The 65,878-nt window shown below is 35.3% G+C and overlaps 2 protein-coding genes, 1 non-coding gene and 4 pseudogenes across 3 annotated transcripts; 4 read left to right on the top strand and 3 right to left on the bottom strand.

Moving 5' to 3' along the window:
- Positions 1-2,530: 2,530 nt before the first annotated feature.
- On the bottom strand, positions 2,531-3,425 carry LOC140010687 (probable glutathione S-transferase; annotated as a pseudogene).
- Positions 3,426-29,583: 26,158 nt separating this feature from the next.
- LOC113700268 (small nucleolar RNA R71) lies at positions 29,584-29,690 on the top strand. Its single transcript, XR_003450611.1, has one exon. It is a non-coding gene; the product is annotated as a small nucleolar RNA R71 (small nucleolar RNA).
- Positions 29,691-33,542: 3,852 nt separating this feature from the next.
- LOC113697823 (probable glutathione S-transferase parC) lies at positions 33,543-34,926 on the top strand. Its single transcript, XM_027217411.2, has 2 exons — positions 33,543-33,985; positions 34,238-34,926. Exons 1-2 carry the CDS (start codon positions 33,668-33,670, stop codon positions 34,580-34,582), a joined length of 663 nt encoding a protein of 220 aa, XP_027073212.1. The 5' UTR covers positions 33,543-33,667; the 3' UTR covers positions 34,583-34,926.
- Positions 34,927-35,222: 296 nt separating this feature from the next.
- Positions 35,223-36,240, top strand: LOC113697824 (probable glutathione S-transferase parC). Its single transcript, XM_027217412.2, has 2 exons — positions 35,223-35,626; positions 35,755-36,240. The coding sequence occupies exons 1-2, from the start codon at positions 35,291-35,293 to the stop codon at positions 36,190-36,192; spliced, it is 774 nt and encodes a 257-aa protein (XP_027073213.2). The 5' UTR covers positions 35,223-35,290; the 3' UTR covers positions 36,193-36,240.
- A 379-nt stretch (positions 36,241-36,619) lies between these two features.
- On the bottom strand, positions 36,620-37,405 carry LOC113699883 (probable glutathione S-transferase; annotated as a pseudogene).
- A 2,918-nt stretch (positions 37,406-40,323) lies between these two features.
- On the bottom strand, positions 40,324-41,885 carry LOC113699882 (2-methylene-furan-3-one reductase-like; annotated as a pseudogene).
- A 3,061-nt stretch (positions 41,886-44,946) lies between these two features.
- LOC113699881 (RNA exonuclease 4-like) lies at positions 44,947-48,482 on the top strand (annotated as a pseudogene).
- Positions 48,483-65,878: the final 17,396 nt, after the last annotated feature.

Below are 65,878 nucleotides of genomic sequence, written 5' to 3'. Positions count from 1 at the left end.
ATTATCAATTATACTAATAATTATACATATTTACTAATAGAAATTATTAATCAGTTAGACTAAATTTACTAATATATTTATACTGATATATTTAATTAGTGAAAATTTCTTATATCCCATTTACAAAGAGTCAATAACTATCATTTACGATGTGGTTTATAATAATTTATTATATTCCATTTCGAAAGAGTCGACGAACCAAACATCAACTATAATAATGATACACATTCCAGATACTTGAACCAAACTAATGTATTGGAATGAATGACCTCATTCCAAACCCAGGATATCCGATTTCGAATCCGAATTCGAATCCGAATCCGATTCCGATGTGCGAACCAAACACGACCTTAGTGTGGTACAGCTCTAACTCTCTGGCTTCTCGTACTGTATTCCATAGTTTATGCACATACAAGGACAAGGCGGAGTTCCAACTTCTAAGTTCTAACCATAGAGATAGAGAATTGCCTAGTCAAAATGTTGCACAGTAGTTGAAATATAGTTTAAGTACTCAGATGCCAGTATTCTGTCTCTTTTTTTTTTTATTTTACTTAAATTACACTAGATAACAACCCTTTCAAATTTCAACGAATTAAAAAAATTAATCCATCAAGTAATGCTCTAATCACCTATAAAATTGACATATGAGTACTAAAATTTATACAGTTGACAAATTATGCAAGTGCTCATACCAAATCAATCCTGTAACTTCTCTTATTTTGATGCAAATCATCTGAAAAAAAGGCTGGTGGAGTTGTCTTACCGGATGACTATCCCAGTATGTTTGGCAGGAGGGTCAGAAGAGCACTAGATGAGAAGGGTGTGCAGTACGAACACAGGGGAGAAGACTTCAACAACAGAAGCCCAACTCCAAATGAATCCTGTTCACAAGAAAATCCCAGTTCTGATCCATGATGGAAAGCCCGTTTGTGAATCTCTTAGTACAATTGTTCAGTATATGGTAGAGCTAACTGATTTTTTTTTTTTTTTGTGAGCTTCCATATAGATTACAAATGTTCCTAAGCTTTTACTGTTTGACTGATACTATGCCGTTCTTTTTTATAACACCAAATTTGAGGTGTTTAAAGCTACTTTGATCTCTGATAGGTAATGTTGTGTTAACAATGATTTACATCTATTACCATTTACTAGTGTTGTTCTTAAATTCACATTTGCCCAGGTTTATACTGTAGGGATAAACATTAGAGTTTTCTTTTTTTAAGGCAAAAACTTGAGCTTATTAGTAGTGTCGCTCTCAGATTCATATTTGCCCAGGTTTATAATGTAGGAAGAATAACTTGGGCTACAAAGGGAGAAGAGCAGGAGGCAGCCAAGAAGGAATTCATATAGAGATCTACAAAATTTTGGAAAGAAAACTTGGAGATAAGCCTTACGTTGGAGGTGAAAATTTTGGATACTTAGATGTGGCTCAAATACCTCTCTATATTTGGTTTCATGCCTACAGACTCTTGGAAATTTTAAGATAGAGACTGAGTTCCCCAAGATTGTGACATGGGCTAAAAGGTGCATGAAAAGGGATAATGTGTCAAAAGTCCCTCGCTGATCCTTGCAAGGTTTATCAGTATGTTTTCACATTGAAGAAGAAGTATGGGATTGATTAAGAAACAAAAGTACCAATTCTTGTTGGTTTTTGTTACTCTTGACTAAAAATCCCTTGTGTAGTTTACGTTTCAAATAAGTCCAGAAGCAAATATTCTGTTTACTACTGGCAAAAAACTCGAATCATTTGTACATGTTCAACTGGGGAATGAAAATTGCCGGGGATTTGCCTTGCTGTGGGAGTGTAACTGCATAAAATTACAATTATGAAACTAGTGACAACATGATTAAGTGAATCCAATGTTGAGACACATGCTAAGATTTATGATCATACGTGATATTGGAAAACAAAGCCTAACAGTAAACTATTCAGTTTCCTTATCCGCCGAATATTGTTTCAGAACCATTCATTCAATTAGAAGAAGAAAATTATATCCATTAAAAAACTGTGCATATTATTTCATGGCTTACGAAATAAAGAAACACATATAGAGCACTCACTGGATTGCAAATCTTTTTTATTATTTACATGTTTGATTTTTATTGCCTAAATTCCCTTGATTTCATCAGATCACAGGTTAGGTTACTTCTTAACTTTGTCATCAGGATCAGTAGTAAACAAGCTGTCTGCTACTAGGCCATTTGCATTCAAGAAGAGCTATGAAGAAATAATTAAAGCTAAAACTTGGTTTTGCTGGTATGGCAACGAGTTTCTGACATGAAAGAATCTTTCATTATGCCTATTTTATGCATCAGTTGACCTGTTAACCATCTAAGCTTTTCTTTGAGATCTAGAATTTTAATCTTCTAAATTTGAAGCTAGTATGAACATCAAAGTTTGTCTGATCTACGAGCTACAATTGAATTAAAACTACTTGGAACGCGAAAGCATTGATTATTGTCGCACAAGGGTTATTACATCCTAATCAACTTGTAATGCAAACTGTAAATACACAAAATTCTCCAAATAATCACACTTAACGAGGTATTATCCTTCAAATCTATCTATCTATCTATCTACTCTAGTTTCAAATGGATCATGAAATTAAAATAGTCCGACATAAATCCCCATAACAACGTAATTAAGCTAGCTTCTCCATGTTACTCCTGTCCACGAAGCTGTTGCCACAGCAACACAGATTCATAGACCTTTATGGGGTCAGCAAGAGACTTGGAAACACTGTCGCTTTCCATACACCTCTGCAATCGGCTTCTGTACTGAATTTACCAAATTTCTCATAGGTATAGAACCAGTTATAGTTTCCAAGAAGAGCCACATCAAGAGATCCAAAATTGTCACCTCCAAAATAAGGCTTGTCTCCTAATGCTCCTTCCTCCAGCGGCTTTAGGCAATTTATGAAGCCAATGTTTGCTGCCTGCTGCTCTTCTCCTTTTGTCGACCATATTTTACGAGCAAAACCGTCTAGCTGCAATAGGTAACATGACACTCATGAAATCATGAACTTACATACACGTATTCCTGCAAACAGAAAATCATAATTTGTTACCTTTTTGTCAATGAAATCAGCCCAGAACCTAGCTTGAGCTCTGTCATAAGGATGAGAGGGCAAGAGGGAAGCTTTGCCCTTTTATACCTCGTCAATATACTCAACTATAAGTAGGGACTCACAAAAAGGTCTTCCATTGTGGATCAAAACTGGAATTTTCTTGTATATGGGATTCATCTTTAACAACAACGGACTTTTCTGTAAATTCATTAGATCTTCTTCCGTGGATTCATACTTGACTTCTTTCTCTGCTAGAGCAATTCTGACTCTGGTAGCGAAAATGGTAGTCAAGAAGTCCAAGAGAATCACCTAGCTTCTCACCCGTTCTTCCACTATGATGGCAAAGGTGACAGACATGATTAAGACATAGTAGTTACCCTCCGCATATTTATTTTTTGGTTGACAAAAATGTAGTTTTGGTATTTAAATTTTGATATATGAGCGGTTTTAGTTCTCAAACTTTTGACAAAAGCAAATTTGATATCCAAATTTTCAACTTTTGAGCACATTTAGTATCTTTGATAGTTTTTATCCAAATTGCAACTAAAAGAGCATAATAGTCACATGTTCGGCAACTATTGTATTAAAAATGTAAAAACAAAAAGAAAAATATCAGACATGAAGTTCAAGGACTAAATTTTACATTTTTTGGCATTTTATTATACAATAATTGGTGGATATATGAGTATCACATGATTTTTTCTGATAGCAATTTGGAAAAAATCGATTAAAGGTATTAAATGTAAAATGTGTTCAAAAGTTAAAAGATTAGATACCATATTTGTTTTTATCTAAAGTTTGGGAACAAAAGCCATTCATGTGTCAAAATTTGAATATCAAAACATTTTTCTCTCTCTCTCTCTTTTTTTTGGTTTGACAAAATTACTTTACTTACACTTTGAAAAATTTTCATACATCTTGAATAATCTACCAAGTACTTTTTTGACTAAGGACGTAAACGTCAGAAGTCACCATCAAAATAGGTCATTGCTCCAGTCATATAAAACCTCACCGAAACTAATTTTTAAGGGATAATTTCAGAAACCTTCCCTGAGGTTTCTACCAGTCTCACTCACCTCTCTTGAAATTTACAAAATATCAGATACCTCCCCTGAACTTATAATTGGAGTAACAAGATCAGCCCATGTCAGAAAAATGAGCATTAAAAAAATATTTTTAGGAGTGAGATGATATTTGTGTTCCACATATGCCCTTTTTGCTTATCCATAACTTGAGCTAAAGCAAAAGCAAAAAAAAAAAGAAGTAATAAGTTGAACTAGATAGAGACAAATGCAGATGGCTTCTTCAAACAATATTACAATGCTATTTATATTTTTTTGTTTTAGCTATTAGACATTTATTTAGCTAATATGATCATTCAATTAATTGAAACATACTTCTGGTGATATAAAAAAAATGTATAGTTTTATAATTTGAGTGATTAAAAGTATAAATTTTTATTAGTTAAGTCATAAAAAAATATTATTTGAGTGATTAAAATTATAAACTTTTACTAGTTAAGTCACAAAAAAATTTTCACTATTTGGTTAATTGAGTGAATGGCAATTGTAGTTAAATAAATAGTGTAACGATCAAATAACCAAATTCTCAATAGTTTAAGAACTCTTTTGCGATTTTCTCTATGGAAAATGAAATGAAGTAGCAAGATACTTCATTTCATTTAGTGCTAGATACTTTAGTTGAGATTTATTTTAAAAAAAAATTAATTCACACTATAGTTAGTCGAATTTATTCAATAAGCTTCGTTTGAATACCAGAACTTAAGTAGATCTGATTTTCAAAAAATTCAATAACCCAAATTGTGTCGCATCACTTTATGAGATGATGTAATATACAATTTACGTCATTGAATTTTTGAAAACCAAATTTACCCAAATATAAGTAATGAGTTACATGAGATAATTGTCTTACAAAAAAAAAACATGAAATACATGACTTAAGAGAAAGGTAATACTAGTGCTAAACACTTCATTGGTGATTGTACTACGAATAAAAAGTGTAAAGTGGAATAGAAGGTATATCATAAGTTATATCAAAAGTTATATCTCTATTAGTCATTTAACTAATTCTGTCAAAATAGCTTCAAAATATATCACAAGTTATGAGGGTAAATCTATCAATTCATCATCAATGATATCACAAATAGGCCCAATAATCTGACAAGGGAGGTATATGATTTTTTGCAAAGTTCAGAGGAGGTGAGTGAGACTGTCAGAAACCTCAGGGGAGGTTTCTGAAATTATCCCAATTTTTAATACATTTTTAGAATTACCTTTTCTCACTAAAACTAATATTTTTTTGTATTAACTTATCTGTTCAAAAACTAAGACAATGTTTGGTTTTACACTACACTTTTAATTACAATTTTACTTTTTATTTTTCAAGCCTTTGCAATTTTACTTCGTGTTCCTCTGCCTTTTTATTGAATCTCATTTTAATTTTATTGATGATAAAGGGGGATAAATGTAAATACTGGAATCAAGTTTAATGCTAAAAGTATGATAGAAATTAAATCTCTCAACCTCTTCAACTTTAAAAATTCTTCTTTCGTCACGATTGTTTTACTCAATTAATCATTCCATTGAATGGATTTAGGATGTTTATCCAATATAACCTTTTTAAAGTTAAAACAACATGTCTTTACATTGTGTTTCTCTATCAAGGTCTGACTATTATTGCTGGGGCTCGGATTCCAGCAGCCATAGCAATTATTGAAATTTTATTATGTATAGCAGAAGTGAAGATTGTCATTTGCTTGATGCCACCAAATTAATATATACACCAATAATTACAATTTAGCATTTAATCCATCATTATGTGCTTTGTTATAGTCGACCAGACAGTACTCCCCATTAATGACATCTCAATGTGTTAAAAGTTGCTTTTCTAATGTATGGTAGTTTTAAGATAACATAGGAGAAGCTGACGCTGAACATCCCCTTACTCCATTAAAAGGGAGGTTTTTTTTTTTTTTTTTTGGGTGATGGATAACAAAAAGAAGTAGTAAAAGAAAAAAGTTCGAGAGCTGCATATGGATATATGGTATACCTCAAATGGAGGGATGCCTTTTCAGGCAGTCAGAGACAAACTGAAGAAGATGATGAGAAGTTTTCGCACTTTGTTACGTGATATAAAAAGAAATAGGACTAGCAAGCTTTGTACATACTTAATAGAACTAGCAATTACATTTATTATTATTAGCAATTACATTTACTGTTATTAGCAATCCAGAATTCTTTCCAGTAAAAGGAAATGATGCGTCCAGGGATTGGAGATAGCAATGATTCGAATCTTGATCATGGAACTGGATATATGGAACTGGATATATTTGAAGATAGGAAAATGCCAATGAGATCTTCTGTCCAATATATCTGTCCATTTTTTCTATTCAATGCAAAATTACATAGTTCCACTAACTAATATTGTTGATGTCACACGTAACATTGAATGCATATTTAGAGAGTATTTGGTAAATGAGTTTCAAATTCAATTTTAGCATGGATGGCCTACTTTCTGAATCAACATGATTACACATAACTGCAACTCTGACAAATTCAAGGATCTCATCTTCAGATGCTTATCTAATCTCATCTGAATCATGCAGCGTATAATTCCAAAGTAAAAAACTATGGATACAATTAGGCATAAACAAACATCATTTGTGGATATTATTGAATTTGAAACCGTTTACCAAACACTTCCTAAATATGCATTCAATTTTATGTGTCATATCAATAGTATTAGCAATTGAAACTACGTAGTTTTGTATTGGACAAGAAAAATGGACAGATATATTGGACAGAGGATCCCGTCTCGGAAAATGCTTCAATGGTTTTAGAGAATGGGAACGGACCTTTAGGGTGAATCACCGGCTTCAGCTTCCCCTCCTCTGTGAAAGGTTTGAGTTTGTTTAAGACAGAGCCAGTTGAAGTGACCACAAAAATGAAAACAGGAGGAACCTCCGATCCGTTCCCCGCGATTGTCACCACCCTTCCGCCTTCTTTTAAAGCCTTGATACCCCTATCACTCTCACCTGCTCATTTTCGCACATTGCAAAATTAATTTCTAGCAGCAGAACCTTTTATCTACTGCCCAAAATAGAGAGAAAGGGATTCGTTCTTAGTTCTTACCAACGGTATCATATACCACGTCAAATTTCTCTGGCAAATCTTCATTTTAGAGGGGATGTTAACTGGAGTACTGGTTGCTATGGCCTGTAGGCCCTCACGTAATATGTTAAAACAACCCAAGTTATGAATCAGAGCTAAATCGCAACGTTGCGGTGGACAAACGAAGAAAAGGCAGACGACTAAACGAAACGAAACGAAACTGGGAGGTGACTTTATTGATAGGAATGATACATTAATAAGCCAGAAAAGGTCTTTATATAAGACCATTCACTGACCAAATCTAATTTGAAGTTAGAATTAAACTATCAAATCATATTAACAATCCGAAACCCTCCGCTGGGTTCCTCTGCGCACTTATCGCGTTCGGATCGGGTTGGACGCCGGGTCCGGACTGCAGGGGATTAATCGGACCCCATAAGAATTTATCCGGACACCCCTGTGTCGATAAAAAAAAAAAAAAACAATCCGAAACCACAATTGAATAATAATAAAACAAGTAGTTTCCTGAATAATTAAACTAATACTAAAAAGATTTGGTATAATGTCCGAGAAGGCTGAATAATTTGACATTCGCGTAAGTTCTTGTTTAACAAATACAAAGTCGATTGCTTCAATTAATGGAAACCGTATCTCCAATACAACATTGCCAGAAAAGTTTGGGGCCACTTGGTTTAGGGGTTTTGGTACTTGGAAATACAATAATTCCAATACTGCGCACTTGGTCCAGTACAATGGAAATTAAAATATTGAAATCATGCTTTAAAATTTGGCCATTCATGATTCCTAACCAAATTGGGAGAAATTGACTAAAACCCTCATTAGTAGGCCCTCTATCCATTATTCTATTTCCCTTTCCAATTCCAAAGTAAGAACCAAGTGCCCCTTAATGTCAACCACAGAACCAATCCCTTGAAGGGATTTGTTGAAAAAGACAAAAATGTTTAGGTGATTAAAAATGAGCACGCAAATTGTATTAGAATATTATTATGGTGGAATACGATAACCTATTATGAATAATGTATTGTTTTACTCAGCAATTATATTGACAGAGTATTATGTAGTACCAGTTACTACACCTAATACAGACAGATTTTTTTTCCAGTCATTAGAATTTCAACATTTATGGCTAACTATTCTAAGAAAAAGAAATGGTCGATCAACATTTATCAGTAAACGGTCCAACTATTAACCAAAATCTCAACATTAGACGCATAGATCAACAGGCTAACTTTAATCACACATTTACACAACTTTCACATTTTTTATATTTTTGACTAGATAGTAATAATAATAGATTTAGTCTCTAGCCATTAGAACCTTTTGACGCGAACTCAAACATTGTCAGATGAAAGAACCCGATTACTCAGCTGTAGTCGCTATAAGACCACGTACTAATAGAAATTACTATTTTTTGATGCAAGGATTGGCATTTTTGGTGTAGACCCCCAGTTACTTAGCAGTAATAACTAGCAGAGTACAGCCAAATTTATTTATAACTAGGCAGCAAAATAACTCAAGATATCACATAAAATAATAGCAGCTAGCCTCATTTCCTCATACATGGAGAACTAAGGTTAATAATTAGACCAATTTGCAAGTAAAATGTCAAGCAGTTATTCTCTATGCTAAGAAAAGTTAACCAAAAATTGTAAGCATCACAAAAGCATCGATATTCACCAAAGAGATATTTTGGATTTAACCAAATTAACTTGATACACTTTTATTACTAAAATTTGATAATAGGAGAATTAGAGTCAGCCAACCATCATCAATCCTTGGCAGTCACATAAATGCTAACTACTAATAAAAATGAAAAGAAAATAAATGAAAAATAGAACAAATAACAAGAAATAAAGGAAAAACATCTAAAAACTAAAAATACTAGCTGTACCACAGCTCCCCCACACCTAAATCCAACATTGTCCTCAATGGAGGTCATAAAGCAAATAAAGCAAATAGGACAATGAAACTTCCCCGAATACGTAGTGAAGGGTCCCAACCGACTGTGGAATAGGTGGGAACGGCAGAGTGAAGCCAACATGGTGGAAGTAGGCAGCCAAATTCTGAGACATCTGGGCCACCTGATCAGCAATATTCATTACCCGCTTGTCCATATGATGAACCTATTCTCACAGGTATTGCCACTCAGAATCGGAGGCTAGCAGTGGAGGAGGTACAGAAGAGGAAGGTCCGACAGTGTCATTAGTAGATCCAGGAGCTGAAGAGAACCCTGCTCGTGTAGAGAGGCAGTGACCTGGTGTTCGAATGAGTCCCGAGAGTGTAAATCAGAGGGTATCATCAACCCGCTTTATAACTCCCATTTTTAATAGACAATCGTCATCCAGAAATTTCATGTCAAAGGCCAAATGGAGATTGTGGTTTTGGAGATTAAGAACCCCCCTAACTGGATTGCCAGGCGTGTGATATACGACCTGAGTATCAAGGGTTTGTTTTTCTTGGCTAAAACTGCCTTAAATTGAGATGCCAACCAACACCCCAAATTTACCTTAATATTGTTCTTCATACACCAGATAAAGAAGAACTCAGGGTGCGAAAGTATACCGGAACTATCCTTGCGACCCGAGTAACTGTAAGCTAAGAAGCGCTGAATATATCGGGAACTGGGTTCCTTAAGATAAGAACTCCTGGATCTAGAAGGGTTATAACGGTCGCTTTCAACAGACATTTCCTTCCAAATATCGGGGTAGTGAGAATAAAATGATTCTTTGTAGTCACAACCACTCTCAGTGTACTCCCTAGTCTCAGCATATTCCCGAGTAATGAATTCAAATGCCAAATTGAATTGAGTAATGGAGAAATGGAACTCTTGACCCATTAGTCGAAAGTGAATCACATTTGGGGTATCTACAGTATACCCTGTAGGCAGGTCAAACTCAAAAGTAGAGTAAAACTCTTTAACCAGTTCTACAAAGGTGGGGCAAAAAATATCAAGATAAGATCGCCAACCAATGGCGATAAACATCCGTTCAACCTCTTCCCTTATACGCAGTACATCCATGGTAAGCTTCTCATTACTTTTGCAGGGGATAATTCGCCACTAACAACACATAGCATATCGCTACTTATCGGTAGCCTTACTGAAGTTTAAATGACCTTCAAAGTGTGTGGGGATAGCCACGTGGACTCCTTTACCCCTACCGAGGCATTTTCATACACCTGAAGAGAAAGGTTGGTTGGTAGGTTCATTCACAGGAATGGTAGGTTGGGGTGTAGAGGGATGAGGTCTAAGGGTTCGAGATTTAGAAGTGGATATTTGTTTAACCATAGTGTCTACCATGCACAATCACCAAGAGAAACAGAATTTTCACCAAATATATGAAGCAAGTAATCTAGAGGTTGTAACTACATCCAATGCAACAATCAACTCAATAAGCACAGATTATTGCACAATTTATCCAACCAAAATCGCAACACACAGTCAATAGGAAGATTACTCCCTGTAGACACTAAAATTTCATTTATTTTATTCAATATTAGCTTTATTCTTGTTTTATTTTTTTGATTGATAGTTAATGTTCATTTTTCTTTATTTTTATAAATTAGGTTTATTATTTTTATTTTTAAGGTATGTTTGTATTAAATTTCTAAAAAAAAGAAAAAAATTCTCACAAAAAATTCAAAATTTGTCTTTAATCCTTTTAGACTCAATTTTTTTTAAGATAAATGAAAATTGTGCAATGTATTTGCAATTAGGAATTAACATTTATTTTGTTTACCTAAATTGTTTTTGGAAAATATATAATAAATAAATGAAAATAAAAAGATAAGTGTATTAGAGGATCATTAAACAAGTGTATTAGGGGGATATTAGACAAGTGGAGTGCATGCAAATAGGACAAATGTCCTCATTCTTGGTTGACAACACATGCAAAGCGGGGTAGGTGGCAAGACACTTGGAGGCTTAGGAAAATTCTGGAAAAAAGAGGGAAATCTGGCAAAGGGATAGGCCATGGGCAACAAGGCAAGAGCAAGAAGGAGAAACAAGAAAAGAAAAAGAAAGGGTCGGGGGAAAGAAAGAAAAAGTCAAGCGAGAGAGAGAGCTGAGGGTGACGGGCTGGAGGAGAAAGGGTAGGAAACCAGAAAGAGAAACCAAGAAGAGATAGGAGATTGAGGGAAAAGAAAAGTTACGGGCAAAGGCAAGAAGGAAAGCTAGAGAGCTTTCGGGCAGTAGAGAGGAAACAAGGAAGGGAAGGCTGCACGGGGGAGGAGCAAAGAAAACCAGTAAGGGCTTTGGGCAACAAAGGTTTTAAGAGAGGAAAAGAAAAAGGGTTTCATGGGGAGAAATCCAAAAAAAAAAAAAGAAAGAGGGGGGAACAGCTGAACAAGGAGGGTTTCTGGGATAAGGAAGCAACAGCAAAGAAAGAAAGAGAGCTGGAGGGAGAGAAAAAGCTTGGAAAGGCTACGGGCTGGGCAGGAGAAAAACCAGGGAAGAAAAAGAAAGGGGGGCTGCTACCAAGAGAGAAAAAAGAGAGCTTGGGGGAAATCTGAAAAAAAAGAAAACAAGAGGAAGGAAGGAGCTTCGGCTGGCTGGAGAAAAAGGAAGAAGGAAAAGTTGCAGAAAATCTGGTACCAGGCTGGCAGACCAGCCCCCTTCCAGATTGACTTCTGATTCTGATTTCTAGTTTTTGAGTGATTTCGTGGGTTCTGCACCTTCTTGGGAGGTATTAGGAGAAATTTTGTTCACAAAGCCCTGGGAGAAAATGGCTCTAAGAAAGTGAAATCTCGGCCCAAATTAGCGCCTTCATCAGGGCTGAAAATTTTTTGCAAAAACAGTTCATGGTTTGCGTCTTCCAGAACCGCTCGTTTCTTGGGGCATTTCACGATCATCTAGCGGCTTTAGTGCTCTCAGGTAATCATGGATTCCTCTCAATGTTGGTTTAATACAACTTTCATAGAGATTTGAGTCACTGATGCATGATTTTCTTCCTTTTCTAAGTTTTTAGTTGTTGCTCATGCCTGATCACGATGACTGTGGGTATGTTTGGGGATGTTGTGGTGCTATTGATAGGCTTGGTGCCAGCCCTTTGTTCATTTAATGTGAATCTGAACTAAGAATTCAATCGAGAGGCCATGAACAGATAGTGTTTCCCACATATGTAATCTGATGAACTAAAGGTTGCATTTTTGGTTCCTGTTTGTGTGTGTAATTTGGGTCTGAGAATTCTTAGGAGGGCAAAGTACAAGATTTGGGTTTGATTATTGTTTTGGCGTGAGAGTTTGGTGCTTGTTTGATTTTGACATGAAAACCCAGAACTTGAAACCAATGAACGAACCTGGGTTCTTGCAAGTTCCTCAGCTCAGATTTTTCCTTTTATGTGTTTAGCATCATATCTTGATGATGGGTTTGGGAATTTGACAAGGACTTGAGATTGGATTTGTTGTTGAAATTGCTGCATAAGATTCCAAGCTTGTTTCGGATGAACCCAGAAACAGCGAGAGAAATTTCCAATTTTGTGGTGAATTTTAAAAAAATTCTATAAAAGGGGTGATTTTGGTGAGAGAATCCGTCGGGGGGTCTTCGCATTCGCGGAATGCGAGCTCAGAGCTCGCATTTCTGAAATGCGTGCTCAATAGAGCCTAGAAAGTATAAGTAAAATTTTTGTGCTTATTTTTTTTTCGGAGGCAGAGATTTTTTTGTATTGAAACAAAATGTTTAAAGATCTCGCATTTGCGTTCGCATTCCTTAAAAAAAAAAAAATTTTCGGAGGTCAATAGAGCTGGTATTCCGCGAATGCGAGCTCAATAGAGCTCCCACACTAAGTATAATTTAATTTTTTTTGCTTTTTTTTTGGGAGCTAGAGAATTTTTTCCAGAAAATAGTAGAGCTAAATGCGAGTTCCTAAATGTTTTTTTTTTAATTTTTCAAATAGCTCGCATTTGATAAATTTGACCTCCAAAAATTGTATTTAATTTTTTTGTTAGACTTCACATTTATAAGTATGACTTTCAGAAAATTAAATTCAAACTTGCTAGAAAAAAATTTTAAAATGAAATTTACGAGCTCCAAAAAAATGTAAAATTAAATGTAAATGTTGTTTGTTTTGTAGAATTTGCCTTTACTAAAATGCTGTCGGTAGTAAAATTTTATTTTAAAATCTCTACTAAAATCTTATATTTCGGAGAAATGTTAGAGAAATTTTATTTAAAAATCTGTGATTAGCAGAGGAATAAATTTTTTTTATTTTAAAACTTGCACGTGCCTAAAGTCATCAAATATGTGCTCTAAAAAATATCATATTCACAATAATCTTTTTAATATAATTTACTATACATGCATATTTCTTTTATATTAAAAAAATTGGTAATTGTAAGGTTGGAAATACGTTATTTTATTATAATACATTTAAATGGTGGAAAAAGTACACATGCATAGTTCTTTCTATTTCATAGATCAATGTAAAAATAGAATGAAATTGTTAACATGTAATGTGTTGACTATATTTTATGAATAAAATACTAACTTTTTTTCCTTTTTTATCAAATAAATTTTTTTTTATCAAATTCTAATTTTCCTTTGTTATTAATGAATCGTGTTTATTTGTTGACACCGATGAATATTAGTTATAAGAATCTAATAATTAATAGTCATTAATATCTGTTACAATTTCAACTATAATTTTAGAAATTCCATAACGCAATGTTATTTAGAAAAATTATATAAGTTATTTTTATGAAGTGCATGTTATTTGTTTGGTAGTTGAAAAGGAAAAGAAAAAAAATTAAATCAAATATCTAGCGATTAAATCTTGCATGTTTTACCTTTTACAATTATTGGCAGGATTACTATTTTGATTAAAAATATAAAGCGATAATCAAGGCAAATTTTAGAACCCTAACAACTATGAGCCGCCTAAGAATTGCAAAAGAGAGTTGATTGACATGCGATTTGGAAGAATATTTAATCAATTTTTGGGCTCCACATCCATATAGCTATACAAGATCTATGTTCATATACGTATGCTATTTTCATCAACAACACAATAAGATTTTTTTGGCTATATCCAAAGGCCACTTCACAGCATTATCTGTTATTTTCCTAACCTCGACATGCATATATTGTAAATATAGACTACAAGATTAGATTTAACTTTAAATCCATCGATTCGACTTAAAATAAATCTGTTAACGTGCTCTAACTTCCTCTTCTACATCCAGAAGCTTAACAAAACATACTATTTCAATTCGACGTAAAAAATCCAAAAGTTGTAATATAAAATATATTACCGAATGACTTGCATCAAATTCGAATCTAGCCAACTTCTGTGGTCAGGATCTTAGAGGTACCAACCCCAGCCTCTAAACCTCCCAAGCTTGTGTCACCAACCTTGTATGTACCTATATGAAGAAATAATTTACAACAAAAAATCATTTAAAAAAACAGAAGTTGCGACATGTATTTGTAATAGTCAGTTGCCCTCACAAAGAAAGCTCTACAAAAAATTCGACAGAGTCTCCCCTATAAATGGGCTAAAACTCCCTGTCAAACAATCCAAATATCCATGAAATTCAAAAGCTCCAATCTATAAACTACATAATGTCAATAAAATTTCTAAACTCCAATTGCAAAACATACAATGTCCAATGTAGATAGTGTTTCGACCAAAAATAACAGTTGCGAAATAGATTTTAAAAACAAAAACTGAAAAGTGGGCACTTGCCACCCAAATTTGGCACATAACCCTTGCCCCCACATTGAGTATTAGAGACTTTGTCTACTATGTGCTTAGCATTTTAGAGAATTATTTTGTACATTAAAATAGTTAGAGATGATTAATTATTATCATTTTAAATTACACAAGACATATTAAAGTACTAATTATTGTAATTATTATCATTTCAAATTATACAGGGCGTATTAAATTACTAATTATTGTAAATGGCTTTGATAACTACATTAGTGAAAAATAAGTATTTGTCAAATATATTTATATACACTTGTTAAAGTACGACAATAGTGTCTAAATGTATACAAAAAATAATTAAATGGCATGCTAAGACTGTTAAAGCAACGGAAATGCATCCAAGACAACTTCAATGCTCGGCATCAAATTTTGGGTCACGCTAACATATATGTTGTAATTTTAGCAAAATTTATTTTTCCATTTTAATTCAAGGCCCTTATTTTTCTAAAATTTTCTCTAGGAACACAACTCTAATGTACGATTTACCCATAGCTGCCCTAGAGAAATTCGTTTCTCATTTGCATCTCATATTTAATTCCCTTAATTAGAACCCATTTTCTATTTTAAATGGAACTTGCCCCTTTTTTCTTTTTTTTTTGTTTTATCTTCTTCAACACAAAAAAAAAATAGACTTTTTTTTAAAAACGTTATTTAAACATTTAGTCATTTCCTATGCCTTATCGAAAAAATCATGAACACCAATCCGTTCGTAGTACCACTAGCTCTCTATCCGCCGTAGACAATAAAATGAGACTAGCACCACTTTTCTTTTTAGAGTTAGATGTACAGAAAATAAGTTTAACCTAAATTTCATTCTAATTTTAAAAAAATTTCAAAAAATAGTTGAAACAATTAAATGGACTTTTTCCTTAAAGGGGTTTTAGCTTTAAACTATTTTGCAATATTTGTCAAAAAACTACTTCCTTCTTTTTCCAGCTCCACCGTCCACACGGACACAATTAGCGCAACTACAACAAATTGGAAACAGAAAAATTTCAAGAATTCAAAAAATGTAACGTATATCCTCAAATCCACCACAAAAATTGCAAAAATAAGCACAACCCACATCAAATTTAAACCGAAATTTCACAACAAATCTGAACTTGCTGTTGGATTCGAGTATTAATTAAACTTAAAATGCTATAAGTGAGGCATTGCAAATGGAAAAGGCTCACCTTTATGCTGTTTGGAAGTCGCAATGGGACGGCAATGTTGGCAAATGTTGGGTCGGCAATGGGGCGGCAGTGGGTGGGCAAAGGGGCAAATGGGTCGGTAATCTGGTGGTTGAATAAGCTCTGAAAACCGGCTGCAATCTGGAGGGCTTGCTACAGCGAGGCAGAAAGAGAATGAGGCGTGGCTTCCGGCGGAGCAGAACAACAGAGATGGTGGCACCGCTTAGCCGTGTGGCGCCGCTCTTCCTATTTCTACCGTCCGGCATTTGGGCAGCACAAAACAGGACAAATGGTGGCCAGCTCCGGTCTTTGGATGCTTCGATGTGCAGAACCCAGCTCTGTTTTCTTTGTTGTGCTGTTCGACAGCTCTGTTTCGATATTGCATTCTGCTTCTTTGACTCACTTTTCTGGTCTTTTTTTTTTTTAACAGACCTCGCATTTGCGGAATGCGAGCACCGAGCTCGCATTCCATGAATGTGAAGACCCCATTTCAAGAACAATCTCGAAAAATCGCCCCAGTTGTAGAATGCCTTTTTTTTTCATCATAAACTAAGAATTCTCCCGAAACAGTGAAGAAGAAGAATAGCTTCTGCGAAGCATGCATGAAAAGCTTTCCAAAATTGCAGCCCGACCCCTCAACTTTCTCCTTATTCTACTATGGCCCATAAAATTGAAAAATTCAACCAATCCGGTCCTTTTTAAATGTTATTTTTCTTTGATATGACTTAATGGGTTTTTGAATAGATTTTTAGTGAATTTTAGGATGAATTTGAAGGCTTAACAATTTTTTTGACAGATTTATAATCTTGATTTGAATTTTAGTAGAATTTTGGGGTAATTTTATTGTTTAACTACAGCAAATGAGTTTTCATTCATTTTTATAGATTTTAGCATTTAGTTTTGATAGACTTTATCTTAAACCTTAATTCTATTATTTTCATTTAGACCCCTAATATTTGTAATAATAATAATTTGACCCCTCAAACTTCTTTAATTATTTCAATTGGGTCCTTATTTGTTTTAATTTATTGAATACGGGTTGTTTATTTTTATTTAAATGATTTGATTAATTCAATTTCGTATTTATTTCCACTTCTTGTGATTATTTGTTAATTAAAGTGACGCCTTGATCATTTTATTGTTTTGGAGGTTAAATAAAAAAATTACATTTCATTAGACAACCAATTCAAAGGAGGTACGCTCTATTTCTTTATTTTGATTTTATTTGACCCAATGTGTTCCTATGTGATTTTATGTGTGTAATTGCATACTTTTGAATGTGTTTCTTTACTTTATTTTATTTATTTATTCACTTTATTGGTTTTAATCTTGTATATTCATTTTTTAATTTCGGTTATTTAAGAGGCATTAAATGCCAAAATTCTAATAGTTAGGTTATTATTTCATTTTATTTAATTCTTTCCCCTTTTAGATTGTAGTTAGGGCCCTTCGAATCTAAAAATTAGGTCTTTATTTGCTTTATTTGCTTTGTGTGCTTTACATACTTGTGTTTATGTGTTACTCACTTTCTTAGGGTCTTGCATCTAGATATCATACTTATGTGCTATGTGCTATATGTAATTTATATGTTTATTTGCTTGTTTTACATGATTTATTTGATTGTAATAAATGCATGACGCCACCACACTAGTCCAACGCTAGTTGTGGCCTCTTTTCCCGATTCCACACTAGTCCAATACTAGTTGTAGCCCTCCTTTCTAATTTCTCACTAGTCCAACGCTAGTGAGAACTTATAGACATGGGGTAGTCCAATACTAGACCCTTAGGGACCATTCACGTGCTAAATCATGTTTGTATGATAATCATTACATTTGCATACATATTTTCTATCTTTTAGGGTCCTTACCATTTTTGCATGATATTTTCCCCTTATGTACATCCCTTATCCATATTTTCCCTATATGTATATTCCTTACCTCTATATGTGGAACATGGCATTTTAAGACTTGCATTCCATTTAAGAATTAGAATTAGGTTAGTACATTTTTGCTTGATTAGATAGGAAATATCCCTCGAATATGGGATATGGACGAGTGTGACTTTTCTACCTTTAGCACGCTCGTATTCCCTCTATAAAAGGAAAAATTGAGTCACGAATTTTAGCCCCCACACCCGTTATGATGCATTCCTTTAGGTCATGTATATTATTATTTTCTTTTCTTTTCTTTCTTTCGAGTCTCATATTTTGCATGTTCGTGACCTCTTCGAAGAGTCACTCTTAGGCATTACAATTAATGTGATTTGCACCAATCAAGTTTTGAAGAGATATTCCGACCCCCCAATATCGTCCTAGATTTAGATTTTGCATCCATATAGTGACATCCAAATGTGATAAATTCTTAGGTTAAAATAAGAAAAGTTTTTGAATAAATCACGCAACTGGCTTTGGTTAGGTTGAAAGGGTGCCTTGGATTTTATCATTGCCTTCCCTTTTTTCAAATGTGAATCACTACCCCTTTTCTCTTGATTTTTGCAGACTTGAAGTCGTTTAAAAAGGGTTTTCTCTACTTTTTCTTTGAAAATTCATTTTAGGTGACTTGGTACACCTTAACTCAATACCAAGTGGCAGCTTCTATTTTTTATTAAAAACCTTTTTAAACTATTAGTTTTGGGTCAAAATCATCGCACTTTTAGTCCCATTTAGGCCCATTTTCTTTATTTATTTTCTAAAAATCAAAAACTTGTTTTCAATCAAAATCAATCAAAAAATTCATTTTTATAAACCCGTGATCGTAATTTCATTTTTTTCCCAAAAAATGGGGCGCGACACTCCCAACAATGCAATTTAATTCAACCGGTTTCAACAACCAAATCAAGGGCCACCGGTGTCTCCCAATTCAATAGTCAAATGCAGAATTTATTGAACCACAATATCAGAAAATTCCCGAACAACGCAGCAATTTAAATGAAGAATCAAATGACTCCCATATTCGGTATAATTCAACAGAGCATTTCCCAATTGAGTCAAATAATTACTTCCAGAAACAATACTTCAAAATTTGATACTCCAGAGAGTTAGTTGAGGAGGGAAAGAAGTGGATTACCTCTACCTCTAAGATAATGAAGTGTGGCGGTTGAGGGATTAGTGGTGGTGCACGTTGGTGGTTGAGGCAGCGGCGTGCGATAGAGCTAGGCGGCAGACGGCCATGGGTCAGGCGCGATGTGTGTCGAAGCTGTGGTGGCGTGCATCGGATGCCGCAAGAGAGAGAGAGAGAGACGTGGCGGCACGTGACGAGAAAGGTACACGAGGGGAGCGGTGGACAGCGCGATAGTTGTTGCGGTAGTTGTCCATGCTATGGTGGGCAAGGCAATGGAGAACAGCAGTGGCAGTAGTTGCGACAAGGAAAATGGCGACGGACGTCAAGGCAATAAAGACGGTGGTGGCGGCAGTTGTCGGTTTCAGGTGAAAAGGAAAAAGGGAAGACAGGGGAGGAAGAAAGAAAGAAAAGAGAAAGAAAGGAAAAAGAAAGAAAGAAGAAAGAGAACCAAAATAGGTTGCAATTTTTTTTTTATATAGAGATGAATCTAAAGATTTGAAAATTAAAAATTTGAATTTAAATGAAATTTATTTTATTTTATTTATTTATTTTTTATACATGCCTTTCCCTCGAACATGATATGGCACATAAAAAAGACAAGAATCCTTCTAATAAATGTCTGTTAAGTTCAAAGTTACCACATACCCGGTTGACACCGACGCGTCATAAGGGTGGAAACCATTCTGATGAAAACTTTGAGGATTGCACATTACCACGCGCCCAGGTGACGCGGGCACATCATGAAGGCAAGAACCCTTCTAATAAAGAGTCGTTGAATTAAAAGTTACCTCGTGCCTTGTTGACATGGACGCGTCATGTCGGTCAGTCCGCTCCAAGATCGAAGGAAGAGCTCTTTAGGTGACTTGACGCAGGCACGTTATGAGGGTTGAAACCTTTCTGATGAAGCACCTGGGGAGTTGCACATTACCAGGCACCCTGTTGACGCTGGTGCGTTATGTCAGGGGAACACCTACTAATCATCAGAAACAAAAAATTAAATAAAAAATTTGGAAAAACTTTAAGAAAACATATTGAAGTTATCAACTAAAGTTGAACAACAACTAAAAGAAATTGGGCTGCCTCCCAAAAAGCGCTTTTCTTTAACGTCTTTGGTTAGACTTGGCTAGATGTTAGCAATTGGAGCAATTTGGTGTGTCCAAATGTATCACCTTCACTTCTTCACTTGGAAAGCTCTCGTAATAGTGTTTGAGACGGTGTCCATTCATCACAAACTTTTTGGCCATCTTAGTGCTCTGGATTTCTACTGCACTATAGTGAAAGACATGAGTAACAATGAAAGGTCAATCCCTCTGGAACGCAGTTTACCTGGAAACAGCTTAAACTTGGATTGGTATAGGAGAACCTTTTGACCAACTTCAAAGGTCTTCCTAGAGATTTGTTGGTTATGAAACGCCCTACTCCTCTCCTTGTAAATTAATGCATTCTTATATGTTTTGCTCCGGATCTCCTCCAATTCTTGCAAGTCCAACTTTCGATGAGCACCAGCCTCCTCTAAATTCATATTACACTGCTTTATCGTCCAAAAGGCCTTGTGCTCAAATTCCATTGGGAGGTGACACGGCTTCCCGAATATTAATCTATAGGGTGATATCCCTATAGGAGTCTTATACGCCGTCCAATAGGTCTAAAGTGCATCTTTCAACTATTGACTCCAATCCTTCCTATCGGGTCACACCATTTTTTCCAAGATAGACTTGATTTCTCGATTTGATACTTCGGTTTGGCCATTGGTTTGAAGGTGGTATGATGTTGAGACCTTGTGGAGCACACCATACCTTCGAAATAGCGTAGTTATGGTATTATTGCAGAAATGCATCCCCCTGTCACTAACAATGGTTCTTGGCATCCCAAAACGCACAAAAATATTGAACTTAATAAAATCTGAAACCACTTTTAAATTATTAGTCCGGGTGGCTTTAACTTCCACTTATTTGGAAACATAATCAAGTGCCAAGATGATATAAAGAAACCAAACGACATGGGAAAAGGGCCTATAAAGTCAATCCCTCATACGTCAAAAATTTCAACAAAGAACATTGAAATTTGAGACGTCAGATCTCTACGAAAAATATTACCTATGTTTTGACATCTTTCACATGACTTACAGAGCATGTAGGCATCTTTGAATAGTGAAGGCCAGTAGAACCCGCTCTCTGACACCTTACGAGCTGTTTTCTTAGGTCCAAAGTGACCTCCATAGGCAAAAGAATGAAAAAAAGTTAAGATTGAGTGATATTCATTCTCACTTACGCACCTTCGCATTACTTGATCAGCACAATGCTTCTACAGATACGGGTCGTCTCATATGTAGTATTTGGCATCGCTCTTTAACTTGTCCCTTTTTGCTTTGGGCCAACCTGCATGTAATTTGCCAGTTATTAGGTAATTAACTAAATCAGCATACTAAGGCAATTTAGAATTTAGAGAAAATAATTGTTCATTAGGGAATGTATCTTTCAATGGCACGTTCTCTTCTCCAACTGATATGCGACTTAAATGGTCAGCTACCAAATTCTTCGAACCACTTTTATCCCTCATCTCCATGTCAAATTCTTGCAAGAGCAATATCCACCTTATCAGCCTCGATTTTGCATCTTTCTTGGTTATTAGGTACCTCAATGCTGTATGATTAGAAAATACAATAATTTTACCACTTAATAAATATGACCTGAATTTTTCTAAAGCAAAAATAACTGTTAAAACCTCCTTTTCAATTGACCTCTACTCAAGGTTCCGGACGTGTAGTAGATGACGTGAGTTGCTTTTCCTATTCTCTGTCCTAATACTACTCGCACTGCATAATCACTAGCATCATACATGATCTCAAATAAGAGATTCCAGTCAAGAGGTTGGATGATCAGTGACGATGTCAACAGCTCCTTTAACTTCTTGAATGCTCTCTTACACTCGACATTGAACTCAAAGGCCACGTCTTTTTATAAAAGTTTGAACAGAGAAGCTCCAGTCTTCGAGAAATCCTTATGAACCTTTGGTAGAAACCTACATGTTCAAGAAAAAAATACACTTCCCGCACACTCGCGGGGTAAGGTAAGGCAGATATAATGTCTATTTTAACTTAATCAATTTCAATACCCTTAGAGGACACTACGTGACCTTGAACTATCTGTTGGGATCCAGGCACGGAATAAACAACTATTGAGACATCAAGTGCACAATAATTTAATGAGGAAACAAGTCACAAGCATGAAAGATAAACGACACACAATATTTAACGTGGTTCGACTCCATCATTGAGCCTACATCCACGGAGAGAAACCTGTTCTTTATTATGAGAGAAAAACCCTATACAAGAATACAATTTGAACCCAAATCCAACCATTGTATACCATCTCTCATCTCCCAAAAACCCTCTCTCACACTCCATGTATAAGGCTACATGAGGCCCCTTGTGTCTTCTTTTTGTGTGTCTTGTGTATGCCAACCCACCTATTTATAGGGAACATTACTGCCAAAAAAACCAAATAACAATTTGGAAACCAATACTATTTCCTAAACTCATATAGAAATAGCATCTAATTCCTGCTAAATAGGGCTTTACTTGACTACTACTTCAAGTAACTAAATCCAATTAGGAAACTAGTCACTTCCCACACCAAATAAGAAATCTACCTAAAAGAATTTAAGCCAATTTCCTAACAAATCTCCACCTTGGCGAAAATTTCTTTTAGAAACCATTTGCCTTCAACTACCAAATAATATGGTACCAAACTACACATCCGAATCAATACAGTCCTGATATCAAATTGATTCAATCGGCAAATGAACATGTGTAGTTACCCCGAGTCCAACCTCCAGTTGACTCGTGAGAAGGTGCCTCAATTCACCGTCTCCCTTTGCAGGATTTCTTCTCACCACCACTTGCAATCTGGGATTCCCTTCTGTGAGCTCTAACCCCAACCACTGAGGCAATCAAGTGGTAAAGTCACCATACTTCTTCCCATCCTCAGGACTGTCTCGCCACATGTGGTTTCCAAGACTCCACCTAAAACGAAAAACTCGTACCTGTCAGAGTCTTCTGGCGCATAAAAATTAGATCTCCTTATTTCTTTGGGACACGTGCCACACCACCCAAGAAACATAACCCAAATCTAAAATCCACCGGGATGAAGAATCAACCGTTGGAGATGTGAGAAAGTCTCCACCGATTCAAGTCCAAAATCAACATTGGACTCCACCTTTTCCTTGACTCTTGAATCACCTGCCTAGATTCACCGTCAAGCATCTCCATACTTTTCGACTTTTCATCATTCACCATCAATGCTTTTTGCCAAGTCATTGAAATAAGGATACCGCTCATTAAATTGTTCAATTAGTAACAGCTACCAATCCACTTGATCTCAATAGTTAACTAGGATCCAACTACGAATCTTGAGCAGCCCAGTCTCGCAACCAAGCTCTGATACCACTTGTTGGGATCCAGGCGCGGAATAAACAACTATTGAGACATCAAGTGCACAATAATTTAATGAGGAAACAAGTCACAAGCATGAAAGATAAACGACACACAATATTTAACGTGGTTCGGCTCCATCATTGAGCCTACATCCACGGAGAGAAACCTGTTCTTTATTATGAGAGAAAAACCCTATACAAGAATACAATTTGAACCCAAATCCAACCATTGTATACCATCTCTCATCTCTCAAAAACCCTCTCTCACACTCCATGTATAAGGCTACATGAGGCCCCTTGTGTCTTCTTTTTGTGTGTCTTGTGTGTCTTGTGTATGCCAACCCACCTATTTATAGGGAACATTACTGCCAAAAAAACCAAATAACAATTTGGAAACCAATACTATTTCCTAAACTCATATAGAAATAGCATCTAATTCCTGCTAAATAGGGCTTTACTTGACTACTACTTCAAGTAACTAAATCCAATTAGGAAACTAGTCACTTCCCACACCAAATAAGAAATCTACCTAAAAGAATTTAAACCAATTTCCTAACACTATCCCATACTCAACTATAAAATGACACTAGTGTGAATACCCGTGCTACGCACGGTGCTGACATTATTAAAAAAAATAAAATGGTGAACAAATAAAGGTGGAAAAATTGAACCATTTTAATTTAAATGTAATATCTGTTTAACAATAATTTGAAATATAATAGAATGTGTATATCATTCAAGAACTGTCTTTTTTCGAAAGATGGATCCTGAAAAAAAATTAAAATTTATATTAAAAAAGGGAATGATATATTTCTACAAATGAATGTAATTGAATGTTGTTAAAATGAAATACTTACAAATACTAAACATTCGATTTGATAATCTTTCTTGAAGGTGCGAACACTTTTCATACCAATTCACTTTTAGTACGAAAGCCAAAATTGATGATTTAATTAACTATGTTAAATTTTGTGGAGTGTGTACTACAAATGAAACTGCACGATCTTTGATGATATAAAAAACTGCATATTTACCATGATCACGCAAAAGTATTGGTGATGCGGATGGCTGTCGAACTTGAAGAGAGGCAATATTTTCATTTCTTTGATCTAGAAAAAATATATATATTAAATCAAAAATAAATAGTTTTTGTATTTATTTTATGTGTAGTAAGTGATACATTGTATGAGAATTGTTGACAAAAAAATACAATAGTTAATATAGAAGTAGCATCAATAGAATTTAATACAATTGTGTTGTAATCAAATGAAAATTACGCACCAATAGAATTGTTATTAGCACCCATAGTTAATGAAGTAATCCCTATATAAATATATTTTGGTACATGTAGACCCCCCAAACCTCGCAAAACCAACCACCACTTATTGAAAACAAATCAATAAATGCACTAAAATGCCTCCCGTCTATACATCAAATTGCACTTTAACCCATGAATTTTGTGCGAAATTATCCCTCTAATTGCTTTTGTCCTTTTCAGTTTTTTCACATGTCGCTAACTGCTTCATTCCCTCTGCTATCACTTGTATATTAAAATCAATTTTTAATATTAAATAAAAAGGAATGTATTAGTTTATAATATGTTCATAATGTAGATAAATTATTAAATTTGGAAAAGGGCGTATGTTCTTATAGGCTTCTTTTCTTTTCTTTTTTTTTTTGGGAAAATGAGTTTGTTCTTGTAGGTTTTTTTTTAATTTTTTGGATACAGAATTGTTTTTCAAAGATTTTGGTTCATAGTCCCTACTATGTTTAAACCATCTTTTAATATCCAATTTAATATTGTCTTTTAATTTCACAGCCTCTATAATTTTTAATTTATTCTTTGGTTTAAGTTCAGTTAGAATTCGGAATTTTTCAAATACCAAGAGAAACCAGATTTTTTTAAAAAATCACCGTCTTAAGTCAGGTAGAGCGCCGAAATATGAGTCAGGATTATTTTCTTTATGCAGTTAGTTTCCTGATATCTGATATGATATATAATTATGTCCCTTGGGTTTTTGTTTCATATAGATATCGTTAGGTCTTTAGCATCACTGCTGAACATAATCCAAGCTTAGAAGGACACGTTTTTTCTAATCCAGTGGATGCAAAAATACAAAAATACAAAAAATGAAGGTAATATTGTGATTCAAACTCCAAAAAGTAGGATACCATCCTTCAAGAAGTTTCATGCCTTCTTTAGCATCTCAAAAAGATGTAACACAGAACAGTTATTTGAATGCTAATAAACTCTCTTTCTACCAATTTTGAAAGCCTACCCATTAAAAGTAAAGTGAAAATTATTGCAGTCAATGTAGAGAGAAAATGATAAAAAAAAAGAAAAGCTAGAATGCAATTTTGCCAAAAGGATTTCTGACGAAATTAAAAATTAATCCAATTTTAATAATGGGCGTATAGTGCCTTAGTTATTAGTAGTATATGAATTGTTTTTCTCTAATTATAAACCATTTTTAATTATTTTTTATTATCAAAAAATATTTTTTATTTCATGCACTATTATTTTTGGAATAAAATTATGAAAATAACTATCGTAACACCTTTTTTATGTGATAAATGTACAATAAAAAATAATTAAAAAAATTCAGTAATACAAACAAATAAATTTTTATAATATACAATTTATGTTAGAAATAGTAAAACCCTCAATCATGAATCTATACCATCCGCAATTATATAAGCAAGCAATACATTATGTTAGAAATGTGATTGTGATTTTGTGTTTATACTTTATCCTACTATTGACTATCTTTGATGTACAGTGTAACAATAAGCAAACAACCGTTCATAGGATTTTGTAAAAAATTTTCAGAAATAATGGATGATCAGAAAATCAATGCAATACCATTCATGACAAAAAGCAAAGTAAAAGCAAAACATACTTAAAAGGCAAAGGGACCGACCTAAAAAATTAAACTGGCAAGAATATACTTCCAATTCTCCACAGGAAGGTTGAGTTTTGCTGAAGTCTTTGCACATAATATCTTCCACTATTGCTCATAAAAGAAACAAAATCAATACATTTACAAAATGAATAGAGAACCAAAAACAAATAAGAAACTAAGAGAGAGTGGGAGTGAGGTAGCGGGATAGTGGGAATAGAGAATTTATAGGAGTGGTTGTAGGATGAGTTAAGATAGTGGGATAGTGGAAGTGAGATAGTGGGAATATTGATGAGTGATAATGTGGGTTATAACCCACTACATTTTATGTATTAAAATAAATACAAAAATCTAGAAAAAAAAATGAGAAGTTTAGAAGTCATTGAGAGGGTTTCTACTAAAAATCCCTTCCTGAATACATATAGATATAGATTTTTTCAATTAAACACGAGATTAGTTTATATACATCTCAAGAAGATCAATTTCAAGTTATCTAAACAATTATCAAAACTATCACCATATATACTAAAGTCGTTCATGAAAATCTCAATAATTTTCTTAACATATTCTGAAAAAATGCTCACCATACATCTCTGAAATGTTGCAGGGACATTGCACAATCCGAAAGGCATTTGCCTGTATACGAAAGTTTCAAACGGGCACGTGAAGGTGGTTTTCTCTTGATCTTCCAGTGCGATTGCAATTTGAAAATACCCTAAAAACCCATTTAAAAAACAATAGTAAATTCAACAAACTAATCGTTCAATCATTTGGTTAATAAAAGGAGGTGAAAAATGGTCTTTTTTCATGATAACGTTTAATTTCCGGTAGTCTATACACTGCCGCTATCCAGTGGATTTGTGTATTGGCATGAGTTCACCCTTCTGGTTGGCCTCCACTGTCACTCCTGCTTTCTTTGAAACTACCTGTACCGAGCTCATCCATGGGCTGTCTGATATTGCATATATGATCCCCACATCCAGCAGCTTTAGTATTTCGTTCTTCATCACTTCCATCATAAGGGGATTGAGCATCCTTTGAACTTGCCGTATAGATTTGGCATCTTCTTCGAACCTTATTCGGTGCATACATACAGAGAGGCTGATGCCCTTAATGTCGGTGATAGTCCATCCTATTGCTTGCTTGTGATTTCTAAGAATTTGGATTAGTTTTTCTTCTTGGATTTCCAACAGTCGCGTCGAGATAATCAATGGAAGCATTTCCTTCTTGCCCAAGTAAGCGTATTTCAAGTGCTTTGGTAGAGATTTTAATTCAAACACAGGTGCCTGCACCATAGACGGTAATACCCTTTGGTGAGATTTGGGCACGAAAATAAGTGCGAGCTCATACCTTATCGTCTTGACTGGCAACGATTGCAACGCTCCAATTGTATTTTTCAGATCTTTACTCAATTCTTCCTCATGAGTTGTGTTTAACTCGAGGTACTTGGTTAAAACAATTTCTAACTCATCCCTGCCAATAATTTCAAACACTTCCTGTACTACTGAGTCAATAGCACTCATAGAAAAAACAGAGTTAAAATTAGAGTTCGAGGGGTATTTCATGATCTCAATGGTATTGAAATGAATAATTTTTTCATCAAACTTCATGGATAAGGTACCCTTATTAACATTAATTTTATTTTGGATTGTAAACCAAAAGAGTCTACCTAATAGCAAAGGTAAGGGGTCGGGGGAATGATCATTATTTATGTTAAGTACATAAAAATCAGTTAGGAATTTTAACCAACACATCATCGACCAACCTATCAGGATAAGCATTCGTTCGATCAGCTAATTGGATTATTATCCTAGTTTCTTTTAACGGACCTAAGTTCGAAGAAGTATAGATAGATTTAGACATTACTGATGTTCCTAGGTCCAACATGACATTTATAATCAAAGTATTACCTATTTTACAGGGGATAATGAATATACTTGGATCTCCGCACTTCGGTGGAAGTTTCCTCTGTAGAACCGCTGACACGTTCTCCCCCACAATAACTCTTTCGTCTCCTCGCAATCTTCTTCGGTTGATGCACAAATCCTTCAAAAATTTTGTATACTTCAACACTTGTTTGGTTGCATCTAACAGAGGAATGTTGATCTCTACTTTGCGGAATACGTCCAAGATCTCTTTCTCCTTGTCCTGATTCTTTGGTTTCTCCAACCTACTAGGAAAGGGAAGCGGATTAGCTTTAAGTTCAATGATTGGGTTAAGGAGTACCGCTGGATTTATGCCATTTATGTCCTCTGCCTCAAGTTCTTTCTCGATCTTTTCTTCATCCTTGTCCTTTGGAGTCACGAGTTCGAATCCCTGAATTTCCTTTCCACTTCTTAAGGTCATTGCACTTACGTTCTTCAGGTTCAATTCAGGTTGAGACGGCAATTTTTCGTGAACTTGGGACTTCAGACGGTTGATTGATATTGCCATCTGACTACTCTGACTCTGTATCGCTTACATATAACCCATTTGATTCCTTATATTTTATAGGTCAGATTTCATCTTTTGTTGACTAGTAATTAATTGTTTCATCATTTCTTTCAAAGACGGGCCTGAACTTGGAGGAAGTGGTGGCTATCGAGGTTGGTATTACTGTTGATACCCTTGCTGTATATTCAGTGCAAAATTTGATTGTCTATTTCCCCCATCATTGAGGTTATGGTGATCTCTCTAACCCGGATTGTACATGTTAGGGTACGAATCATATGCCTTTCTTGTAGCGGGCGTATGACCAGCTATGTTTACTTTCTTCGCACTCTTTTCTTGAATCACATCTCTGTAGAACGACCCATGGCAGTGCAAATTCCATACATATTGGCTTGTGGTGCATTTTCTATAGCCAATTGTATAACAAAAGATGTTAAGTCGGATAACTGCTGTTGGATAGAGGATGTTTTTATCTCATTCACTTTGCGTATCAAGATATCCTTGCTTATACCGAACTATTATGAGTTCTCGGCCATTCCTTAAATTAACAACTACGCTTCTTGAGGAGTCTTGTTCGCCAACGCCCCTCCACTTGCAGCATCAATAATATTCTTGTCTTTGAAAAGTAGCCCATCGTAAAAGTACTGAATGAGCAGCTGCACACTTATTTGATGTTGAGGGAATTTGATACATAACTTCTTGAATCTCTCTCAGCAATCATAGAGCGACTCTCCTGAATGTTGCTTGATACCGCATATTTCCTTCCTCAGACTTGCAATTCGAGATACAGGAAAATACTTTTCCAGGAATTTTTTCTTCAGCTACTCCCAAGTGGTGATACTACCTGGAGATAGTAGTACAACTAGTCTTTTGCTGAATCCTTAAGAGAGAAAGGGAATGTTCTCATTTTTATTTGTTCTTCCGTGATTTTCGAAGGTTTCATAATGTTGCAAACAACATCGAACTCTTGCAAGTGCTTATGAGGCTTCTTACCTGATAAATCATGAAAAGATGACAAAAGATGGATTAGACCAGATTTTAACTCAAACTGAGTGTTATCATTTAAATTCGGAAAAGTAATGCATAAGGGCTGCTGATTTAAATTAGGAGCAGCCAATACCCTTAGTGTTCGTGCATTAGCCATAGTGACTTCTTCTTGATCCGAGTCACTCGAAGTATCACCAAACGAATTTGTTGCTTCAACTTCTGGATCAAGTCTTTGAGATGCAGCACTAGATTGCTCTTCTCTGAGCTGTCTGGTCTCTTTTCATGTTCGGCGTGCAGTTTTCTCTATTTTAGGATCGAAAATTAATTCACCTGTACGAGAAGAACAAAGTATAAACTAGAAAAGTACCAGAAAATTAAAACGAAAATGAACTTAAAAAGAAACAAATTTAACTAACACCAGTCCCGGCAACGGCGCCAAAAATTGACAGATTGTCGAGCCTGTGCAATAATAAATGCCTGCTCAAACAAAATATAATTTCTATAGATAGTGATAAGTAGGGTTGAATTCATAGGGATTGGGGATATTTGCCTCTTTTGAAGTTCAAACAAACAATGGGGGTTTTTTTTTTTTTTTATAGAAATTAACAATAAGTTATGCTAATCGAATATTGCAATTAAATAAAAATTAGATGGCAAATTGCAAAAACTCAAATAGTTTTTGACAAACTCTAGTCAAGAAGCAATTTCGGAAATGGTTCTCCTAATTGATCATCGATGCAAGAATAGTTCCATATATAAACTGATAAACAAGTTATAATTGTCAAACAAGTGATGACAATCAATTTCTCCTTAATTATCGATAGTTAATGTAAGACCGTTAGTTATTGTCCTAATTGCAAAATAACCCTAGGTACGACTGTAAAATTCAATTTTGCAATTGCTTTAAGATTTAGAAAAATCCTGTTCTACATAAACAACACGCTACGAGGGTTGTTTACAAATTAGCCCGTATATTTCCCTGATATAATCCCGATTATATCAGTTACCACTAATTTAAAATAATTAAACAATTATAGATTTAATTACTCTAATTGGTTTTAGGTTATTGAATTAATCTAACATCTGGACCCATGATACTTGAATAATACAATAACCATAAAAAAATAAAATAGGAAATATACGAATACTAGAAAATAATAGGAAAAAGTAAAATCAGTTAGATCTCACAATTTAACCTGAACCAAATCCTCCGTTGTTCCTTGACTAGAAATAAAAGTTTAGTTCATCTCTGTCGAGGGGATCCTATGGAAAATTGCCGAAGTAAATGGTGAAGGCATTTTTCCTCCAATTGAATATAATGAAAAAATGATGGAATAGTCCCCCAAAAACAATGAATAGTCAACCCCCCAGAAGAACTAGCCGACAAAGTACGAAAACAAAAGAAAGAAAAATCAAAGCTGTCGGACCGCCTCTTCCTACATAATTTTCCTTCCTATCCGGCTACTAAGGGGAATAAAAGGGAAGACTCCTAGTCTCTGTTAACCTCCCTCCTCTTTTGAAAACTACCAAAAGAAGAAAAAGGAGAGTCCCCCAAAATTGCTCCTCGTCTAGCGCAGTTGATCACTGGATAAGGAATACCATCTCCGTTTGGACTCTTGTTTCCTTTTACTACTCCAACTCTTCTGCTGGCTATCGTCAAAATTAATTTGACTAACCCGAAGGTGTACAACTTGACAAATTTGCACTTTTTTATGATATTTTGTTCCAACTCTCTGCAATAAGCACAAATGCCAAAAATGAATAAAATCTGCTAATTAATGCACATTCGATAAGGTAATAGGAGGAAATTAATTATAAAATAGATAACAAAATTGTGACCTATCATACCCTTATTTAGAAACTAAAGTGGTTGAAATGACTAAAATATATATACATAATATGCATGACATTTTAATCCCGTACGATTTATGTTTTACCATACATCTCTCTTATAATTTAGTGTTTTACCATATAATCCCCTTATGATTTTTAAAATATATACATAACTCAACCTTTTGATACATTAACATAATTTTGACCTTTACGATCGAGTTACTTTTGTCCCTATAGAAGGGATAGAGCTAGAGGTAAATAATGGCTTTTGAGCATATATAGAATTAATTTTTTACATGCTAACAGTGTAAATTTAAATTTAAATTTATATAATGTGATATGATGTAAATTTGTTGATGTATAAACAATTATATACTGGCGGTATATAAAAAAATTAATTCTAGTACCCATTGTCCGGACCAATTTAGACATAAGATGTGGTGGGGTACTCTTTTCTTGTTTTCGTGGTTTAGTTGAATTGTCTATGTTCATATTTTTTTCTTATTGAACTTAAATAATGTGCAAACCAGGAACAGAAAAAGGAGCGAGAGAGAGGGAAAGACAAAAGCTTGAATGTGATTACTTAAGGAGTGACGTCAAATTCCTTAAGACTCTGCGTAAGCACTTAGCTAAAAACTTGGGAACCTAATAATTAGGGACCAGCCGCAGCAGCTACTAAGTAGACAATCAAGAAAAAGAGACCATAACCTTTTCCGTGGACGCAAGTTTTTGTTCCTTAATTTCTTAGTTAGTGTTTTAATATTTAGCAGTTTAATTTCCACCAGGCCGCTGATTTGGTTTGAAATAACTGGCAATGGGAATAATTTTACTTAAAATTACCAGAATCTTCTGATTCATTAATGGAGAAGATAATGGCGGAATTGTGACTACAAAAATTGTCGCGTAATTTTGTGTGATTAGGAACAAGAAAGCAAGACAAGCATCCTAGAACAAGTTCTAGACAACGAATATTCTAGCACAAATAAATAATATTTATTTGTTGAGTTCTAGAATCCTCTACTACCTTTGATTTGATTGGGGACGGCAGTCAAATGGCATTGTATTTATCTCGAAATATTTATTCAAATTTAGAGAAATTTAAAAATAACAAGCCAAAAAGGTTTTAATATTTGGTCGTAGAGACAATGTTGCAACTTTTCTTTTTCTTTGGTCATACATCAACTATGGGGGAAAAGGGGTACAGGAGCAATCGAATTCTAGAAATCGAGGAAAGATGAATAACCATTAGATCACACGAATGCGATAAGTACTTACTGGATTTAAAAGTAGCAATTGGTGGGAGGCCACAAAATTGTGAGTAAACAGCAATTATGCACACATTATTCATCTCGTGAACTTTCTATCAATTTCTAGTGAGTAACTGGAAAAGGAAAGTTAATTTTGTATTCAAAATATTATAAATAAATTAAGTTACATGCTAAAAATTTGAGCATATATCAAACCAAAAACGTGCTAGTATAGGTTGTAAATTCCTAAAGTGGCTTTCAAGAATCTTAAAAAAAAAAAATTAAAGAGTCAAAAAAGATCTAATTAATAACACATGAAAAAGAGACCCTTCATTTTCTCAAGATTTAAAAATTCTGGTTCTAATCTTCCTTCCCTTACCTTTGAATCCTATCCCTACTGCTTGAAAAAAAAAAAACCTGCATTTTGACTTGTGGCCTAAATTGCTGAAGGGCAGAGGACCCAAGTGTCCTGGTACAATCTACCACTTACCAACCATTATTCCTTCATGCTGCCATCACCAGCCTCTCATTCACTATAAAATGCAAGACCCCGGTTCTTATACCTGCTAGTTGCTAACAAACTGCTACTATTGCCCATAATTCAGCTTTCTTTTCATCACCTCTAGCGAAAAAATCCTTTCTTTTTTTTTTTTTTTTGCTTTGCTCGAATATCATCTGAAAATATGGCCGGTGACAAGGTGGTTGTGTTGGGTACATATGGGAGCATGTTTAGCATGAGAGTCCAAGTTGCTCTGGCCGAAAAAGGCATCGAGTATGAAAACAAAGAAGAAGACTTGGCTAACAAGAGCCCACTTCTTCTTGAGGTGAACCCTGTTCACAAGAAAATCCCAGTTCTGATTCATAATGGAAAGCCTGTTTGCGAGTCCCTTATCATTGTTCAGTACATAGATGAAGTGTGGCATGACAAGAATCCCTTGCTGCCATCTGATCCTTACCAGAGAGCTCAAGCTAGGTTCTGGGCTGACTTCGTTGACAAAAAGGTAACATTTTTTTCTTATGGAAACTCTAATTTTGTCAACTGCTGTTCAATCAGTTATTCGGGCAAGCATTTCTACTGTCTTTACCAAGATCGTCTAGTCGTGGAACTAAGCATTTCTTAACCTATTTTCACTAGATTATTTTAGGCAAACAACATAAGCAAGCAGGACAAGTTAGATATGGGATAAAAATATTATGTTAAGGAGGGATTTTTCTGTTCAATTTTTTTCTGAGAAAATTAAGGTGAAATGCAGGTTTATGATTGTGGAAGGAGGATCTGGGCCACAAAGGGAGAAGAAAAGGAGGCAGCCAAGAAGGAATTCATAGGGATTATGAAAACATTGGAAGGAGAACTTGGAAATAAGCCTTACTTTGGAGGGGAAGACTTTGGATATGTGGATGTGGCTTTGATTCCTTTCTACTGTTGGTTCCATGCCTATGAGAACTTTGGGAATTTCAAGACAGAAACGGAGTGTCCAAAGCTGGTGGAATGGGCCAAAAGATGCATGCAGAGGGAGAGCGTTTCCAAGTCCCTTGCTGATCCTCACAAGATTTACGAATTTGTTGTGTCCTTGAAGAAGAAGCTTGGGATCGAATAAAGTCTCTTTCAACTTTTTGCCTACATGGAGGATCGAATAAAGTCTACGCATGAATATGTATTTGGGATTGCTTTGCTTTTTGTGGGCTTCGTAGATCTGTCTTAGAATCCTTTAGTTTTGTTTGCTTGGCTTGGGAGAATAAAAGAGATTTAGCGTCGTCTTCTTGATATCCTGGACTGGTAGTAAATGATGTTTACTACTACTACTAGGATTTCATGGATAGGCTGTTTATATGTATAATTTCTTCCACAAATTTATAGGACAATTGTCTCTGTCTTTAGTTAAGCAGAGTGTTCGTACAATGTCCAAATGATGTTAATGTGATACTACTTTCTTTTCCCATATATTTCATATCATCTCCTTAGATAATTTTTTTTTTCAACTATCTCCCTTCCTTTTATTCCTTAGTTATTGACTTGTGAAATATGTGCACTTCATTTACAAATTCTGTAAATCTCTAGACCAACTCATAAAAACAGCTCACTGACTTGGGGCGTGGAGCTCGAAGGTTCCAGGAATGATCCGGTACCATTTCATGGTACTCGTTCAACTTAAATAATAAAATCCATGACGACTAAATGTACTACTATTAAAAAAAAAGAGGAATCTGTACACACTTCTTTTGTGGTCAACCATCAATTTTCTTTAAAAAAAAACTAGCAAACCAGAGAAAACTCCTGCTCCTGCTTCGTACCATCCTCTGAGAAAATGGCTGGTGAAGAGGTGATTTTGTTGAGTGTCTATGCGAGCATGTTCAGTATGAGGGTCAGAATAGCACTAGCTGAGAAGGGTGTCAAGTATGAACTCAAGGAAGAGGACTTGACGAACAAGAGCCTGCTTCTTCTTGAGATGAATTCTGTTCACAAGAAAGTTCCAGTTTTGCTTCATAATGGAAAGCCAATACTTGAGTCCCTTATAATTGTCCAGTACATAGATGAGGTATGGCATGACAAGAATCCATTGGAACCATCTGATCCTTATGAGAGGGCTCAAGCAAGGTTCTGGGCTGACTTTATTGACAAGAAGGTACCCTGCAAGATTTCTGTGTGAATTTTATATTTTTCTTTTTTTTTCCGGAGAAAGTCTTCTTTTTGGAGTTAGATTCTGCATGAATTAAAAGAAAAATTTTTTGACTAACTAATGTTAGGTGTGAAATGGAATATAACTAAAAGTTACAATGGGCCGCTAAAGGGGAAGAACTGGAGGCAGCCAAGAAGGAATTCATAGAGGCTCTCAAGGTACTAGAAGGGGAACTTGGAGATAAGCCTTACTTTGGTGGTGAAGAGTTTGGATATGTAGATGTGGCTTTGATTCCTTTCTACAGTTGGTTCCATGCCTATGAGACTTGTGGAAACTTCAAAATTGGGGCACAATGCCCAAAGTTTGCGGCTTGGGCTAAAAGGTGCATGCAGAGGGAGAGCGTGTCCAAGTCCCTTGCTGATCCTGAAAAGGTTTATGACTTTAGAGCACTCACTGGATTGCAAATCTTTTTTATTATTTACATGTTTGATTTTTATTGCCTAAATTCCCTTGATTTCATCAGATCACAGGTTAGGTTACTTCTTAACTTTGTCATCAGGATCAGTAGTAAACAAGCTGTCTGCTACTAGGGCCATTTGCATTCAAGAAGAGCTATGAAGAAATAATTGAAGCTAAAACTTGGTTTTGCTGGTATGGCAACGAGTTTCTGACCTGAAACAATCTTTCATTATGCCTATTTTATGCATCAGTTGACCTGTTAACCATCTGAGCTTTTCTTTGAGATCTAGATTTGAAGCTAGTATGAACATCAAAGTTTGTCTGATCTACGAGCTACAATTGAATTAAAACTACTTGGAACACGAAAGCATTGATTATTGTGGCACAAGGGTTATTACATCCTAATCCACTTGTAATGCAAACTGTAAATACACAAAATTCTCCAAATAATCACACTTAACGAGGTATTATCCTTCAAATCTATCTATCTATCTATCTACTCTAGTTTCAAATGGATCATGAAATTAAAATAGTCCGACATAAATCCCCATAACAACGTAATTAAGCTAGCTTCTCCATGTTACTCCTGTCCACGAAGCTTTTGCCACAGCAACACAGATTCATAGACCTTTATGGGGTCAGCAAGAGACTTGGAAACACTGTCCCTTTCCATACACCTCTGCAATCGGCTTCTGTACTGAATTTACCAAATTTTTCATAGGTATAGAACCAGTTATAGTTTCCAAGAAGAGCCACATCAAGAGATCCAAAATTGTCACCTCCAAAATAAGGCTTGTCTCCTAATGCTCCTTCCTCCAGCGGCTTTAGGCAATTTATGAAGCCAATCTTTGCTGCCTACTGCTCTTCTCCTTTTGTCGACCATATTTTACGAGCAAAACCGTCTAGCTGCAATAGGTAACATGACACTCATGAAATCATGAACTTACATACACGTATTCCTGCAAACAAAAAATCATAATTTGTTACCTTTTTGTCAATGAAATCAGCCCAGAACCTAGCTTGAGCTCTGTCATAAGGATGAGAGGGCAAGAGGGAAGCTTTGCCCTTTTATACCTCGTCAATATACTAAACTATAAGTAGGGACTCACAAAAAGGTCTTCCATTGTGGATCAAAACTGGAATTTTCTTGTATATGGGATTCATCTTTAACAACAACGGACTTTTCTGTAAATTCATTAGATCTTCTTCCGTGGATTCATACTTGACTTCTTTCTCTGCTAGAGCAATTCTGACTCTGGTAGCGAAAATGGTAGTCAAGAAGTCCAAGAGAATCACCTAGCTTCTCACCCGTTCTTCCACTATGATGGCAAAGGTGACAGACATGATTAAGACATAGTAGTTACCCTCCGCATATTTATTTTTTGGTTGACAAAAATGTAGTTTTGGTATTTAAATTTTGATATATGAGCGGTTTTAGTTCTCAAACTTTTGACAAAAGCAAATTTGATATCCAAATTTTCAACTTTTGAGCACATTTAGTATTTTTGATAGTTTTTATCCAAATTGCAACTAAAAGAGCGTAATAGTCACATGTTCGGCAACTATTGTATTAAAAATGTAAAAACAAAAAGAAAAATATCAAACATGAAGTTCAAGGACTAAATTTTACATTTTTTGGCATTTTATTATACAATAATTGGTGGATGTATGAGTATCACATGATTTTTTCTGATAGCAATTTGGAAAAAATCGATTAAAGGTATTAAATGTAAAATGTGTTCAAAAGTTAAAAGATTAGATACCATATTTGTTTTTATCTAAAGTTTGGGAACAAAAGCCATTCATGTGTCAAAATTTGAATATCAAAACATTTTTCTCTCACTCTGTTTTTTTTTTGGTTTGACAAAATTACTTTACTTACACTTTGAAAAATTTTCATACATCTTAAATAATCTACCAAGTACTTTTTTGACTAAGGACGTAAACGTCAGAAGTCACCATCAAAATAGGTCATTGCTCCAGTCATATAAAACCTCACCGAAACTAATTTTTAAGGGATAATTTCAGAAACCTTCCTGAGGTTTCTGCCAGTCTCACTCACCTCTCTTGAACTTTACAAAATATCAGATACCTCCCCTAAACTTATAGTTGGAGTAACAAGATCAGCCCATGTCAGAAAAATGAGCATTAAAAAAATATTTTTAGGAGTGAGATGATATTTGTGTTCCACATATGCCCTTTTTGCTTATCCACAACTTGAGCTAAAGCAAAAGCAAAAAAAAAAAGAAGTAATAAGTTGAACTAGATAGAGACAAATGCAGATGGCTTCTTCAAACAATATTACAATGCTATTTATATTTTTTTGTTTCAGCTATTAGACATTTATTTAGCTAATATGATCATTCAATTAATTGAAACATACTTCTGGTGATATAAAAAAAAATGTATAGTTTTATAATTTGAGTGATTAAAAGTATAAATTTTTATTAGTTAAGTCATAAAAAAATATTATTTGAGTGATTAAAAGTATAAACTTTTACTAGTTAAGTCACAAAAAAATTTTCACTATTTGGTTAATTGAGTGAATGGCAATTGCAGTTAAATAAATAGTGTAACGATCAAATAACCAAATTCTCAATAGTTTAAGAACTCTTTTGCGATTTTCTCTGTGGAAAATGAAATGAAGTAGCAAGATACTTCATTTCATTTAGTGCTAGATACTTTGGTTGAGATTTATTTTTTAAAAAAATTAATTCACACTATAGTTAGTCGAATTTATTCAATAAGCTTCGTTTGGATACCAGAACTTAAGTAGATCTGATTTTCAAAAAATTCAATAACCCAAATTGTGTCGCATCACTTTATGAGATGATGTAATATACAATTTACGTCATTGAATTTTTGAAAACCAAATTTACCCAAATATAAGTAATGAGTTACACGAGATAATTGTCTTACAAAAAAACACATGAAATACATGACTTAGAAAGGTAATACTAGTGCTAAACACTTCATTGGTGATTGTACTACGAATAAAAAGTGTAAAGTGGAATAGAAGGTATATCATAAGTTATATCAAAAGTTATATCTCTATTAGTCATTTAACTAATTCTGTCAAATAGCTTCAAAATATATCATAAGTTATGAGGGTAAATCTATCAATTCATCATCAATGATATCACAAATAGGCCCAATAATCTGACAAGGGAGGTATATGATATTTTGCAAAGTTCAGAGGAGGTGAGTGAGACTGTCAGAAACCTCAGGGGAGGTTTCTGAAATTATCCCAATTTTTAATACATTTTTAGAATTACCTTTTCTCACTAAAACTAATATTTTTCTGTATTAACTTATCTGTTCAAAAACTAAGATAATGTTTGGTTTTACGCTACACTTTTAATTACAATTTTACTTTTTGTTTTTCAAGCCTTTGCAATTTTACTTCGTGTTCCTCTGCCTTTTTATTGAATCTCATTTTAATTTTATTGATGATAAAGGGGGATAAATGTAAATACTGGAATCAAGTTTAATGCTAAATGTATGATAGAAATTAAATCTCTCAACCTCTTCAACTTTAAAAATTCTTCTTTCGTCACGATTGTTTTACTCAATTAATCATTCCATTGAATGGATTTAGGATGTTTATCCAATATAACCTTTTTAAAGTTAAAACAACATGTCTTTACATTGTGTTTCTCTATCAAGGTCTGACTATTATTGCTGGGGCTCGGATTCCAGTAGCCATAGCAATTATTGAAATTTTATTATGTATAGCAGAAGTGAAGATTGTCATTTGCTTGATGCCACCAAATTAATATATACACCAATAATTACAATTTAGCATTTAATCCATCATTATGTGCTTTGTTATAGTCGACCAGACAGTACTCCCCATTAATGACATCTCAATGTGTTAAAAGTTGCTTTTTTAATGTGTGGTAGTTTTAAGATAACATAGGAGAAGCTGACGCTGAACATCCCTTACTCCATTAAAAGGGAGTTTTTTTTTTTTTTTTTTTTTTGGGTGATGGATAGCAAAAAGAAGTAGTAAAAGAAAAAAGTTCGAGAGCTGCATATGGATATATGGTATACCTCAAATGGAGGGATGCCTTTTCAGGCAGTCAGAGACAAACTGAAGAAGATGATGAGAAGTTTTCGCGCTTTGTTACGTGATATACAAAGAAATAGGACTAGCAAGCTTTGTACATACTTAATAGAAGTAGCAATTACATTTACTGTTATTAGCAATCCAGAAACACTTCCTAAATATGCATTCAATGTTATGTGTCATATCAATAGTATTAGCAATTGAAACTACGTAGTTTTGTATTAGACAAGAAAAATGGATAGATATATTGGACAGAGGATCCCGTTTGGGAAAATGCTTCAATGGTTTTAGAGAATGGGAACAGACCTTTAGGGTGAATCACCGGCTTCAGCTTCCCCTCTTCTGTGAAAGGTTTGAATTTGTTTAAGACAGAGCCAGTTGAAGTGACCACAAACATGAAAACAGGAGGAACCTCCGATCCGTCCCCCGCGATTGTCACCACCCTTCCGCCTTCTTTTAAAGCCTTGATACTCCTATCACTCTCACCTGCTCATTTTCGCACATTGCAAAATTAATTTCTAGCAGCAGAACCTTTTATCTACTGCCCAAAATAGAGAGAAAGGGATTCGTTCTTAGTTCTTACCAACGGTATCATATACCACGTCAAATTTCTCTGGCAAATCTTCATACTTGTTGTTTTTGTAGTCAATTGCCAAATCAGCTCCTACGGTTTTAAGTAACTCCAGTTTCCCAGCGCTACAAGTTGCTGCCACTTCGGATGCACCAAACACATTCTTTGCCAGCTGCCTCAGATCAAGAAATCATTTCAGTCATGCATGAATTTAGGTAGTAAAATGATTTATCGTCGGGTTCTAATCAAAGGTTAACCTTCAGAACTGCTTTTCAATTTGTCTAGTAATTCAAAAGCCAAACCTAAAATTTCTGCGACGGTTTAGCCAAATATGAAATTTTGATTGATACAAAAAGTTGCAAACATTTCTTTGTCTCTGCCAAGAATGGCTTAGCACAGTACTGCTACCAGTAGTTGTTTATTGATCCTCAATAATTATCACTAATTCTTTGGAAATGATCAACTACATCTGATTTTTCTAGGGTGTTTCAAAGTATTGGAAATTAAGGGTAAAAATAAACACATGTAATACCTAAATGATAAAAGATCCAAATCCACCGGCACCACCCAGAACAAGAAGTGATTTACCAGCTGAAAGCCCAGCGCTTTCAAGGCACCCATACGCTGTTTCAACAGCAACAGGAAGGCTTGCTGCCTCTGCAAAACTCAAATTCTTTGGCTTCAAAGCTAGTACCTTCTCCTCCACTGCAGTGTACTCCGCCGGTGACCCACATCCCTTTGGGTACAAAGCATGCTCGTGAATGTCTCCGTATACTTCATCCACGAACTCGAATTCCTTCACTTTAATTTGCTGCCAACTCTAACTACCACGGCGGCAACATCATATCCAGCAACAGTCTACCAGATTAAGAAAAAAAAAAAAGAACAGTAAATCTACACAAGGACTACCTAGTAAATAAAACAAACAACAAATTTTCGCTGAAAAAAAAATGAAAAAAGGTATTTACTGGGGGAGGAGAATCAATGGCCTTGAAATAACCATGCATGTGTTTGAAGTCGATTGGATTCAGTGATGTAGCAACTACTTTGATCAAAACCTGGTCATCATTTACGTCAGGAACATCAACCTCGGATTCCAATTTAAGGACATCTTCGGGTGTCCCATATTGGCCATAGACCCAGGCCTTCATTTTAGAGGGGATGTTAACTGGAGTACTGGTTGCTATGGCCTGTAGGCCCTCACGTAATATGTTAAAACAACCCAAGTTATGAATCAGAGCTAAATCGCAACGTTGCTGTGGACAAACGAAGAAAAGACAGACGACTAAACGAAACGAAACGAAACTGGGAGGTGACTTTATTGATAGGAATGATACATTAATAAGCCAGAAAAGGTCTTTATATAAGACCATTCACTGACCAAATCTAATTTGAAGTTAGAATTAAACTATCAAATCATACTAACAATCCGAAACCCTCCGCTGGGTTCCTCCGCGCACTTATCGCGTTCGGGTCAGGTTGGACGCCGGGTCCGGGCCGCAGGGGATTAGTCGGACCCCATAAGAATTTATCCGGACACCCCTGTGTCGATAAAAAAAAAAAAAAATCCGAAACCACAATTGAATAATAATAAAACAAGTAGTTTCCTGAATAATTAAACTAATACTAAAAAGATTTGGTATAATATCCGAGAAGGCTGAATAATTTGACATTCGCGTAAGTTCTTGTTTAACAAATACAAAGTCGATTGCTTCAATTAATGGAAACCGTATCTTCAATACAACATTGCCAGAAAAGTTAGGGGCCACTTGGTTTAGGGGTTTTGGTACTTGGAAATACAATAATTCCAATACTGCGCACTTGGTCCAGTACAATGGAAATTAAAATATTGAAATCATGCTTTAAAATTTGGCCATTCATGATTCCTAACCAAATTGGGAGAAATTGACTAAAACCCTCATTAGTAGGCCCTCTATCCATTATTCTATTTCCCTTTCCAATTCCAAAGTAAGAACCAAGTGCCCCTTAATGTCAACCGCAGAACCAATCCCTTGAAGGGATTTGTTGAAAAAGACAAAAATGTTTAGGTGATTGAAAATGAGCACACAAATTGTATTAGAATATTGTTATGGTGGAATACGATAACCTATTATGAATAATGTATTGTTTTACTCAGCAATTATATTGACAGAATATTATGTAGTACAAGTTACTACACCTAATACAGACAGATTTTTTTTCCAGTCATTAGAATTTCATCTTAATCCTACGCTACTTGGGAAGGGCGGATTCCAACCAGGCAATATCTGCGGGTTAGAGGGAGAGAACCTATCTCTAAACCAATTAAGTGCACTACTGCATCCTTTGAACTTTTTGTCGAAGGGAAGAACGGTGCTTCTAGAGCTGTTAATCGAGTCGAGTCGAGTCGAGTATTTGGCTGCCGAGCTCGACTTGAGTTTAATTCGAGTCGAGCTCGACTCGAGCTCATTAGGAAAACGAGCTTTAAAATGTGTTCAAACTCGGCTCGTTAAATGTACATGTGGCTCGAGTTCGACTCATTTATCACAAACGAGCTCGAGCTTCACGAGCTCGAGCTCGAGCTCGTGCAAATTAACCTTATTAAAAATCTATAATTTTTAATTTTTATAATTTTGATTTCTAAAATGACAAATATGCCCTTCATTAACGAGCTCTAACGAGCTACTCGAGTGTCAAACGAGCCGAGCTTACTTGGCTCGTTAACTAAACGAGCATGTTTCGAGCTCGAGCTCGACTCGTTAACCAAAATTAACGACCCGAGCTTGAGCCTTAACGAGTCGAGCTCTAACAAGCTTTCGAGCTACTCGATTGACTTAACAGCTCTAGGTGCTTCACTTCTTATACACCAGCAATGGTCGAACTTTTAACTTAGTGCACGGTAGAGCCTTAATAAAGATAGATACGTACAAAATTTCTTAAAGTTATCAACTGATATGATATGATTAAATCATGCTTTTAAAAATAATTCTTAAGGTAAATTACTCATAAATCACGGTAGAGCCTTAATAAAGATAGATAAGTACAAAATATCTTAAAGTTATCAACTGATATGATATGATTAAATCGTGCTTTTTAAAATAATTCTTAAGGTAAATTACTCATAAATCCATGTGCTTTTGCGTGACACCACATTAATTTCCTAAGGTTTCAAAATATCCATACAATGTGATTTTATGTGATATGATTAAATCATGATTTTACAATAATTCTTAAGCTAAATTACTCATAAACCCATGTGTTTTTGCATGACACCACATTAATTTCCTAAAATTTCAAAATATCCATATAATGTGATTTTATGTAAAGCAAAAATTTAATGAAAAAAATAATATCTATAATGCCATTAGTTGAAATGCAAATATTGACCTAACTTAATTATTAAGGGTCTAACGACATTGAATAAAATTAGAAGGGGGAATTATGTTGGTAAATACAAAATTATATGAAGGCTAAGTCGATATTTGTGCAAAATCAAAGATTATGTGAATATATCATAATTTCATCACACACAATTTTAGAGCGAGTATTGGTCAATTGCAGTGTCCTGTTTTGTCCATTGTTAATCTTTAATAGAGTCACCTAGTATTGTGCAAAAGCATATGGGTTATGTGAAACTTACCCTAATGCTCACTTCAACTTGGCCTAGGCGCAGTGGTATATTTTATAATGAGCCTTTTACCTTCCCTTATGCAGTTGTTTTTTTTTTTTTTTTGGTTTTATCTTTCATCTGCATTAACATTCCATACTATTGCCCAGATTCCCTATAAATCTGAAATTAGGCTTTTTTTTCCTCCCATCTACATTAACACCCTTTACCATAGCCCAGATTCCCTACAAATCTGAATTTTGGCTTCTGGCTATAAAATTCAGGTTTGATCTCCAAATGAATTGCTTAGACATTGGAGAAATAATTATGATCACTACAAGTTTTTGTCCCATCTACCTGTTTCTATTAAAACTAATTTGTCGGCTAATGAGCTTTTTTCCCTTCTCTTTTCATTGTTACCAGTTGCAATAACTCTGAATTTTGAGTTCCATTAACAATATACAGGTTTATTCTCTATATCTTGCAAATGTTGTGACATTTACAGAATGCATCTTGAGAAATTTTTGATAACCTATTCTATCAACTTCAGTCTTTTGCTTTTCTTGACATAGCCTTTTTATTTTCTTTGTTAGTTTTGCTACAGACTAGCACAGAGAGGATGGCTTCAAGATCGTCTTCAATAGGATGTTGAGAGAAAAATGACGTTCAGCTTACTTGAGAGTTAAAAATGTCAACAAAGCTTAGATGATGGAAATTGGATTTGCATCTAAAAATGAGCCTGCAAACTGTGTTAGAATATAATTGTGGTCGATTTCATGACCATATGATAATATAATTAATCTTTTGTCTCGTCAATTATATTGGCAAATTCTTGTGTAGGACAAGCTACTACACGTAATCCAGATAGATTAAGTTTAGAGTTTGTTGTAGTTTAATAACTGAAAGGATAAATAAGTCGCGCTTTTACAATAATGTTTAGCTAGACTTGAATTGCAAAATCAGGGCTGCACCCGAAAGTAGAGTGTGAGAGGATTTTCAAGGGCCGGGAATGTGACCTTTGCGTCGCAGTCCTGAGCAGTCGCAGTGCACTCTGGAATCACAGGGAAACATGCCAATTCTCACGTTCAAACAATGTATAGATCAACAATTAAACTCAATAGTTATATATTCACATTTCCATTACACAACAGTAGTAAAACATATTGGACCGTTTTTTTTAGGGGGTTCTATTCCGTCTGTGTTAGAATCGAAGCGCGGAACACATGACTATTGAAATATCAAATATACAATAATTTAATGAGAAACAATCCACAAGTATAAAAGATAAATGACACATAATATTTGACGTGATTCGACTCTACCATTAAACCTACGTCCACGGAGAAAATTTTGTTCTTTATTATGAGAGAAAAAATCCTATATAAGAATACAACTTGAAACCAAATCCAACCCTTAAATACCATCTCTTATCTTCCAAGGACGCTCTCTCACCCCCATGTATAAGGCTACATGTCACCCTTGTGTGCTTTTGTGTGTCTCTTTGTAGTGTGCTAACCCACCTATTTATACTGAACATTATCTAGTCAAAACCCAAATAACAATAGGAAACAATGCTAATTTCTAAACTTGTATAGAATAGGAAATAACCTCTAAATCCTAAACAAAATAGGAAATTTTTTTACTACCACTTCAAGTAACTAAAACCAAGTACGAAACTAGTTACTTTCGCACAAATTAATAAATTTGCTTAAAAGAAATTAAGTCAATTTCCTAACAGTCTGGCTAATTTGGGCGTACAAGATGAATTCAGGCTTGACAACAGTAGAGCAAGGCTGGTCGCCCTGGCTTGCAAATGATAAAGTGGTTATTGAGCACATTTTACACTATTATTCTGTCCTAATTTTGGCTACTCATTGTGCTAAGCATTGAGAATTTGCTCATATTTGATATTTATGTAAATTATAGGTGGTTGGTGTTGAAAGTAATCTTTTGAGATAAATTTCCAGAAGATCCTTTATTTCAGAACGTGTCCACGCCAGAAATTGTAAAGGATTACCCAAAAACCGGACCCGCAGGATTAGTAACAGGGGGAGACCCAATTAAGGAACCAGGTCCACGTGGACCAGATGCGTGGGATTGGAGCCCTTAGAAAAAGCTTGCTCCTGATCTGACTTCCACTGGCGGCGGCTTCAAATAGAAAAACAATTACAATAGGCCAGATTCACGTCTAATAGGGACATTAGCTTCAGTTTCCTTTTTTTCGGCTCTTGGTCAGACGTTGGAGCTTTTCTTCTTTTCTGTAGCTTTTTGCTTTAGGCGACTTTGACTCTGGAATTCGTTTCTTTTGCTTGAGACAATTCTTCGTTGGATTTTACTTTTTAATTGCGGCTCTAGTATGGAGACGAAACCCAAGAAAAAAAAAAAAAGGAGAGATAACACTTTCTCGTCTACCTCCTCATTATTTTTCCAATTCCTTGGCAATTAATTCTTGGACAATTGTATGGATGATATCAATCGAATCACGCAAAGTTCATATGATGAGGAGCGGCTAGTTTTCTCCTCTATCCAAAGGTCAACGCGAATGCACGGTCCATAATATCTGTGAGATCTAATTGAATTTTCATTATTTCTTCCAATTTGTTGCTATTCGTGCATTTCCTGAATTAATTGTTCATGGGTATTTTATTAATTGAATATCAACGGCCGGGTATTTGATTTAATATAATAGCCTACTGCCACGTTAATTAAATTGAATCCATAATTGTTCGTTTAGTTGACAACTCGTGGCAACCACCATAATTGGCTTTATGTTGGGGAAATGTAAGATCTGATCTAAATAAACCCTCTTAGCGTGTTTATTGGTTGGGGTTGGGTTCTTCTAGCTTTAATGCAACTGGATAATTAAATTCCTACGGTCGTACCTAAGGTTGTTTTCTGATTAGGAAAGCAGTCAATGGTCGTACCTTGACTGTCGAAAAAGTAAGGAAGAACTGGTTGTCAGAGCTTGTTGATGACTATAACCAACCTAATAACGAACGAATGAAATATCTTTGCATCAATGATCATTTAACTGGCCCATGCCTGAGCAGTTGATCCTTTAAGTAGAATTTTATTAACTGCTATTTTTAGCAAATTGTACTTGTGGAATTTTCAGTTGAATTTTATTTATTTTATTTTCATTTCCATCCCATTATTCATCCCCCAATTTTATTCTATTGACTTGGAAAGAAATAACTTCCTACCCGTTCCCTGTGGAATCGACCTTACTTGCCATTGTACGCAAAATTAATATTTTTATAGACGAATCTGGTATCTCGAATCAAGCAAACTCTTCGGGAACAGGGTGAATCAAGTAACCCATTGCACACCTAGGGTCCCTACCCTAATACTTGGATTTGCTTTATAATTAATTATAGTGATAATTAAGACTTTTAGTAATTATTATTGCACAAGTTCGACACCTGTCAGCAAAATGGTTGGAGGTGGCAGTGATGGTTCTTTAGATCAGCGTGCAAGAGTTTTGCCCCATCGATGAGTATGAAAGGAAAATCCTTCATACATATGTCAAACCACAACTTCCCGTCACAAACGATAGGTAATGACGCAACAAAAAGATTGTCCAAATTCACATCCTACATATATAGGCACATAGAAAGTGAATTGCACTCTAGAGGCTGACTTTGAAGTGTGAAAAATTCTTCTGCAGGTATGAAGCAACTGGAATACAACCAGAATTTCTGAGGGATGCAATGTCGTTGAAACAAGTGCAGAGAAAGAATTTGACACCTATGAAATTTTTTGGCAGGGACACGGCCAAATATCCACCACTTATGAAAACAAGAAACCTTAGCAAGTCGCTCAAGTATCTGACAAAAGCATACCTTGGTAAGTAACTTAATTAACTTTGGCTATTAGTAGTACATTACATCAAGAAGGACATCATCATTTTTTGGGACTCTCCTAGTGAATATTTTTTTTTTTTAGGTGGCAGCCATGACGTTCAAATGGGCCCGCAAGATCCCTATGAAGGCTGTGTTGCGACAATGTGGCTTTAGATGAGAATGAGATCACAGTATCACGATATATATGGAGGACTACCCTCTTGCATTTGACCGGTAGAAGCGCAACAATTTTGCATCATGGCGGCAGAACGAGCGTGAGAGGATTGCTAGAGAGCTCGAGGTCTGACTATTATTGCTGGTGCTTGGATTCCAGCAGCCAAAGCAATTATTGAAATTTTATTATGTATAGAAGAAGTGAAGATTTTTATTTGCTTCATGCCGCAAAATTAATATACACACCAAAATTACAACTTCGCATTTAATCCGTCATTATATGCTTTGTTTACAACAGCATCATGTAAAGTGCTTTCTAATCCGAATTTATGAATAATAACTGAATAAATTACTTATAACCGCCTATGATTTTACACAATGCCAGATGATCCCTCTTAGGTTTTAAAATAGCTACATAATCCCCCAATGGTTTTATATAAAGTGAAAAATGAACGGAATACACAATTAATTACGGCATTATATCAAATGCACTCTAAAAATGTGTGATAAAATTTTAATCTCCATGTAATTCCCTTATGATTTGTATAAATATCCATTTTACCCTCCATAATTTTTGTATTTCTCCATGAAATCCCCATATACTTTATATAAGGCAATTAATTCATTGATTGATTTAGTATTAATATGAAGGCACTATTGGTATTTCAATTAACGGCGTTATATAGGCTACTTTTCATCAAATTTTTACTTTACATAAAATCATAGTGGAGTGAAATGAAAATTTTGAAATGTTAAAAAGATCATGTGATAATAGACAAAATCACTGGAAGGTTATATCTAATTTACTTATAATAAATTGATAATTTACTTGCTCGTACATCTTTTTGTTCTGTTTTGTTTTGTTAACAGCATGAGGTAATTGCTGCATGTCCCACTGACTAACTGTGTTTCTCTGCAGCACAGTTGGCAAATTTCGAAAGAAATTTCTACTATTATCTACATTCCTCTCACGGATTCTACTAACTGGGAACAGTCAACCCAACAGTACTCCGCAATTATGACATCTCAAAATGTTTTTCTAATGTAAAAGTAGTTTAAAGATAACATCGGAGAAGTTGGAAATGTGAAGGCTGACGCTAAACATCCAATTATTCCGTTAGAAAAGAGATTTTTCCTTTCCTTGTTAAATTATACTTTAGTCCTTTATGATTTAGCGCTTTTTCACATAATTTTTCAATGATTTTAAAAGTTATGCATAATTCTCTGATGGTTTGAACCAAAGTATCAAAATGTTATAATTTGCATTTCATAGCGGAGTCAACTAAAATATCAAAAGTATCCTTATGTAAATTTGAAAATTATTTGTTAACTATAAGGAGATTATCTATCTATTTTGAAAATCACAAGAGTATTATGTGACAAAATACTAAATCATTAGGGATTATATGATAAAACACAAAATCATAAGTGATTAAAATGTTATACATATTATGTTTATATATTTTATTCACTTTAGTCATTTTGATTTTTGAACAAAGGTAATATCGATATTTTCGTATTTTCCATTATAGTGGGTTATTTATGTCATTTTGACATTAAATCCAAATTGCAAAAGATTATGCATAACTTTTGAAATCACATGTAGTGTTTTAAGGACCGAATCGAACTGGCCAATTCAATCGCTCAAACTGTGAATTGACCCTGATATCAATCCAATTCTATGAGAAACCATAAAAGTTAAAAAAATCAGTCAAAACCATTGTACCGGAATGAAGCCAAATGAATTAGCCAAACCAGTCAAGTCCAGTTTTTAAAATTTGATTTGGAGCTTGGACCCTTTTTTTTATGGGTTGCTCACTTTTTTGAGATTTTGAATTCTATCAAAACCCAACAATTACAACTAATTGTGTGCTACTCTAATTAAGTTGGTTGATGGGCCGTTTTTTCTCAAATTAAAAAAACCCCTTAGTTACTCGAATGTAAAAGGGCAAATTTCACTTTACCCTCTTGTAGTTTAGCATTTTTTTTACATAATCCCCCTATAGTTTCAAAAGCTATACATAACTCCCTCATGATTTGGATTAAAGTGTCAAAGTGACGGGAATGATCATTCTTAATGGAGTCACCTAAAATGATCATTCTTAATGGAGTCACCTAAAATGTCAAAAATACCTTATACAAAATTCCATAAAAATGTTGTTCCAACTCCCTACAATAAGCACAAATGTCAAAAATGAATAGAATATACTAATTAATGCACATTTGGTAAGGTAATAGGAGGAAATTAATTATAAAATAAATGAAAAAATTGCGACTTATCAATTCCCTGCACACCTAGACCATGCTTGTTCTCAAACATGAGAATAGCAAACCAACATCAATTCCTGATAATGGCTATCACTCCATCTACCTTATTGCCAAGATACCGAGAAAAACACATATCAAGCATCAATGGTCGAGATCCAAGAAACATCACCTCGGTTAGCTTCTAAAACGCAAGCTCCTCCAATTTATGGCTAACTATTCTAAGAAAAAGGAATGGTCGATCAACATTTATCAGTAAACGGTCCAACTATTAACCAAAATCTCAACATTAGACGCATAGATCAACAGGCTAACTTTAATCACACATTTACACAACTTTCACATTTTTTATATTTTAGACTAGATAGTAATAATAATAGATTTAGTCTCTAGCCATTAGAACCTTTTGACGTGAACTCAAACATTGTCAGATGAAAGAGCCCGATTACTCAGCTGTAGTCGCTATAAGACCATGTACTCATAGAAATTACTATTTTTTGACGCAAGGATTGACATTTTAGGTGTAGACCCCTAGTTATTTAGCAGTAATAACTAACAGAGTACAGCCAAATTTATTTATAACTAGGCAGCAAAATAACTCAAGATATTACATAAAATAATAGCAGCTAGCCTCATTTCCTCATACATGGAGAACTAAGGTTAATAATTAGACCAATTTGCAAGTAAAATGTCAAGCAGTTATTCTCTATGTTGAGAAAAGTTAACCAAAAATTGTAAGCATCACAAAAGCATCGATATTAACCAAAGAGATATTTTGGATTTAACCAAATTAACTTGATACACTTTTATTACTAAAATTTGATAATAGGAGAATTAGAGTCAGCCAACCATCATCAATCCTTGGCAGTCACAGAAATGCTAATTACTAATAAATATGAAAAGAAAATAAATGAAAAATAGAACAAATAACAAGAAATAAAGGAAAAACATCTAAAAACTAAAAATACTAGCTGTACCACAGCTCCCCCACACCTAAATCCAACATTGTCCTCAATGGAGGTCATAAAGCAAATAGGATAATGAAACTTCCCCGAATACGTAGTGGAGGGTCCCAACCGACTGTGGAATAGGTGGGAACGATAGAGTGAAGCCAACATGGTGGAAGTAGGCGGCCAAATTCTGAGACATCTGGGCCACCTGATCAGCAATATTCATTACCCGCTCGTCCATATGATGAACCTATTCTCGCAGGTATTGCCACTCAGAATCAGAGGCCAGCAGTGGAGGAGGTACAGAAGAGAAAGGTCCGACAGTGTCATTAGTAGATCCAGGAGCTGAAGAGGACCCTGCTTGTGTAGAGAGGCGGTGACCTAGTGTTCGAATGAGTCCCGGGAGTGTAAATCAGAGGGTATCATCAACCCGCTTTATAACTCCCATTTTTAATAGACAATCGTCATCCAGAAATTTCATGTCAAAGGCCAAATGGAGATTGTGGTTTTGGAGATTAAGAACCCCTAACTAGATTGCCAGGCGTGTGATATACGACCCGAGTATCAAGGGTTTGTTTTTCTTGGCCAAAACTGCCTTAAATTGAGATGCCAACCAACACCCCAAATTTACCTTAATATTGTTCTTCATACACCAGATAAAGAAGAACTCAGGGCACGAAAGTATACCGGAACTATCCTTGCGACCCGAGTAATTGTAAGCTAAGAAGCGCTGAATATATCGGGAACTGGGTTCCTTAAGATAAGAACTCCTGGATCTAGAAGGGTTATAACGGTCGCTTTCTACAGACATTTCCTTCCAAATATCGGGGTAGTGAGAATAAAATGATTCTTTGTAGTCACAACCACTCTCAGTGTACTCCCTAGTCTCAGCATATTCCCGAGTAATGAATTCAAATGCCAAATTGAACTGAGTAATGGAGAAATGGAACTCTTGACCCATTAGTCGAAAGTGAATCACATTTGGGGTGTCTACAGTATACCCTGTAGGCAGGTCAAACTCAAAAGTAGAGTAAAACTCTTTAACCAGTTCTACAAAGGTGGGGCAAAAAATATCAAGATAAGATCGCCAACCAATGGCGGTAAACATCCGTTCAACCTCTTCCCTTATACGCAGTACATCCATGGTAAGCTTCTCATTACTTTTGCAGGGGATAATTCGCCGCTAACAACACATAGCAAGGAGGGTTTCTGGGATAAGGAAGCAACAGCAAAGAAAGAAAGAGAGCTGGAGGGAGAGAAAAAGCTTGGAGAGGCTACGGGCTGGGCAGGAGAAAAACCAGGGAAGAAAAAGAAAGGGGGGCTGCTACCAAGAGAGAAAAAAGAGAACTTGGGGGAAATCTGAAGAAAAATGAAAACAAGAGGAAGGAAGGAGCTTCGGGCTGGCTGGAGAAAAAGGAAGAAGGAAAAAGTTGCAGAAAATCTGGTACCAGGCTGGCAGACCAGCCCCCTTCCAGATTGACTTCTGATTCTGATTTCTAGTTTTTGAGTGATTTCGTGGGTTCTGCACCTTCTTGAGAGGTATTAGGAGAAATTTTGTTCACAAAGCCCTGGGAGAAAACGGCTCTAAGAAAGTGAAATCTCGGCCCAAAGTAGCGCCTTCATCAGGGCCGAAAATTTTTTGCAAAAACAGTTCGTGGGTTGCGTCTTCCAGAACCGCTCGTTTCTTGGGGCATTTCACGATCATCTAGCCGCTTTAGTGCTCTCAGGTAATCATGGATTCCTCTCAATGTTGGTTTAATACAACTTTCATAGAGATTTGAGTCACTGATGCATGATTTTCTCCCTTTTCTAAGTTTTTAGTTGTTGCTCATGCCTGATGACGATGACTGTGGGTATGTTTGGGGATGTTGTTGTGCTATTGATAGGCTTGGTGCCGGCCCTTTGTTCATTTAATGTGAATCTGAACTAAGAATTCAATCGAGAGGCCATGAACAGATAGTGTTTCTCACATATGTAATCTGATGAACTAAAGGTTGCATTTTTGGTTCCTGTTTGTGTGTGTAATTTGGGTCTGAGAATTCTTAGGAGGGCAAAGTACAAGATTTGGGTTTGATTGTTGTTTTGGCTTGAGAGTTTGGTGCTTGTTTGATTTTGACATGAAAACCTAGAACTTGAAACCAATGAACGAACCTGGGTTCTTGCAAGTTCCTCAGCTCAGATTTTTCCTTTTATGAGTTTAGCATCATATCTTGATGATGGATTTGGGAATTTGACAAGGACTTGAGATTGGATTTGTTGTTAAAATTGCTGCATAAGATTCCAAGCTTGTTTCGGATGAACCCAGAAACAGCGAAGAAGAAGAATAGCTTCTGCGAAGCATGCATGAAAAGCTTTCCAAAATTGCAGCCTGACCCCTCGGCTTTCTCCTTATTCTACTATTGCCCATAAAATTAAAAATTCAACCAATCTGGTCCTTTTTAAATGTTATTTTTCTTTGATATGACTTAATGGGTTTTTGAATAGATTTTTAGTGAATTTTAGGATGAATTTGAAGGCTTAACAATTTTTTTGATAGATTTATAATCTTGATTTGAATTTTAGTAGAATTTTGGGGTAATTTTATTGTTTAACTATAGCAAATGGGTTTTCATTCATTTTTATAGATTTTAGCATTTATTTTTGATAGACTTTATCTTAAACCTTAATTCTATTATTTTCATTTAGATCCCTAATATTTGTAATAATAATAATTTGACCCCTCAAACTTCTTTAATTATTTCAATTGGGTCCTTATTTGTTTTAATTTATTGAATACGGGTTGTTTATTTTTATTTAAATGATTTGATTAATTCAATTTCATATTTATTTCCATTTCTTGTGATTATTTGTTAATTAAAGTGACGCCTTGATCGTTTTATTGTTTTGGAGGTTAAATAAGAAAATTATTATACAACCAATTCAAAGGAGGTACGCTCTACTTCTTTATTTTGATTTTATTTGACCCAATGTGTTCCTATGTGATTTTATGTGTCTAATTGCATACTTTTGAATGTGTTTCTTTATTTTATTTTATTTATTTATTCACTTTATTGGTTTTAATCTTGCATATTCATTTTTTAATTTCGGTTATTTAAGAGGCATTAAATGCCAAAATTCTAATAGTTAGGTTATTATTTCATTTTATTTAATTCTTTCCCCTTTTAGATTGTAGTTAGGGCTCTTCGAATGTAATAGTTAGGTCTTTATTTGCTTTATTTGTTTTGTGTGCTTTACATACTTGTGTGTTTATGTGTTACTCGCTTTCTTAGGGTCTTATCTAGATATCATGCTTATGTGCTATGTGCTATATGTAATTTATATGTTTATTTGCTTTATTATGTTTTACATGATTTATTTAATTGTAATAAATGCATGACACCACCACACTAGTCCAACGCTAGTTGTGGCCCCTTTTCCCGATTCCACACTAGTCCAATATTAGTTGTGGCCCTCCTTTCTAATTTCTCACTAGTCCAATGCTAATGAGAACTTATAGACATAGGTTAGTCCAATACTAGACCCTTAGGGACCATTCACGTGCTAAATCATGTTTGTATGATAATCATTACATTTGCATACATATTTTCTATCTTTTAGGGTCCTTACCATTTTTGCATGATATTTCCCCCTTATGTACATCCCTTATCCATATGTTCCCTATATGTATATTCCTTACCTCTATATGTGGAACATGGCATTTTAGGACTTGCATTCCATTTAAGAATTAGAATTAGGTTAGTACATTTTTGCTTGATTAGATAGGAAATATCTCTCGAATATGGGATATGGACGAGTGTGACTTTTCTAGTTTTAGCACGCTCATATTCCCTCTATAAAAGGAAAAATTGAGTCACGAGTTTTAGCCCCCACACCCGTTATGATGCATTCCTTTAGATCATGTATATTATTATTTTCTTTTCTTTTCTTTCTTTCGAGTCTCATATTTTGCATGTTCGTGACCTCTTCGAAGAGTCACTCTTGGGCATTACAATTAATGTGATTTGCACCAATCAAGTTTTGAAGAGATATTCCGACCCCCCGATATCCTCCTAGATTTAGATTTTGCATCCATATAGTGACATCCATATGTGATAAATTCTTAGATTAAAATAAGAAAAGTTTTTTATTAAATCACGCAACTGGCTTTGGTTAGGTTGAAAGGGTGCCTTGCATTTTATCATTGCCTTCCCTTTTTTCAAATGTGACTCCCGACCCCTTTTCTCTTGATTTTTGCAGACTTGAAGTCGTTTAAAAAGGGTTTTCTCTACTTTTTCTTTGAAAATTCATTTTAGGTGACTTGGTACACCTTAACTCAATACCAAGTGGCGGCTCCTATTTTTTATTAAAAACCTTTTTAAACTATTATTTTTGGGTCAAAATCGTCGCATTTTTAGTTCCATTTAGGCCCATTTTCTTTATTTATTTTCTAAAAATCAAAAACTTGTTTTCAATCAAAATCAATCAAAAAATTCATTTTTATAAACCCGTAATCATAATTTCATTTTTTTTCCCAAAAAATAGGGCGCGACACTCCCAACAATGCAATTTAATTCAACCGGTTTCAACAACCAAATCAAGGGCCACTGGTGTCTCCCAAATCAATAGTCAAATGCAGATTTATCGAACCACAATATCAGAAAATTCCCGAACAACGCAGCAGTTTAAATGAAGAATCAAATGACTCCCAGATTCAGTATAATTCAACAGAGCATTTCCCAATTGAGTCAAATAATTACTTCCAGAAATAATACTTCACAATTTGATACTCCAGAGAGTTAGTTGAGGAGGGAATGAAGTGGATTACCTCTACCTCTAAGATAATGAAGTGTGGCAGTTGAGGGATTGGCAGTGGCGCACGTTGGTGGTTGAGGCAGCAGCATGCAGCGGCGTGCAACGGAGCTAGGCAGCAGACGGCCATGGGTCAGGCGCGATGTGTGTCGAAGCTGTGGTGGCGTGCATCGGATGCCGCAAGAGAGAGAGAGAGAGAGACGTGGCGGCACAACAGTAACGGAGCAGCAACAGTGGAGGCACGTGACGAGAAAGGTACACGAGGGGAGCAGTGGACAGCGCAGCAGTTGTTGCGGTAGTTGTCCATGCTATGGTGGGCAAGGCAATGGAGAACAGCAGTGGCAGTAGTTGCGACAAGGAAGACAGCGACGAACGTCAAGGCAATAAAGACGGTGGTGGCAGTTGTGGGTTTCGGGTGAAAAGGAAAAAGGGAAGACAGTGGAGGAAGAAAGAAAGAAAGAGAAAGAAAGGAAAAAGAAAGAACGAAGAAAGAGAACCAAAATAGGTTGCAATTTTTTTTTATATAGAGATGAATCTAAAGATTTGAAAATTAAAAATTTGAATTTAAATGAATTTTATTTTATTTTATTTATTTATTTTTTATACATGCCTTTCCCTCGAACATGATATGGCACGTAAAAAAGGCAAGAATCCTTCTAATAAATGTCTGTTAAGTTCAAAGTTACCACATACCCGGTTGACACCGACGCGTCATATGGGTGGAAATCTTTTTGATGAAGACTTTGAGGATTGCACATTACCACGCACCCAGGTGACGCGGGCACATCATGAAAGCAAGAACCCTTCTAATGAAGAATTGTTGAATTAAAAGTTACCTCGTGCCTTGTTGACATGGACGCGTCATGTCGGTCAGTCCGCTCCAAGATCGAAGGAAGAACTCTTTAGGTGACTTGACGCAGGCACGTTATGAGGGTTGAAACCTTTCTGATGAAGCACCTGGGAGTTGCACATTACCACGCGCCCTGTTGACGCTGGCGCGTTATGTCAGGGGAACACCTACTAATCATCAGAAACAAAAAATTAAATCAAAAATTTGGAAAAACTTTAAGAAAACATATTGAAGTTATCAACTAAAGTTGAACAACAACTAAAAGAAATTGGGCTGCCTCCCAAAAAGCGCTTTTCTTTAACGTCTTTGGTTAGACATGGCTAGATGTTAGCAATTGGAGCAATTTGGTGTGTCCAAATGCATCACCTTCACTTCTTCACTTGGAAAGCTCTCGTAATAGTGTTTGAGACGGTGTCCATTCATTACAAATTTTTTGGCCATCTTAGTGCTCTGGATTTCTACTGCACTATAATGAAAGACATGAGTAACAATGAAAGGTCAATCCCTCTGGAACGCAGTTTACCTGGAAACAGCTTAAACTTGGATTAGTATAGGAGAACCTTTTGACCAACTTCAAAGGTCTTCCTAGAGATTTGTTGGTTATGAAACGCCCTACTCCTCTCCTTGTAAATTAATGCATTCTTATATGTTTTGCTCCGGATCTCCTCCAATTCTTGCAAGTCCAACTTTGAATGAGCACCAGTCTCCTCTAAATTCATATTACACGGCTTTATCATCCAAAAGGGCTTGTGCTCAAATTCCATTGGGAGGTAACACGGCTTCTCGAATATTAATCTATAGGGTGATATCCCTATAGGAGTCTTATACGCCGTTCAATATGTCTAAAGTGCATCTTTCAACTATTGACTCCAATCCTTCCTATCGGATCACACCAGTTTTTCTAAGATAGATTTGATTTCTCGATTCGATACTTCAGTTTGACCATTGGTTTGAAGGTGGTATGATGTTGAGACCTTGTGGAGCACACCATACCTTCGAAATAGTGTAGCAATGGTATTATTGCAGAAATGCATCCCCCTGTCACTAACAATGGTTCTTGGCATCTCAAAACGCACAAAAATATTGGACTTAATAAAATATGAAACCACATTTGAATCATTAGTCCGGGTGGCTTTAACTTCCACTTATTTGGAAACATAATCAACTGCCAAGATGATATAAAGAAACCAAACGACATGGGAAAAGGGCCCATAAAGTCAATCCCTCATACGTCAAAAATTTCAACAAAGAACATTGAAATTTGAGACGTCAGATCTCTATGAAAAATATTACCTATGTTTTGACATCTTTCACACGACTTACAGAGCATGTAGGCATCTTTAAATAGTGAAGGCCAGTAGAACCCATTTTCTAACACCTTACGAGCTATCTTCTTAGGTCCAAAGTGACCTCCATAGGCAAAAGAATGAAAAAAAGTTAAGATTGAGCGATATTCATTCTCACTTACGCACCTTCGCATTACTTGATCAGCACAATGCTTCTACGGATACGGGTTGTCCCATATGTAGTATTTGACATCGCTCTTTAACTTGTCCCCTTTTGCTTTGGACCAACCTGTATGTAATTTGCCAGCTATTAGGTAATTAACTAAATCAACATACCAAGGCAATTTAGAATTTAGAGAAAATAATTGTTCATCAGGGAATGTATCTTTCAATGGCACGTTCTCCTCTCCAACTGAATGCGACTTAAATGGTCAGCTACCAAATTCTCCGAACCACTTTTATCCCTCATTTCCAGATCAAATTCTTGCAAGAGCAATATCCACCTTATCAGCCTCGATTTTGCATCTTTCTTGGTTATTAGGTACCTCAATGCTGTATGATCAGAAAATACAATAACTTTATCACCTAATAAATATGACCTGAATTTTTCTAAAACAAAAATAACTGTTAAAACCTCCTTCTCAGTAGTAGAGTAATTCAATTGACCTCTACTCAAGGTTCCGGACGTGTAGTAGATGACGTGAGTTGCTTTTCCTATTCTCTGCCCTAACACTACTCCCACTGCATGATCACTAGCATCATACATGATCTCAAATAAGAGATTCTGGTCTAGAGGTTGGATGATTAGTGATGATGTCAACAACTCCTTTAACTTGTCGAATGCTCTCTTACACTCGACATTGAACTCAAAGGCCATATCTTTTTGTAAGCGTTTGAACAGAGGAGCTCAGTCTTCGAGAAATCCTTATGAACCTTTGGTAGAAACCTATATGTCCAAGAAAAAAATGCACTTCCCACACACTCGCGGGGTAAGGTAAGCTAGATATAATGTCTATTTTAATTTAATCAATTTCAATACCCTTAGAAGACACTACGTGACCTTGAACTATCCCATACTCAACTATAAAATGACATTTTTTCAATTAAACACGAGATTAGTTTATATACATTTCAAGAAGATCAATTTCAGGTTATCTAGACAATTATCAAAACTATCACCATATATACTAAAGTCGTTCATGAAAATCTCAATAATTTTCTTAACATATTCTGAAAAAATGTTCACCATACATCTCTGAAATGTTGTAGGAACATTGCACAATCCGAAAGGCATTTGCCTGTATATGAAAGTTTCAAACGGGCACGTGAAGGTGGTTTTGTCTTGATCTTCCAGTGCGATTGCAATTTGAAAATACCCTAAAAACCCATTTAAAAAACAATAGTAAACTCAACAAACTAATCGTTCAATCATTTGGTCAATAAAAGGAAGTGAAAAATGGTTTTTTTTCATGATAACGTTTAATTTCTGGTAGTCGATACACTGCCGCTATCCAGTGGGTTTGTGTATTGGCATGAGTTCACCCTTCTGGTTAGCCTCCACTGTCACTCCTGCTTTCTTTAGAACTACCTGTACCGAGCTCATCCATGGGCTGTCTGATATTGCATATATGATCCCCACATCCAGTAGCTTTAGTATTTCGTTCTTCATCACTTCCATCATAAGGGGATTGAGCATCTTTTGAACTTGCCGTATAGATTTGGCATCTTTTTCGAACCTTATTCGGTGCATACATACAGAGAGGCTGATGCCCTTAATGTCGGTGATAGTCCATCCTATTGCTTGCTTGTGATCTCTAAGAATTTGGATTAATTTTTTTTTCTTGGATTTCCAACAGTCGCGTCGAGATAATCAATGGAAGCATTTCCTTCTTGCCCAAGTAAGCATATTTCAAGTGCTTTGGCAGAGATTTTAATTCAAACACAGGTACCTGCACCACAGACGGTAATACCCTTTGGTGAGATTTGGGCACGAAAATAAGTGCGAGCTCATACCTCGTCGTCTTGACTGGCAACGATTGCAATGCTCCAATTGTATTTTTCAGATCTTTACTCAATTCTTCCTCATGAGTTGTGTTTAACTCGAGGTACTTGGTTAAAACAACTTCTAACTCATCCCTGCCAATAATTTCAACATTTCCTGCACCGCTGAGTCAATAGCACTCATAGAAAAAACAGAGTTAAAATTAGAGTTCGAGGGGTATTTCATGGTTTCAAAAATATTGAAATGAATAATTTTTTCATCAAATTTCATGGACAAGGTACCCTTATTAACATCAATTTTAGTTTGGATTGTGAACAAAAAGAGTCTACCTAATAGCAAAGGTAAATGGTCGGGGGAATGATCATTATTTATGTTAAGTACATAAAAATCAGTTAGGAATTTTAACCAACACATCATCGACCAACCTATCAGGATAAGCATTCGTTCGATCAGTTAATTTGATTATTATCCTAGTTTCTTGTAACGGACCTAAGTTCAAAGAAGTATAGATAGATTTAGACATTACTGATGTTCCTAGGTCCAACATGACATTTCTAATCAAAGTATTACCTATTTTACAGGGGATAATGAACATACTTGGATCTCCGCACTTCGGTGGAAGTTTCTTCTGTAGAACTGCTGACACGTTCTCCCCCACAATAACTCTTTCGTCTCCTCTCAATTTTTTTTGGTTGATGCACAAATCCTTCAAAAACTTTGTATACTTCGACACTTGTTTGGTTGCATCTAGCAGAGGAATGTTGATCTCTACTTTGCGGAATACGTCCAAGATCTCTTTCTCCTTGTCCTGATTCTTTGGTTTCTCCAACCTACTAGGAAAGGGAAGCGGATTAGCTTTAAGTTCAATGATTGGGTTAAGGAGTATCACTGGATTTATGCCATTTATGTCCTCTGACTCAAGTCCTTTCTCGATCTTTTCTTCATCCTTGTCCTTTGGAGTCACGAGTTCGAATCCTTGAATTTCCTTTCCACTCCTTAAGGTCATTGCACTTACGTTCTTTAGGTTCAATTCAGGTTGAGACGGCAATTTTTCGTGAACTTGGGACTCCAGACGGTTGATTGATATTACTATCTGACTACTCTGACTCTGTATCGCTTACATCTGACCCATTTGATTCCTTATATTTTATAGGTCAGATTTCATCTTTTGTTGACTAGCAATTAATTGTTTCATCATTTCTTTCAAAGACGGGCCTGAATTTGGAGGAAGTGGTGGCTGTCGAGGTTGGTATTACTGTTGATACCCTTGCTGTCTATTCGGTGAAAAATTTGATTGTCAATTTCCCCCATAATTGAGGTTATGGTGATCTCTCCAACCCGGATTGTACATGTTAGGGTACGAATCATATGGCTTTCTTGGCGCGGGCATATGACCAGCTATATTTACTTTCTTCGCACTCTTTTCTTGAATCACATCTCTATAGAACGACCCATGGCAGTGCAAATTCCATACACCTTGGCTTGTGGTGCATTTTCTATAGCCAATTGTATAACAAAAGATGTTAAGTCGGATAACTGCTGTTGGATAGAGGATGTTTTTATCTCATTCACTTTGCGTATCGAGATATCCTTCCTTATACCGAATTATTATGAGTTCTCGGTCATTCCTTCAATTAACAACTACGCTTCTCGAGGAGTCTTGTTCGCCAACGCCCCTCCACTTGCAGCATCAATAATATTCTTGTCTTTGAAAAGTAGCCCATCGTAAAAGTACTGAATGAGCAACTGCACTTGATACATAACTTCTTAAATCTCTCTCAGTAATCATAGAGCGACTCTCCTGAATGTTGCTTGATACCGCATATTTCCTTCCTCAGACTTGCAGTTCGAGATACAGGAAAATACTTTTCCAGGAATTTTTTCTTCAGCTTCTCCCAAGTGGTGATACTACCTGGAGATAGTAGTACAACTAGTCTTTTGCTGAATCCTTAAGAGAGAAAGGGAATGTCCTCATTTTTATTTGTTCTTCCGTGATTTTCGAAGGTTTCATAATGTTGCAAACAACATCGAATTCTTGCAAGTGCTTATGAGGCTTCCTACTTGATAAATCATGAAAAGATGACAAAAGATGGATTAGACCAGATTTTAACTCAAACTGAGTGTTATCATTTAAATTCGGAAAAGTAATGCATAAGGGCTGTTGATTTAAATTAGGAGCAGCCAACACGCTTAGTGTTCGTGCATTAGCCATAGTGACTTCTTCTTGATCCGAGTCACTCGAAGTATCACCAAACGAATTTGTTGCTTCAACTTCTGGATCAAGTCTTTGAGATGCAGCACTAGATTGCTCTTCTCTGAGCTGTCTGGTCTCTTTTCATGTTCGGCGTGCAGTTTTCCTTATTTCAGGATCGAAAATTAATTCACCTGTACGAGAAGAACAAAGCATAAACTAGAAAAGTACCAGAAAATTAAAACGAAAATGAACTTAAAAAGAAACAAATTTAACTAACACCAGTCCCGACAACGGCGCCAAAAATTGACAGGTTATCGAGCCTGTGCAATAATAAATGCCTGCTCAAACAAAATATAATTTCTATAGATAGTGATAAGTAGGGTTGAATTCATAGGGATTGGGGATATTTGCCTCTTTTGAAGTTCAAACAAACAATGGAGGTTTTTTTTTTTTTTTTATAGAAATTAACAATAAGTTATGCTAATCGAATATTGCAATTAAATAAAAATTAGATGGCAAATTGCAAAAACTCAAATAGTTTTTGACAAACTCTAGTCAAGAAGCAATTTCGGAAATGGTTCTCCTAATTGATCATCGATACAAGAATAATTCTATATATAAACTGATAAAAAAGTTATAATTGTCAAACAAGTGATGACAATCAATTTCTCCTTAATTATCGATAGTTAAGGTAAGACCGTTAGTTATTGTCCTAATTGCAAAATAACCCTAGGTACGACTGTAAAATTCAATTTCGCAATTGCTTTAAGATTTAGAAAAATCCTGTTCTACATAAACAACACGCTACGAGGTACCAATTAGCCCGTATATTTTCCTGATATAATCCCGATTATATCAGTTACCACTAATTTAGAATAATTAAACAATTACAGATTTAATTACTCTAATTGGTTTTAGGTTATTGAATTAATCTAACATCTGGACCCATAATACTTGAATAATACAATAACAATAAAAAAATAAAATAGGAAATGTACGAATACTAGAAAATAATAGGAAATAGTAAAATCAGTTAGATCTCACAATTTAACCTGAACCAAATCCTCCGTTGTTCCTTGACTAGAAATAAAAGTTTAGTTCATCTCTGTCGAGGGGATCCTATGCAAAATTGCCGAAGTAAATGGTGAAGGCATTTTTCCTCCAATTGAATATAATGAAAAAAATGATGGAATAGTCCCCCAAAAACAATGAATAGTCAACCCCCCAAAAGAACTAGCCGACAAAGTACGAAAACAAAAGAAAGAAAAATCAAAGCTGTCGGACCGCCTCTTCCTACATAATTTTCCTTCCTATCCGGCTACTAAGGGGAATAAAAGGGAAGACTCCTAGTCTCTGTTAACCTCCCTCCTCTCTTGAAAACTACCAAAAGAAGAAAAAGGAGAGTCCCCCAAAATTGCTCCTCGTCTAGCGCAGTTGATCACTGGATAAGGAATACCATCTCCGTTTGGACTCTTGTTTCCTTTTACTACTCCAACTCTTCTGCTGGCTATCGTCAAAATTAATTTGACTAACCCGAAGGTGTACAACTTGACAAATTTGCACTTTTTTATGATATTTTGTTCCAACCCTCTGCAATAAGCACAAATGCCAAAAATGAATAAAATCTGCTAATTAATGCACATTTGATAAGGTAATAGGAGGAAATTAATTATAAAATAGATAACAAAATTGTGACCTATCATACCCTTATTTAGAAACTAAAGTGGTTGAAATGACTAAAATATATATACATAATATGCATGACATTTTAATCCTGTACGATTTATGTTTTATCATACATCTCTCTTATAGTTTAGTGTTTTACCATATAATCCCCTTATAATTTTTAAAATATATGCATAACTCAACCTTTTGATACATTAACATAATTTTGACCTTTACAATCGAGTTACTTTTGTCCCTATAGAAGGGATAGGGCTAGAGGTAAATGATGGCTTTTGAGCATATATAGAATTAATTTTTTACGTGCTAACAGTGTATATTTAAATTTAAATTTATATAATGTGATATGATGTAAATTTGTTGATGTAAAAACAATTATATACTGGCGGTATATAAAAAAATTAATTCTAGTACCCATTGTCCGGACCAATTTAGACATAAGATGTGGTGGGGTACTCTTTTCTTGTTTTCGTGGTTTAGTTGAATTGTCTATGTTCATATTAGTTGAATTGTCTATGTTCATATTTTTTCTTATTCAACTTAAATAATGTGCAAACCAGGAACAGAAAAAGGAGCGAGAGAGAGGGAAAGACAAAAGCTTGAATGTGATTACTTAAGGAGTGGCGTCAAATTCCTTAAGACTCTGCGTAAGCACTTAGCTAAAAACTTGGGAACCTAATAATTAGGGACCAGCCGCAGCAGCTACTAAGTAGACAATCAAGAAAAAGAGACCATAACCTTTTCCGTGGACGCAAGTTTTTGTTCCTTAATTTCTTAGTTAGTGTTTTAATATTTAGCAGTTTAATGGGAACAAGAAATGGAGAAGATAATGGCGGAATTGTGACTACAAAAATTGTCTCGTAATTTTGTGTGATTAGGAACAAGAAAGCAAGACAAGCATCCTAGAACAAGTTCTAGACAACGAATATTCTAGCACAAATAAATAATATTTATTTGTTGAGTTCTAGAATCCTCTACTACCTTTGATTTGGTTGGGGACGGCAGTCAAATGGCATTGTATTTATCTCGAAATATTTATTCAAATTTAGAGAAATTTAAAAATAACAAGCCAAAAAGGTTTTAATATTTTGTCGTAGAGACAATGTTGCAACTTTTCTTTTTCTTTGGTCATACATCGACTATGGGGGAAAAGGGGTACAGGAGCAATCGAATTCTAGAAATCGAGGAAAGATGAATAACCATTAGATCACACGAATGCGATAAGTACTTACTGGATTTAAAAGTAGCAATTGGTGGGAGGCCACAAAATTGTGAGTAAACAGCAATTAGGCACATATTATTCATCTCGTGGACTTTCTATCAATTTCTAGCGAGTAACTGGAAAAGGAAAGTTAATTTTGTATTCAAAATATTATAAATAAATTAAGTTACATGCTAAAAATTTGAGCATATATCAAACCAAAAACGTGCTAGTATAGGTTGTAAATTCCTAAAGTGGCTTTCAAGAATCTTAAAAAAAAAATTAAAGAGTCAAAAAAGATCTAATTAATAACACATGAAAAAGAGACCCTTCATTTTCTCAAGATTTAAAAATTC

The sequence above is a fragment of the Coffea arabica genome, chromosome 7c (assembly GCF_036785885.1).
Source record: "Coffea arabica cultivar ET-39 chromosome 7c, Coffea Arabica ET-39 HiFi, whole genome shotgun sequence".
Taxonomy (NCBI): domain Eukaryota; kingdom Viridiplantae; phylum Streptophyta; class Magnoliopsida; order Gentianales; family Rubiaceae; genus Coffea; species Coffea arabica.
This window is presented reverse-complemented; position numbering and strand designations above follow the sequence as displayed.

What these genes read in the sequence shown, in the direction of transcription:
- LOC113697823 (XM_027217411.2), top strand. Translation starts at nt 33,668, where the DNA reads ATGGCCGGTGACAAGGTGGTTGTGTTGGGTACATATGGGAGCATGTTT. An exon ending in CTGACTTCGTTGACAAAAAG is followed by an intron (nt 33,986 to 34,237) that starts GTAACATTTTTT and finishes GGTGAAATGCAG; the next exon opens with GTTTATGATTGTGGAAGGAG.
- LOC113697824 (XM_027217412.2), top strand. Translation starts at nt 35,291, where the DNA reads ATGGCTGGTGAAGAGGTGATTTTGTTGAGTGTCTATGCGAGCATGTTC. An exon ending in AGGTACCCTGCAAGATTTCT is followed by an intron (nt 35,627 to 35,754) that starts GTGTGAATTTTA and finishes TATAACTAAAAG; the next exon opens with TTACAATGGGCCGCTAAAGG.